This window comes from Zootoca vivipara, chromosome 2, assembly GCF_965207765.1.
Source record: "Zootoca vivipara chromosome 2, rZooViv2.hap1.1, whole genome shotgun sequence".
NCBI lineage: Eukaryota > Metazoa > Chordata > Lepidosauria > Squamata > Lacertidae > Zootoca > Zootoca vivipara.
In genome coordinates, this window is record NC_142584.1 from 13,241,623 (window position 1) to 13,293,500 (window position 51,878).

General features: G+C 47.4%; 4 protein-coding genes across 4 annotated transcripts; 2 read left to right on the forward strand and 2 right to left on the reverse strand.

Moving 5' to 3' along the window:
- Positions 1 to 1,218: 1,218 nt before the first annotated feature.
- LOC118081590 (aquaporin-5-like) lies at positions 1,219 to 8,162 on the reverse strand. The gene is made up of 4 exons (XM_060272199.1): positions 7,800 to 8,162; positions 5,557 to 5,721; positions 3,566 to 3,646; positions 1,219 to 1,419 (listed from the first exon to the last, which is right to left on the reverse strand). The coding sequence occupies exons 1-4, from the start codon at positions 8,160 to 8,162 to the stop codon at positions 1,219 to 1,221; spliced, it is 810 nt and encodes a 269-aa protein (XP_060128182.1).
- A 27,065-nt stretch (positions 8,163 to 35,227) lies between these two features.
- On the forward strand, positions 35,228 to 36,488 carry LOC118079255 (histone H2A type 2-C). The gene has a single exon (XM_088661333.1). The coding sequence runs from the start codon at positions 35,866 to 35,868 to the stop codon at positions 36,253 to 36,255; it is 390 nt and encodes a 129-aa protein (XP_088517459.1). The 5' UTR covers positions 35,228 to 35,865; the 3' UTR covers positions 36,256 to 36,488.
- A 925-nt stretch (positions 36,489 to 37,413) lies between these two features.
- On the forward strand, positions 37,414 to 38,029 carry LOC118079283 (histone H3). Its single transcript, XM_088661332.1, has one exon. The coding sequence runs from the start codon at positions 37,604 to 37,606 to the stop codon at positions 38,012 to 38,014; it is 411 nt and encodes a 136-aa protein (XP_088517458.1). The 5' UTR covers positions 37,414 to 37,603; the 3' UTR covers positions 38,015 to 38,029.
- Positions 38,030 to 38,679: 650 nt separating this feature from the next.
- Positions 38,680 to 39,209, reverse strand: LOC148686731 (histone H4). Its single transcript, XM_088661334.1, has one exon. The coding sequence runs from the start codon at positions 39,038 to 39,040 to the stop codon at positions 38,729 to 38,731; it is 312 nt and encodes a 103-aa protein (XP_088517460.1). The 5' UTR covers positions 39,041 to 39,209; the 3' UTR covers positions 38,680 to 38,728.
- Between the last annotated feature and the right edge of the window lie 12,669 nt (positions 39,210 to 51,878).

Here is a 51,878-nt window from a genome sequence, read left to right on the forward strand (position 1 = left end):
TACATCACAGGAGCCTACACAACACAAAACACTGTTGCTGTATGTAAGTTTTGTTTTATTTGTTTTTTACCTTATATTTTGGAAATATACATCCAGTGGGTTTTTTTATTTAGATTTTTTGGGGGGCCCCAAGAAGAGTGGGGCCCTAAGCTATAGCTTGTTTAGCTTATATGTAAATCCGGCATGGGCTTGTTGCGTGGTGGCAAGTTTGATGCTGCTGCTGCCTTTGCCCCATTTCTTATTACTGTTTTATTGTTATTACTGCCATTTAACATTTAGGTTAGCCTTAGCAGTGTGTTAGACACTGAACAGAAGTAACGGAGTCTCTGCCTCCAAAGGGCTTACAATCTACATTCACTGAACAACAGAGCCGGGAAGGAGAGCCCTGGGAATGTCAAAAGACTAGATGCCTCAGTTGACGTTGGACGTCGAGCTGAGACTTCCCATGCTCCAGGCACATAGAAGGCTATTAAACAAAGGCACCCGCTCAGTATATGAAAGGATGCCAATGCAACACCCTAGGGAGATGGTAGGAAAAATCAGGGATGAGGGCAGGGCTGGGAGCTGATCTGCAGGTCTGTAAGGGATGGCGTGAGTACTGTTTTTGTTTGGTCCTTTATCTGCCTGGAGGGGTGGTGCAGAGTAGCTCCTTCTTAACCTACTCCCTTCCACCTTAAAACTTTTTAGTTTAGAGAAAAGGCAAGTAAGGGGAGAAATGGTGGGGGTTCATTCCATTATTCATGGTATGAAGAAAGTGGGTGGGGGAATGTTTTTCTCCCTCTCTCGTAACACTAGAATTCATGGGCATCCAAGAAAGTTGAACATTGGGAGGTTCGGGCCAGACAAAAGTGCTTCTTCATGCAGCACAAAGTTACTTCCTTTCCTGATCTTGGGACGTTACAGTCCCTCTCTATTCTGCCTTGGTCAGACCACACCAGTGTCCAGTTCTGGGCGCCACAATTGAAGAAGCATATTGAAAAGCTGCAACGTGTGCAGAGGAAGGTGACCAAGATGATCAAGGGTCTGGAAAGCAAGCCTGATGAGGAACAGTTGAAGGAGCTGGGTTCGTTTAGCCTGGATGAGAGGAGATTTAGAGGAGATTTGAGAGTTACAAGAAAGGAGATTCTGACGAAACAGGAAGAGCTTTCTGACAGTAAGAGATGTTTGGCAGTGGGTTTTGACGAGATGACCGTTGGAGTCCCTTCCAGCTCGACAGTTTTATGATTCCATGATTCTGCGATTCTCCACCAGTTCCGTTGAGTACCTCTGATCATTCTTCTCCACCCAGTCATCTTCAGGTTGGTAGGTCCCTTTCAGAACATCAAGCCTCTCGGATAGGCTTCTTGTGTCAGGAGCGAGGATGACGTTGTAGATCAGAGAGGCCACAATACCGCCCACCAGAGGTCCCACCCAAAAGATCTGAAGAAGTGCAAACAAAACATAGATTTTTGGTGAGTCACTCCTCAATGGAATAATTCCCAATTGGAGCCGCTACATAGCTGTTTTCCCCCTTCTCGGCCAGTAGGGGTGCTATTGAGGTATACCACACCATCATAGAGTTGGAAGGGACCTTGGGGGTCCTTCTGGTTTCCATCCTCTGCTCAGAATGCTTAATGGGATTATGGGGCAAGGAGCCAAGATATGCTACCCATGTTCTGCTGCCAAATGCAGTCTTGCTATAGCCCATCCCATTGGGACATAGCAGTAGGCCAGAGCAGAGTCAAATGGCTAAGGAACTGTCTCAAGGTGTTCAAAGGAAATGGTTCTGGATCCATGCACGATGTAGCTATACTCTGAAATTCTCTTACGTTTTGTGCTCATTATTCCTGTTACTTATGGCCAACGTCAGCTCCTGACATCACAAATCAACATTATCAACTGGAGCTGCTGCTAGAGATTATAGACAATTGACTGATGCCCCTGAGCTCATAATGGCATCCCTCTTGTGCCACTGCCGTATAATCACTGCATATATTTTACCCCTAGGGAGGAGTTGAGCCTTGAAATGTCTCTGTGATCCCTATAATGCAATTCTCGGGGCACAACAGTACTATTTGTTCCAATTCTGTATAATCACAGGAGACTCTAAAAACAACAATTCTGAGCCCAGCACCCTTTTGTGAAAAAGCATAGTGGAAGACCTAGAGTCCTAGACCATAGACCCGCCCCATAATTTAAAGCACGTTACTTCTTCCAAGGAATCATGGGAAATGCAGTTTGTTAAGGGTACTGTGACTTGCAGCTCTGTTAGAGGTGAACTACAATTCCCAGAATTCTGGAAACTATTGTTTACCCATTAAGGAATTCCAGTGAACCAAGATTCTTCTGGTTCTTATTCTGGGCTGAAAGAAAGGTGAGCCACATCGAGTCCCTGATCTTGCTAGAGTTGGTTGACTTCCTTTCACATTACTCCAGCATCTAATTTATCACTTGAGCATGTAAGCAAATTAAAGGCTGAAGCAAACGGAGGAATGATTATCTCAGGATAACAGATTGTCTAAACGGGGGCCCTAAGATAAGGCCCATAGCTCATCTATCAATTTCCACACCCGTACTTCATAAACAACTGATTTTAATTAAGGCAGAGCCCGACAAGAATTGAGTCTTGTTTGTATACATCTAATTAAGGCATCGGCCATTCATCTGTGTGCCAGGGCCTGGAAGCCAGGATCTTGCCCTTTCTACACCCATTTTCTAGCACCCTGGAAATCTGATGCTAATTGAAGATGAGGGTGGTAGAAAATCAAACTCTCCAAGTGCCCCTATTTTCCAGGGACAGTTGTGTATTTACAGAAGCTGTCCTGGTTTCTGATTTGATCCCAGAATGTCCCTTTCTCTCTCAGGATGTCCCTATTTTCATCAGAGAAATGTTGAAGGGTATGGTAGGACGTTCCTATTTTCTTTGGAGAAATGTTGGACGATATGGCATATCCCCCAACGTCTCTCTGATGAAAATAGAGACGTTGTATTCAATAATCATCATCATTTATATTCTGCCCATCTGACTGGGTTGTCCCAGCCACTCCGGGCAGTTTCCAACATATAATAAAACATAATTTTAAAAAAACTGCCTTCAGATGTCTTCTAAAGGTTGTTATAGTTACTTATCTTCTTGGCTTGGGGGGGGGGGGTCTCATAACTCCCAACCCTCCAATATTTCTTCAATGAAAATAGGGACATCCTAAGAAAAATAGGGAAATAGGAACACTTGGAGGGTTATGTGACCCCCTGAGCCAAGGAGATAAGCAACTTTAGAAGACATCTGAAGGCAGCCCTGTGTTGGGAAGTTTTTTAGGGGTTTTTAGTGTTTGATTTTTTTTAAATGCTTTTATATATGTTGGAAGCCACCCAGAGTGACTGGGGCAACCTAGTCAGATGGGCAGGGTATAAATAATAAAATTACCATGATTATGCAACAGGATGTCCCTATTTTCATTGGAGAAACGTTGGAAAATGTGGGGCAAGGTAGAAATGTCTACTTGTGTCCTTCATCTCCTAGAAATATCAGGGCCCATCACAAGCCTGATTTTGAAGCCTCAGGTGGCAACTGGAAGGAAGCACTTACCCAGTGATCTTGGAAGTTTGCCATTATGACAGCGGGGCCAAAAGACCGTGCAGGATTCATTGAGCAGCCCGTGAAATAGATCTGGAAGGTAATAATGGTGGGGAAATGTCATCGTGTAATGATGGGTAGAGCAAAAAAGGTTCTAACAGCTTTCCATATTTTATTGCAATGTTTTTGTAAGTAACTCGCCCTGGGGCCTAGCGGTGAAGGTAGTGGCAGCCTGGCCTGGTGCCCATTGCGACTGGCAGGGAAGACGGCAGGGAGGTCAACTGTAGGTGTCGCCAAAGAGCCAATGACAGGCAGAGCCAACTGATGCTGGCTTTGCTCCCATCCTTCCTGCTGAGTTCTATGATGGCAACAGAAAGGAGGAAGAATATGACAACCAGTGCCACCCCTAGCCTTAGATGAAGCTTGGAAAGCAGGCAGGTGGGGGGCTGGTTAGGGGCAGACAGAGTGCCCCATTCACGCCAGTGGACCAGCTTCCATTGGGTGAAGGACAGGTACAAAAATCAAATAGCAACAACAGTAATTGTCGTTATGGGCACCCACAGAAACAACGGAGTGCGCCTCCAGGGGTGAAGTCAAACCGCTGCAATAGTAGCGCTGACGTGACCTCCCTGGAGCACAAGTCTGGCCAGTGGGTATGGAGGTCCTGGGTTACCCAGATGACAGGAAGCCCCCTCTCGGCCTCGCTGATGTGATCCAAAGGAAAGCAGAGCAATACGTCTGGCCCAGCTTGGAAGCAGGAGTTGCTGGAAAGAGACGTGCAAGATGCCATCCAACCGTCTTAGGACCTCCACTCCAGATGTGTGTTGAGTCTACCCCTTAGCCCATGGGTCGGCAAACTGAGGCCCGCGGGCCAGATCAGGCCCAATTGCCTTCTGGATCCGGCCCGCAGACGGTCCAGGAATTGCCGCGTGGATCGCCAGCACGTTCATTCTTTCCCTCTCCCTCACACGGTGGTAGCGACAGCGCCTCCTCCCTCCCTCCTCCTAGCTTCTCCCCGCCCTGCCTACAGGAGGAAGGGGGCTGGGCTTTGTTGGGGCCAGCTGCAGCAGCGCTCGAGCAGCCACCATTGTTCTCCACTGCTGCCAGCCCCTGCCACTCGCAAGACACAGGTAAGCAGCCACCGGGTGGGGCTCGTGGGGCTCTTGCATCCTTTTTTCCCTTCAAAATATAGTCCGGCCCCCCACAAGGTCTGAGGGGCACTGGACCAGCCTCCTGCTGAAAAAGTTTGCTGACCCCTTCCTTAGCCTTTTCTTCTCCTGAAGATATCCCTCAAGGCAGTGGAGGTTTAGGACTAGAGTTTTCCTTCACCTAGATGGGCAACCTTCCCAGGTTGACAAGCCCCATCTTGTCCTCACTTCCCTCTACAGCATGGCCTTCTTGACCATTTCACTAGCAAAATGCTGGATAGTTTTTATATGAAGGAACCAGGCCACTGGTTCTACACACATGGTCCCTCCATACACTTATTACTGGCTAATAGGGGGCACCAGGGACCTGCCTCCCCCGCCCCCCAATCATAGCTGCCAAGTCTCCTGTTTTCCCCGGGAAACCCCCGCTTTTCCGGCTGTCCCCAGCCAAAAAAACAGATTTTTTTGTTTTTTCCCAGTTTATTCTGGCACGGTGGCCATTTTGGAACTGGGCGGAGCATGCTCAGAAGCGACTTTTGATGCTGCTCTGCCCAGTTCCAAAATGGCTGCAGCGCGACTTCTGGTGCGGCGGCCATTTTGGAACTGGGCACAGCAGCATCAAAAGTCACTTCTGAGCATGCTCCGCCCAGTTCCAAAATGGCCGTCGCACTACTTCCGGCATGCTACTTCCGGTCCGGTCCCTTATTTTTCAGAGAGGAACTTGGCATGTATGCCCCCAATCCAGTTGCCATAGCATCCCCTGCTGGAATGCAATGGTAAAGAACTGTGGAGCCATCTCATCTGAGGATCACACCCTGTACCATTGCTCTGCCCGGCTGAGATAACAACACTCACCCCTAGGAAATGGCCGGTTGTGACTGACAGCCCGATACTTAACGCTGGCGAGCCCACAGCATCAGTTCTGCGGCTGTCCGTCGAGGCGAAGACGCAGAGGACCAGCAGGAAGGTGAGAATCAGCTCTACTCCCACTGCCTGTCCTGCTCCTGTGTTGTTGTGCAGCTGCAAAGATTAGGGAAGTTGTGAAGGAGGAGAAAGCATGGGAAGAGGCAGCCTTTGAGAGAGACAGCAGACACAATTATCATCCATCCACCCCACCCCCCCACCCCCCGGGTGGCAGCATTTAGTGAACAAAAGTTAGCTGGCCCCCATGGGGTAGATTTCCAGGGACAGCTGACAATTCCAAGGGTTGGTCGGGCTCACCATAGAACACCAACTTGCCGGCTTAGCATGGACGGGCTGCCCTGCTGAATGATGGAGCTAATTATGTGCCCATGCGCCTGATCGTCTCGCAAGCCCTCCCAGGCCCAAATGGCTGTGTCTTTTTCTGGCAGGATCAGCACCAAAGGAGAAATCGAGAGTCTAGTAATTAAGTCGTGCTGGTGTTCTCTGGAGCCCTGCCAGCAGCTAACCTCTAAAGGAAAGAGGAGTACTGTATCTGGGTAAAACAAGTGCGCTTAGAAGCTTCTACACTTGCTAACCTGTCGGCGAGTTTCCTCATCGCCAGAAGCACCCAGTGCTGGTTCTCTATGGCACGGGCCATGCTGGCTGGTGCTGTTGGGAATTGGAGAGTGCCAACATCAGGAGAACAGCAGGTTGCCCCCATCCCTGCTCTAGGGTGGGCTGGATGCAATGGAGGACAGAGACCCCCCCCCTGTCCCAGTTGCACAGAATTTTGGCAAGTGCTGCTTTCCCTCACTCTTCTTTGGCAAGATGCGTTGGCCGACATCCCCTGTTCTTTGAAGGAAAACCTGTAACTGACCTCTTTGAGCACTTTGGAGATTAAAAAGCGTGGTTTCTGGTGGTTTCGTTATGTCTCAATAATAATAATTTTATTATTTATACCCTGCCCATCTGGCTGGGTTTCCCCCGGCACTCTGGGCAGCTTCCAGCACATATAATAAAACATTAAAAACTTCCCGATACAAGGTTGCATTCAGATGTCTTCTAAAAACCAGATAGTTGTTTATTTCCTTAACGTCCACAGGACAGGTGCCTCTATCGAGAAGGCCCTTTGCCTGGTTCCCTGTAACCTCACTTCTCACAGTGAGGGAACCGCCAGAAGGCCCTCGGAGGTGGACCTCAGTGAACGATGGGGAGTGGAGACACCCCAACAGCATCTTTAAGCTGATCAATCCTCAGTTTTAAACTGTGTATGGGTTGCAACAGCCCTATAAGTATACTGCTTTCCCTTTGCAGTGTTCTTTTGAAAAATCATTGAGAATATGTTGCAGAAGATGTCCACAATAAAGCACACCAGTCTGGAGAAGCCCTTAGTCACTTCTGTGATGTTTCATTCTGTTTCTGGATTTATGGCTGCCGTTGCCAGGGAAGATCCCTTTCCACTTTGTCAAACAAGGGAATGCATTCCCTTGGGATGGTGATATTGAGCCTAGGGCTTGCTGATCAGAAGGTCGGCGGTTCGAATCCCTGTGACGGGGTGAGCTCCCGTTGCTCAGTCCCAGCTCCTGCCAACCTAGCAGTTTGAAAGCACGTCAAAATGCAAGTAGATAAATAGGAACCGCTACAGCGGGAAGGTAAACAGCGTTTCCATGTGATGCTCTGGTTTGCCAGAAGCGGCTTTGCCATGCTGGCCACATGACCTGGAAGCTATACGCTGGCTCCCTCGGCCAATAATGCGAGATGAGCGCCGCAACCCCAGAGTCGGCCACGACTGGACCTAATGGTCAGGGGTCCCTTTACCTTTAAAGATTCAAAGAGACCATGGAATCAAGACCATGCCGGTGTAACAAAGTTTTCATAGCACTCTGCTGGGGAGCCTGTAGATGATCTAGATTCGCCGGGCCACTGAAATAACCAGAAGCAACTTCGACTGCTCTGATGATAGCTGAGGAGAAGCCCAATCCCTTGGCTGAACTCCACATCCTTTTGTATACCGTAGCTGCCAAAAACCTTCTGCAGTTGAAGCTCAGCCTTTTTTGGCAGCACCCCAGCTATCTCCTCTCCAGCCTACCCCTATTGGCTTTAGGCAAGGGGATGGTTCACATGTTATGATGAACTGACCCCTTGTCATTTTTCTCATCCAGGACAATAGTAATACATGTGTCAGCAGCACTTACCGCATTTACGGCCAGGGTCCCTCGGACATCGGGTGGAGCGAGCTGGTAGATCACTCCTGCCCCAGCTATCGCTCCCACCATCTGAGCCACAACGTAGGCCACCGATCTCACGACTGAAATCTTTTGTGCAACGAGGAGGCCCACTGTCACCGCTGGGTTGATGTGAGCCCCGCTGACATGGCCCACGGACTGGACGAGGGTGGCGATGGCCAAGCCAAAGGCCATGGAAATCTGCACCATCCCTGGGAGTGCCGACGGCCAATTCAAGGCCGAGCCCACCCCGACAAGCACAAATATCATGGTGGCCAAGAACTCGGCAAAGACGGCTCTGAAAAAGGCCAGCGAGCAAGCTTCATTCTTCATGGTGGAAGCAGCTATGGGGAAGTCAAGCCACGGTGCAGAATGGGATCACCACGATCTTGCCTTCTGCTAAAGGAAGGATGGGCGGAATATATATCTAGGGAAAGGATGAAAAATAGGGTGGGACTGGGAAGTGGAGAAGCGGTTCCTCGGAAAGCGCCCATTTCCTGCCTCTGAAATCCTGACCTTCCTTGTTAGTAATACTCAGCTGTGCCATTTTGTTGCTTGGTGATTTATGACCCTGTTTGACTTTCAGTTGCATGCTGAGAAGGATCCTGCTGAATTCTTCCAAAGAAAACTCCCGAAAAGCGTCCTTCGATTTCGATTTGCATCCTCTCAGTCCCTTTGCATAACGCAGACCTGCCGAGCCCGTGGCCCACCAAGGTAAATGCTGCTCGCCAGTTTTGAATGGCTGCTTGCCAGGGACATTAGTGCTGGTTTTGCTGCCTGCCATCAGAGGATGGAAAAAACAACTCAGTGGCATTGCCAAGCACCTGCCAGGCCACAGTGCACACAGCCAGCAGGCTGTGTTTTTCTTGTTGGGTCACAAGTTCATATACTTCATCAAGAATATAAGAATATCACAAGATGATATACTTCATCAAGCATATTCAAGGTTGCTTCCAGGCCACCTGTTTCTTGTTGTTTTTCAAGCATTCTTCCTGATTGGTTTATGGGGGAAGTTAGATGGCATTGGACCAAGCAGACATTATGTGCGCATTCCAGTGCATTTCTCCATTACTTTCCTTCCAGCAAACAGTCTGATTTGGGCAAGGAGGGGAGTGGGTTTGTTGCACAAGAGCTCCAATCCATTATAATTGCACAACCCAAATTTGCCAGGTTGAAACCCACCTGAAAATAGCAACAGTCTGTGAGCGCTCCGAGAGTCTGGAAATAATTGTGCAAGGACTGCTAAATTTTGCATGATGACTATTATTATTATTATTCCCGGTCCATCTGGCCATACTCTGCATCCAGACTGATTTTGTTTACCTGTTTTACGTTTGTTTGTTTTTCAGATAGACTCCGAAGGTTCCTGTCCCCCCCCCCCCACAGTTTTAAGTCTTTGATAGGAGTCAGTGGTATAATCAGAAGGAATCCTTCTAGTCAGCAAACTTTTTCAGCAGGGGGCCAGTCCACTGTCCCTCAGACCTTGTGGGGGGGTCGCACTATATTTTGAAAAAATAACAATGAATGAATTTCCTATGCCCCACAAATAACCCAGAGAGGCATTCTAAATAAAAACACACATTCTACTCATGCAAAAGCACACTGATTCCCAGACCTCCCCTGGGCTGGATTTAGAAGGCGATTGGGCCGGATCCAGGCCTTACTTTGCCTATCCATGTTCTAGCATAACAGACCCTCCAAAATGTTGCAGAGGAAAATTGGGATGCACATTTTTCGGGGCTGCACTCTTGTGGCAGCCAGGTGACCCTCAAGAGAGCACAGCCCCCCAAAATGGGTGTCTTTTGAGGTCATGTTCTCATGGGGATCAAAAGGGGGCATCCCAGTATCCAATCAGAAGCCAGGGTGGCTTCTGTAATTCTGGGATGCCCTGTTCAAAACAGGACAGTTGAGGGGTATGCTAGCAGTTTTGTTGCTGCACTGCTGGGGGGACTTCTGCCCCCTGCCTCATCTTCAGTTGCCATGTTGGGGGCAGTGGGATTGTGTTCCTTAGCCCTCAGCCCCATAGTGCACTTGCTAGCCCCAACCTCAGTCACCATGCATTCATCCGCTGTGTGAAAGGAAGTCTAGTGCGTAGATCTGGGTGCTTGGAGGGCACCCACAGGTGAGCAGGAACGCTACAGGGATATACAGCGGTACCTCTACTTACGAATAACTCTACTTACGAATGTTTCTACTTACGAATGGAGCTCCGTCCGCCATCTTGGATGCGGTTTAGATAGGATTTTTTCTACTTACAAATTTTTAGATAGGGTTTTTTCTACTTACGAATTTTTTCTCCCAATGCATTCCTATGGGATTCGACTTACAAATTTTTTCTACTTACAAATGTGCGTTTGGAACGCATTAAATTAGTAAGTAGAGGTACCACTGTACAGTGGTACCTCGGGGTACAGACTCTTCAGGTTACAGACTCCGCTAACTCAGAAATAGTACCTCAGGGTTAAGAACTTTACCTCAGGATGGGAACAGAAATCACGCGGTGGTGGTGGCGGTGGCGGTGGCGGTGGCGATGGGAGGCCCCCATTAGCTAAAGTGGTACCTCAGGTTAAGAACAGTTTCAGGTTAAGAACGGACCTCCGGAACGAATTAAGTTCTTAACCCGAGGTACCACTGTAATAGCCAAATCCTATTTGGATTATTTTGAATTAGGCTTAGAAGTGAGCCGCACCAAGTTCAGTGAAACTCACTCCCAGGGAAGCGAGTATAGGGTCACAGCCTGAAGCCTTTGGCACAGAATTCAGCTCTGCTTTTGGCACGAGGCCCTTGCGTGCTGTTGTTTTAGCGAAAGCAACAAATCACGTCCATTAAGTCCCTCTGTGGGAACGCCCCGGCCAAATGCATTTCACATTGTGAAAGGGCCAAATGGAGCGACCTCGATGTCCTTGTGGGTGCAAAAGGTCAAAGCAGCCATGTTAGAGTGAAGAGGAAGAAAAATGTCAAGGTTTAGTATGGAGAGAGTTTGCCACAAGTAGCCAACGAAAGCATGGGTATTTTGGTTCCTAGAGATGATTCAGGTCCTCGAATGATCAAATCGAATCTAAACAGATTGATGGCAGAGATATTTCTCAGTTTAGTAAGGTGGCTGTTATTTAGGCTTAGTATTTGGAGTATGGTTACTACACAATATGAATATCCTGCCATGGAAAAATTATGTGGTATTCTTTTATACATTCCCCAAGTATATTTTCAAAAATTTAACACGGTATTTCAGAAGTGTATTTGAGGGACTTCTCCACCTCATTTTTTCTCTCTTTAAAAATGCAGCTCTCCATATTGAAATGAGGAATTAATATTCGCTATCTTAGTTCATACCAAGGTTACCAACCTTTTAGACCAGTGGGCACATTTGGAATTTTGAGAGAGGGCATAACACAAAATGGCTGCCATGGGGTACAGGGCATAATACAAAATTACAGAGACAGGCACCCCCAACAACATGCTTACCATTGCAAGCCAGCTATGTCCTGCTAGTCAAGACTGTGGGGATCACAAAAATATTGATTTTACACACGCACAGGCACACTGATGTTGTTGCTGTCTAAAGGCAACATGGAGCATTGCTCAGTATCAGGAAAAATTCACAAGGTGATTACATCACACTCGCTCTCATTTCACAGACATCACTTAGATTTTGAACATTTTGCCCCAAAAGTTTCTCTTAGGTCTATATACTTTCCTTTTTTTATTGTTGAAAGCTCAGAGTCTGGGACACCTGCCCAGCGGCATCAGATGAAAGCCTTTAGGGTTATATTCCTTCTACCATAAGGAATATATTTTTGCTCATACAAGTGATTGGTAAGTGTCCCCCCCCCCCTGCAAAGACCTGATCACAGAAATGATGTACATCACTTTATGGATGGATGGCGCTAGAATCTATGTATATAAAAAGGAAAGGAGTATTTCCCCCTGCAGTTTTAGCAGCTGGAAAGGCATTGATTATATTGCTTCGTCAGTTATATTTTGACCTATGTGTTCATGCTAAATTAAGTCTATGGGGTAACCCAGATTTGAAGACAGAGAGGAAGACCTGTTTGAGAAACGGACTGAAAGTGGTATTTATGCATCAGACCAGTTAATAGGATTGGATGGAGTATTTTTTATTTTTATTTTGTCATTAGTATCAGTATCGCTGTTAAGAAACCACCAATCCGCAAGTGCTGAATGGCAATATCTTCAAATTTACAGTCTTTGGGTGTCTATTTATGGATGGTCAGCTTTGAGTGCTTCAGTATCTCCTAGATTGCTAGAGGGAATAATTGGATATTTAAAGAACGGCAGGTCTGTACTTGGTCTTTATAAATATTTATTGGAATATCGTAAAGTGGATGTTCAGGATCTTCGCGATGAGTGGGATAAGGAGTTGGAGAAGGTTCACCAGCCACTGCCCTTTCCTGGACCAGGGTAGTCTTGCTACAATAATACATGCACTGGCGACCTCCCATTTAGACTGCTACTACAGTGTGCTCGCCTTTGAAGACGGTTGGGTGCGAAATGTTGCCGACAGATGGTTGAGCCACAGAACTAGGTGTGATAATGTGACACCACTGTTGAAAGAGTTGCACTGTTTGCCACGGGGTGGCATTTAAGGTGCTCATCGAGGTGCGTAAAACACTTGAGTACTTAAAGGAGCAGTTCTTTCTGTACCTGCCAGAGATGTAATGACAACTTCTTCTTCTTCTTCTTCTTCTTCTTCTTCTTCTTCTTCTTCTTCTTCTTCTTCTTCTTCCTCTTCCTCTTCCTCTTCCTCTTCCTCTTCCTCTTCCTCTTCCTCTTCCTCTTCTTCATTTAATTTTATATACCGCCCTATACCTGGGGGTCTCAGGGCAGTTCACGGAATAAAATCAAGATATAAAACCACAAAATGCAAAATAAAAACAAAAACAACAACCCAATAGCTCCCCCCACAAAAAACCCACATTTTAAAAGGGCATAGGATGTAAATCAGATCAACCAAAGGCCTGGTTAAAAAGGAACGTTTTTGCCTGGCGCCTAGGTGAACTTTCCTGGGGAGAGCATTCCACAGATGGGGAGCCACTGCAGAGAAGGCCCATTCTCATGTTGCCAGGAGAAGGCACACGAAGAAGGGCCTCAGAAGATTATCTCAGGGTCCGGGTGGGTTCATATGGAAATAGGTGGTCCTTGAAGTATTGCTGTCCTGAGCCTTTATAGTAAAGGTTACCAGATTTTTTTTTCAATGAATCTGTGGGCAAAATAAATAAATAGATAGAAAAATAAAATAAAATAACAACAATACTACACGTTCGGGATGTTGATGGTGCAGCGATGGCGGTGGCAGAGGGGTGGCTGCCGCCTTGACCTCAACCGCCACGTTTCCCCTTCCTCCGGGGCTTCTATATCCTTTCTCCATGAGCCCGAGTTGTTGGTTCTTTGGTGGTGGGGGTGGGGAAGCAGTGTGCGGTGGGTCAGGCATGGAAGGCGGAGAAGGAGGGCCGAGAGCGGTGGCGGCGAGGCTCGGGCAGCGCGATGCCGCCTCCCTTCCCAGCCCCAATCCCATTCCTGCTTGCATGCAAGCAGGAGGGGGCGGGGATCCCTCAGCTGGGAAGGGAGGCTTCCCCGTTGCCTAACGGAGAGATCCCTGCCCCCTCCTGCTTGCAAGCAAGCTCTGATAGGCAGCATGAAGCCTCCCTTCCCAGCTTAGTTGCTGGGGGAAGGTGGAGGCAGCCTGGAAGCTGCGTCTTAGAGCCCCTGCACCACCATCGTATGGGAACTTCTGAGCAGCTCCTGAAGCCAGCCAGAGCCAACGTCTCCAGGCTGCTGAGGCTGCCGCTGCTGCGTTTCCTGGGGACATTAGATGAAATCTGGGGACATTCCGGGAATGGAATTTGTCCGGGGACATATTCGCAAATCCGGGGACTGTCCCCGGGAAACAGGGGCATCTGGTAACCCTACTTTATAGGTCAAAACCAGCACTTTGAATTGGGCCCGGAAACTAATCGGTAGCCAGTGCAGGCGGACCAGGATTGGTGCAATATGTTCAAACAGTCTTGCTCCTGTGAGCAACCTGGCCGCTGAATTCTGCACTCGCTGAAGTTTCCAAACTGTCTTCAGAGATAGCCCTACGTATAACGCATTGCAGTAATCTAACCTTGCATAGACAACAGTAGTTAGGCTATCCCTGTCCAGATAGGGACGTAGCTGGGCCACCAACCAAAGCTGATGGAAGGCACTCTGGACCACTGAGGCCTCCTGAGCCTCATCATGGCAGGGTCTTCTTGTTGTGGCTCTCTGCTTGGAGATTCCATCCCATTAGAGATATGTTGCCCACTTCTTGGCCTCTCTTCATCGTTTACTGAAGACATCTTTGTTCCATCAGGACATTGGAGGTTCATAAGAGGGTTCGCACTTCCCACTCCTATGGGATTTCATGCTCTGCCGTTGCTGGTTTTAAGATAATTGCATTCCTATGGTTTCGTGATGGATGTTTCACTCCGTGTTTTTTATTATGATTTGTAGCCCGCCCTGCGAACCTCGGCAGAAGGGAGGTTTAAAAATATGACAAATAAATGAATCTCCAGCCAATCTGAGCTTAATTGCATTCATATATCACTTAGATTCTGTAGCACGTTGTATGCAGGTCCTGATAATAAACATACCACGGGAGAACAAATTGCATTAGGCTCCTGTCCAAATGCAGCTAGCCCAAGCAAGGTCTTGTAACGGAACTAAGTTATAATGGAAAGGAATTGCTATTTTGTCGTTCTATATCTTTAAAAAACAAAACACAAGAATAAGGTGAGATCAGGTAGGATTGTTCAGTCTTGGCAGAAATGGGGGGGGGGGAGGGAGCTGGAAACAATTAATTGCCCTGAAATTCTGCATTGTGTTGTAACAACACACCGAAATCAGATGGGTCATATAATTACAGTTGTGCAATAATTCTCTGTGCGCCTCAACCTGCCGTTCCCTGTGTCTCTTGGGGAGCTGCCAGCCAGCTTCCCCCATTTCGCCATTTGTTTAGTGGTTACGTGGCAATTACGCGGGGTTCTGCTTTGACTAATTATCAGTCACGAAAGCCATTAGAGGAGCCAATGGATTAAGTAATAATTACAGTGATTAATTATATTTTTCTCCCCCTAGGGCTTTTATTCCCCTTGTTGCCTGCAGAAAGCAAACTAGTCATTAGAGTGCCGAGGTTAAAAAGAGTGCAAGAGGGCCATGCAAAGGATATATAGGAAGAACTAGATCAGGCATCCCCAAACTGCAGCCCTCCAGATGTTTTGGCCTACAACTCCCATGATCCCTAGCTAACAGGACCAGTGGTCAGGGATGATGGGAACTGTAGTCCAAAACATCTGGAGGGCCGAAGTTTGGGGATGCCTGAACTAGATAGACCACGTCTTGGCTTCAAACCTCAATGATCACCACCACCATCAACAACAACAACTACATGGTGAGGTTATCAGAGCAACCTCTGCCCACCCAGGGCTTGGATCAAGTTGTCCGAGTGATGCTGCCCCTGAATCAGGTCATTCAAATGATCTCAGCTATGGGAGATGGATTCAACAACCGCCAAATATTCCTCAACAATGCTGTGTCCACACGAGGGCATTCGTGTCTACGTGGGGTGGCTGTTTCCATGAGCGCATTTGTGCACCTTTGTGCATGAGTGCTTTCAATTTCATGGGTGGGTTTCTCCCCCCCCCTTTTGATAACATTTTATTAATTTTCCAAAAACAACAAAAACAAAACAAAACAAATTGACTTCCCCCTAGTCCCTTCCTTGGTTCCATTATTAATCAACATACCACATGTTCATTGTTAAATTTGTAATCCATTTGTATAACCTATTATCCATTCCTAATCAAATTAGAAGTATTTCTAAAACCCTGCTAATGTATTACAATGCTTCTGAATATATGAAATAAACATCTTCCATTCTTCCTTAAACTCATTGTCATCTCTTCCTCTTAGTTTCATTGTCAGTTTTGCCATTTCAGCATATTCCATTAATTTAAGTTGCCAATCTTCTTTAGCTGGGACACCTTCTTCTTTCCAATGTTGGGCTAATAATGTCCGTGCAGCTGTAGTTGCATACAGTACATAAATAAGTTCTTTTGTGATCTTGGTAAATCCACTCCTGTGATACCTAATAGGAAAGCTTCTGGTTTTTTAACAAAGGTTATTTTAAACATCTTCATTTCATTATAAATCATTTCCCAATATTCCTTTATAATTTTACAATCCCACCGCATGTGAAAAAAATGTCCCTTCTGTTGTTTTACATTTCCAACACTTGCTTTCCTGCGTTTTATACATTTTGGCTAATTTAACTGGAGTTAGAAACCATCATGGGTGGATTTCAGTGAAGTGCTAGTTTACGAAGTCCCTTAGCAGCGCATTAAGGCTTGCACAAGAAATGGTGCAGGAAGAAAGCACGGGTTCTCATAGGAGGTTGCTCAACAGATTGCTGCAGCCCTGATATTTCCAGTTGCACAACCAACTTCCACCAGGGCAACTGTTGAGAGCTGGATTTCATATTGTGCAACCATTATTTTTTCCTTTAGGTTAGCACAATAGCCCTTGCTCTGGTAATCAGGAAACACCAATGCCAGACCCTCAAAGTGTCCCTATTTTCCTCCAACCTATGGAGGCTGATCTGAAGGACAAGGCATTGGTCAATGGTGCACTCCCATGGAGAATTCTCTGCTAAGAGCTCCAATCCAGATTAAGGTGGCTGAATCCAGCTGAAAATAGTGGGTCTGTAATAACTCGTGTCTTAACTTGTTCCATTGGTTTTGGACATGTCATCATGATGAGCTGCATCAGGATCTTTGTGCAATGAACTATTGGATTGCTTGAAACGGGCTGATTGTTGCGTTTCCCAGCTGCCTTCTCAGGTTTGTATTAAGTAAGGTTTCTTACTCTTCCTAGCCATTTCTGATTTTGTGTGTCTCTCCTGCAGGGGTGGGAACCTCTGGCCCTCCAGATGTTGCTGGATAACAATTCCCAGCAGCTGCAGCAACTGTCGCCAATGACCAGGGAAGATGGGAGTTGTAGTTGCAGCCTCCCTCCCTAACCCGGGCTTTGGGAAGGAGGTGCCAGGCCTCTGATAGGATGTTGGAGCCTTCCTGCCTTCTTCCCAAAACTGGGCAGGCTTTGGGAAGGTGGCAGGAGGGCTTTTGGACCCTGTCCAAGCATCACACCTCCCTCCTTAAACTGGGCAGAAGCTTCCCGGGCTTTGGAAAAGAGACGCCAGGGGACATTTAGTTCCCCTAGGCTACTGACCACACACCAATGATTGCAAGGGAAGATAAGCAGTGGTAGACAGGTTGCCTGTTGCATTTTCCTCATTGTGGAGCCTTCAATCAACCTGTGGAATGGCAGAGTGACCTAGAACATATGTTGGAGAGCCTAGAACACATGTTAGAGAGCAAAGAGAGGCCCTGACAGAGAGCCCTAACCATAACTGCCAAGTTATCCCTTTTTTTAAGGGATTTTCCCTTATGCTGAATAGGCTTCATCGCGAGAAAAGGGAAAACTTGGCAGCTATGGCCCTAACCCAGGTGGTGATAGTGATCTTGATCCTAAACCTGCTTTGGGGTAGCTTCCCTACATGGACAGGATGCAACAGCGAAGCCCAGCTCCTTTTGCTGTTCTTTTGCTGTTCCTTTGTCCTGTATGAAATGTATCTGGAACTTCGCTCTCTTTCTACACAGAGCATTGCAAAACCTGCTGGTTACATAACCAGATTCTGCTCTGTATTATTTTATTTTATTTTAAGTAATTTTTATTCATTTCCCATTATCTGCTCTGTATTATTCAGTCCCTTACTTGCCCCAGTTAGATGGCACATGGCATTCTCATTTCAGAAGGTCATGGAGGCCCCTTTTCCCTCCAAGTTGTACAATGTTGCCTGCATATGAAAGTAGGTGCAGAAAAAGGAATACTAAGGATACAGCATCACATACAGGCTGCTCCCACCTCCCCCAAATCCTAATAATAATAATAATAATAATAATAATAATAATAATAATAATAATACCCCGCCTATTTGGCTGGGTTTCCCCAGCCGTTATGGGCGGCTCCCAACAGAATATTAAAACACGATAAAACATCAAGCATTAATAACTTCCCTAAACAGGGCTGCCTTCAGATGTCTTCTAAAAGTCAGATAGTCATAGCTGCCAAGTTTTCACTTTTCTCGCGAGGAAGCCTATTCAGCATAAGGGAAAATCCCTGTAAAAAAGGGATAACTTGGCAGCTATGCAGATAGTTGTTTATTTCCTTGACATCTGATGGGAGTGCATTCCACAGGGCGGGCCCTCTACCTGGTTCCCTGTAACCTCACTTCTCGCAGTGAGGGAACCGCCAGAAGATCTTCGGAGCTGGACCTCAGTGTCTGGGCAGAACGATGGGGGTGGAGACGCTCCTTCAGGTATACTGGACCGAGGCCATTTAGGGCTTTAAAGGTCAGGAGCACCAACACTTTGAATTGTGCTCAGAAACGTACTGGGAGCCAATGTAGGTCTTTCAGGACCGGTGTTATATGGTCTCAGCGGCCTCTCCCAGTCACCAGTCTAGCTGCTGCATTCTGGATTAGTTGTAGTTTCCGGGTCTCCTTCAAAGGTAGCCCCGGGTAGAGCGTGTTGCAGTAGTCCAAGCAGGAGATAACTAGAGCATGTACCACTTCCAGGCACTCAAAGCCATCTTAAACAACCCTTCCTAGTCACTAACATGGCAGGGGGTGCCTAGATAAATGATGCTTGGCCATTGGTCACCACTTTTTACCCTGTGGTTCATGGGTTGTCCAGCCATTTTGGCAAATTGAGAGAGGTTACCACACCAGTTCTATCTTCCCGTTGTTCTGGCTACTAGACAAGGTAGGAATGCATTAGGGCAGGCATTCCCAACCTGCGGCCCTCCAGATGTTTTGGCCTACAACTCCCATGATCCCTAGGAATGCATTAGGGCAGGCATTCCCAATCGCCTTCTAAATGCACCCCACGGACGGTCCAGGAATCAGCATGTTTTCACATGAGTAGAATGTGTGCTTTGATTTAAAATGCATCTCTGGGTTATTTCTGGGGCATAGGAATTCGTTTATTTCCCACCCAAAATATAGTCTGCCCCCCCACAAGGTCTGAGGGACAGCGGACTGGTCCCCTGCTGAAAACGTTTGCTGACCGCTGCCCTAAAGAGTCTATGTAATAATTTGTAGCTGGCTACTGCCAGGCTGAAGCTTGCAAACTGCATGCATAATTTTCTTCAAAGAAGGAATTAAGGCACTCTCACCCACCTAGTGATTTAGGCCCTCCCTTGCCACCTGGAGACACCCAGGGAAGCCTGGAGACTTCAGGTCAACCCTGGAGGTCTGGCAGTGGTGAACAGCTTCTTGAAGACCATCAGGATGTAGCTTCAGGGCCGGCCGTACGGCAAGGCTGGGTGGTGCAGGGCGCCAGGGCGCCGGCCCGCCAGACGGCCGCGCTTGGAAACCGGGGGGGGGGGCGCTGGAGGGATCTTCGCACCACGGCGCCAGGGCGCCAGATATGCTTAAAACGTCCCTGTGTAGCTTATTATGAACTTAAGAATAAGCAGTAGCCTTTTGTGTGTGTGTAGGGCCGGCCCAGCCATTAGGCAGGGTGAGCCCGCTGCCTCAGGCAGCAGAAGCTTCCGAGGCGGCACCATAGCTGCCAAGTTTTCCCTTTTCTCGCGAGGAAGCCTATTCAGCATAAGGGGAAATCCCTTAAAAAAAGGGATAACTTGGCAGCTATGGTGCCGCCTCGGAAGCTTCTGCTGCCTGAGGATGTCCTGTCTGCCTTAACACTTCCACCAGGGAGAAAAGGCGGCACTGGCACGAATGAGATCGCATCCGTTTGGGGCGAGATCTTCCCTGAAACTGCACGATACCTTGCTGAGCTCACACTACTTCCTGTGAGATCTCACCCTAAATCGGTCTGACCTTGCCTGAAATAGGCGGTGATGGTGGCAACACTTTCCCACCAGCTCTGGTTGTGGTAGACTGAGTCGTTCAGGTTGTGGCAACAGCAGGTTTGTGGCTTGCAGCAGCAGCAGTGGCAAGCCAGGGCAGCATTTCTCATTTTGCCTTAAGCCAAGGGTCAGCAACGGATGTGGGTGGCACTGTGAGTTAAACCCCAGAGCCTAGGGCTTGCCGATCAGAAGGTCAGTGGTTCAAATCCCCGTGACGGGGTGAGCTCCTGTTGCTCGGTCCCTGCCAACCTAGTAGTTCAAAAGCACGTCAAAGTACAAGTAGATAAATAGGTACCGTTCCGGCGGGAAGGTAAACGGCGTTTCCGCATGCTGTTCTGGTTTGCCAGAAGCGGCTTAGTCATGCTGGCCACATGACCCGGAAGCTGTATGCCGGCTCCCTCGGCCAGTAAAGTGAGATGAGTGCCGCAACCCCAGAGTCATCCGCAACTGGACCTAACGGTCAGGGGTCCCTTTACCTTTACCTTTAAAGGTAAAGGTAAAGGGACCCCTGACCATTAGGTCCAGTCGTGTCCGACTCTGGGGTTGCGCGCTCATCTCGCATTATTGGCCGAGGGAGCCGGCGTATAGCTTCCAGGTCATGTGGCCAGCATGACAAAGCCGCTTCTGGCAAACCAGAGCAGCACATGGAAACGCCGTTTACCTTCCCGCTGTAGCGGTTCCTATTTATCTACTTGCATTTTGACGTGCTTTCGAACTGCTAGGTTGGCAGGAACCTTTACCTTTAAGGGTCAGCAAATGTTTTCTGCAGGGGACCGGTCCGCTGTCCCTCAGACCTTGTGGTGGGCTGGATTATAATTTTTTGCGGGGGGGGGGATGATGCAAGAGCACCAGGCAGGCTTGCCTGTGTCTTGTGAATGGCAGGGGCTGGCGGCGTCAGCGGGGGGGGGGGCGACAATGAGCGTCGCGCAAAAGGGCTGGCTCTGGAGAGGGGCTGCTTTAAATGGTGGCCGCTCAAGAGGGGTGCTCAGCCAACCATGGCTCAACAAAGCCCAGCCCCCTTCCTCCTCTAGGCAGGGCAGGGAGAAGCCAGAAGGAGGGAGGGAGGAGGCGCCACCACTGCTGCCATGTGAGGGACAGGGAAGGAGAGGAAAAGAATGCACGCGCTGGCGATCCCCATGGCGATCCCCGGACCGTCCGCGGGTCAGATCCAGAAGGCGATTGGGCCTGATCTGGCCCGCGGACCTTAGTTTGCCGACCCATGCCTTAAGCGGACTCCTGTGTATACGCACAAAGAAAGATAAATTTCTGTATCAGGCAGCATTTTATTACAGTGACAGGAGACTGGTGGAAATGTAGATTGCACAGAGCACATTGTTCAAATTTGTTTTATCACAGCGGTGAAAAGGTTACTGCTATCCACGGAGATTTCGTTTCTTTTGTTAAATGATGGCAGCAGCAGCAGCAGCAGCAACCAAAGAATGTGAGCGAGCTCCGTCTATAATAAGCTTTTCTACCTAGTATAGACAGAGCTCCTCAAAATAAAAGGGATCAAACATTGACCAGAGTGGCAGCCTGAACAACTCTGCCTAACTCCATACCAACATAAGCAGCACAGGGAAGTGTGACATCCAAAAATGACCCCTTGGTTCAAATAACCAATCACGACTGGGGAGGCATAGCCAGGGGAGCGGACCAAGTAAGGGTTGGGTCCGCTCTTTAAGCATAAAACGGGGTGGAGCCTACCGGGGAGCTCTCAGTTGGCTTCAGAGCACAACAACAACAACAACAACAACAACAACAACAACAACAACAACAACAACAACGTGATAAAACATCAAACATTAAAAACTTCCCTAAAGAGGGCTGCCTTCAGGTGTCTTCTAAAAGTCAGTTAGTTGTTTATTTCCTTGACATCTGCTGGGAGGGTGTTCCACAGGGCGGATGCCACTACCGAGAAGGCCCTCTTCCTGGTTCCCTGTAACTTGGCTTCTCGCAGCGAGGGAACTGCCAGAAGGCCCTCGGCGCTGGATCTCAGTGTCCGGGCTGAACGATGGGGGTGGAGACGCTCCTTCAGGTATACTGGGCGGAGGCTGTTTAGGGCTTTAAAGGTCAGCGCCAACACTTTGAATTGTGCTTGGAAACATACTGAGAGCCAAGGTACCAGTACCCTGTTTCTCATATTTTAAGGCATCCCCATAAAATAAGCCATAGCAGGATTTTTAAGCATTCAAGGAATATAAGCCATACCCCGAAAATAAGACATAGTGATAGGAGCAGCAGCAATGCCGGCCGCGGCAGGAGGAGGAGGAAAAAAATAAGACATCCCTTGAAAATAAGCCATAGTGTGTTTTTTTGAGGAAAAAATAAATATAAGACATGTCTTATAATATGAGAAACACGGTAGGTCTTTCAGGACCGGTGTTATGTCTTCTCGGCGGCTGCTCCCAGGCACCAGCCTAGCTGCCGCATTCTGGCTTAGTTGTAGTTTCCGGGTCACCTTCAAAAGTAGCCCCATGTAGAGTGCATGGCAGTAGTCCAAGCCATTGCAGTAGTGGCCTCAGGTGCAATTGGGGCGCATAGAATTGAGGGATGGCAACAATGCCCCCCCCCTGGATCCGGCAGTTGTGCTGGAGGCAAGGGGTTTTCCTGGGCTCGCGTGAACCCTTTTCAGCTTCACCAAGGCCCAGGAAGTGGATGGTAGCTTGCCTGCCTATTTGGCCATTGGCAGGAGGGCTGCTGTGCTGCCCTGCCCCTTTGCTTAAAGACAGTAGATTTCCAGGGGGTGCCGAGTAAAAATAAATTTCTAAAAAGAGGGCAGTAGGCCAAATAAGTTTGGGAGGGGCTAAACTGTGGTAAACAGAGGGAGGGGCTTGACCCAGAGGGCTAGGGAGCGAAGGGGGAGTTACAAGCCAGTTCGGACAACTGCTTCTGCTAGACAGGAGCAACCCTTAGATCAGGCATCTCCAAACTTCGGCCCTCCAGATGTTTTGGACTACAATTCCCATCTTCCCCAACCACTGGTCCTGTTAGCTAGGGATCATGGGAGTTGTAGGCCAAAACATCTGGAGGGCCAAAGTTTGGGAATGCCTGCCTTAGATGTCTGTATGTTCTCTGTTCTGCTTCCTTAATAAAGAAACAGAGGAATCAGCTACTTTTTTTTAAGAAAAGAAAAGAAAGGATTTTAAATGCTTTATAAAGCTGTGACACCAGATGCCGTTATAGAGTTCCATTTTCCGGCAACGTGATTTCCCACTATGAGGTTTACAATGCATTTTTCTGAAACGTTTTTTTTTAAAAAAAATGTGTTACTGGCAGTTAGTTACTGGCAGCCTAACTGTAAGTTAGCCAAGTGTGTGGCTCTCTTTCTCTGATCCCATGAGCGACCTGTTCTCCTTGTCGGCCCTTTGCCCCACCAATTGTTGCTGAACTACAACTCCCATTGGGACCAGCCAATGTGGCCAATGATCAGGAATGCTGGGAGTTGTAGGCCAGCAACATTTGGATGGCCAATGGTTCCCCACACCTGTTCTGTGGCGTTCCGGAGGACGGGTCAATGAGTTTTCAAAAGTTTCCTTGCTAGATCCTGCCTTGCCAGGGGTCCACTAGTGATTCGATGGCGGCAGCATTGTTTAACTTTAAGCCAAGAGATTTCACCACTCACGTCCTGAGCTACTTCATTATACAACACCAGCCATCTATAACTGACATTTCCTTTAATTAAGAGGCAAGGGATTTGTCAATAGTTAATAGTTTGAATTCTCTCTGTGGGCTACCGAAGGGAAGATGCAAGGTGGGGTGAGACGATAACCAAAGAAACAACTCATTAAAGCGTTTCTTGGGGGGGGGGGGGAAGAGAGAGATAACTTTGCCTTTAAAACAGTTGTCACCTGAGTGGTTTCCAAACCATTCATTTAATCGATAAGAAGCCACCATGTGCAAGTGTGTGAATTAATTAGCATATGCAAATCCAGCAGCTTCCTCTCATACCCCCCCCCTCCTCTCGCAAGACATCCACCACCCTTCAGCCTGCCCCATGTGAGTACAAATTGCACACACACCCCCATTGACTTTTGGGTCCTCTTAGATCACCACAGGAGAGATTAGTCCTGTTTGCTAACCTATCGTGCCCGGTGCTGAGCAGTGCGAGCTGCAGAATCACAATGTGAAAGCAAAACTATCGAAATCCCTTCCCTCTAATAAATGGTATTGGCATTTCAATTCCATGCCGGCATTGATCACACATGCCAGAAGAGACGCCGCGCATCTTCGCAAGCCTCGCTTTCTTTCCTACCCTGCCGTCTTTACAAATTGCAGGCCTCCCTCGAGTTTTTTAAACAAAGACTAGTATCTCCTTAAAGGTCTTCACACCAGCGTAATCTCTATCATGCCTCGATTGCAACGTTGCCAGGGAGAAAGAGAGCAGGATCGCTCTCTGTGGCTGTGAACAGGAGACAAAACCATTTCTCACTCATCATTTCTCCTCATCCCCCACCCCAGTTGTATTTTTCCCCTTCCGAAACCTGCTTTTTACATTCAGGTGGGTGGCTTTGAATATAATGCTTGCTCACAATTTACTTGAGTACTGAGGTAATTGTGGATGGCCTTCAAGAGAAAAACATGGGGCCGCTACAGCCAAGGATGCATTTGCACCATACATTAAAGCGCATCTCCCCCCCCCCCCCACCAAAAAAAACCCTGGCCTCGGAACTGTAGTTTAAGGGTGCTGTGAAATCCTTCTGCATGTGTGGTAAACTACAGTTCCCAGAATTCTTGGATGGGTGTGTGTGTGTGTGTGTGTGTGTTTTAATAACTTTATTTCATTTCAGGTTAAAACCAACAAAACATAATATAATGTAGAACGTAACATAATCAAACATAATTGAACATAATCAGATATAATCAAACATAATTTTCAAAAATGATAAAAAAGGACAAAAAGAAGAAAAAGACAAAAGAAGAAAAAATAAAAAGGGCAAAGGTAAGAAACAAAGAAAAAACAACATCAAAATCAAAATTACAGATTAAAAAAATATTAACTTCCAAACATTTAAATTCGGTTCTCTCTCACATACAATTTTACTAGGCTTTTCCTAATCATTTTGATTCTATACCATATCCTAACTTCCTTATGTTTTCCATTTACTTAATCAGCTTGTGTGTTTTAAAGGTATAGTGTACATAGCTTCTTGAATGGATTCTAAACAAAACGTGGGTCATTCTTTTTCTTTGCCTCATCTTAGGGATGGGGAATCAGTGGCCATGAGGCAGAATGTGGCAGCCACCTCAGGCGGCACGTACTGAGGGGTGAGGAATGTTGTTTGCACCACATGGCCTGGCCTGTGCCCCTGAAACTGGCCTGCTGTCCTCAGACACATCAAAGGACACTGTCCCATTGTTGCTAGCACCAAAGTCAGATTCAAGTGCCCATCTGGTCAGCTTTCACACATGGAATAGGAAGTCAGGAAACTGCCTTACGCTGAGTCACACAATTGGCCTATCCAGCTGGAATACTGTGTCCAATTCTGGGCACCACAAATTAAGTATTGGTGGGTCTTACGCCGATCCTCCCGCAGCGGACACCCTGCAAGACTCTGCAGCCCAGTGCACTGGTTCAGGAACAGAACTTCGGGAACAGTAGCTTGAGCTCCAGTTGCTTTTATTATATACAGCAGAGCAAAGCCAAAGCAAAGTATTTACAAGTTACTCTACACAGCTCTCTCATCTAACTCAGCCTAAACAGCAGCGACATGAGCAGTTCTCATTTCAATAACTTCTCCCGCCGCTCTCCCCTCCTGGCCTTCTCCTCTCATCGCAGCGTGCTAGCCTCATTACATTTATACTTTTTAATTATTGCCATTCTTTCAAAGGCATAATTACTGTGGAAATCATTGTTCAGCACTAAAGCGAAACTGGGCTAAACGGCACATTACAAGGCCCTCGGTGTTAATTGCGGGGATTCGTGACAAAGAAAGTAGCAATAACATCCCAGCTTATGGGGAGATAAGAAGGCCAGCAGTAGACCCTGTATTAAGGACGTGATATTCCGAGGATGGCCTCCTTGGAGAATCAATGTGGCATGATTCTCTCAGAGAAAAGCTGCCCCCACTCAGCCTCCCGGCTCATTCTCACGGCGGGGGATCTGCGTTGATGATAATGCCCCTTGCAGATCATCGCCAAAGCACTTTATGAATATCTAATCTGGCCTTATGAAAGCAAGAGGGATAAAGCAGTTCTGCAGCTGCCCTCTTCTCTTTGAATTTACAGGGAAGTACAGACCCAGGTGGCGCTGTGGTTAAACCACTGAGCCTAGGGCTTGCTGATCAGAAGGTCGGCGGTTCGAATCCCTGTGACGGGGTGAGCTCCCGTTGCTTGGTCCCAGCTCCTGCCAACCTAGCAGTTCGAAAGCATGTCAAAATGCAAGTAGATAAATAGGAACCGCTACAGAGGGAAGGTAAACGGCATTCCCCAGAGTCGGTCACGACTGGACCTAATGGTCAGGGGTCCCTTTACTTTACCTTTACAGAGATTGCCAGCGTAAAGGAAGAAGTGTGCCTCATGAGTTTCTGGGGTTAGTTCTCGCTGGAAGACCTGTTTGTACAGCATTCAGTCTGATTACCTTGCACAAAATTTACACAGGGGTTATGATTATTATGAGATGATGTCCAATTGTTGAGCTTTCATTTCAATTCATTTACGTAGCAGTTACATGGCAAGGAACATTCATCCTGTTTGCTGGGTGCTTATACAGCTTCCAGTTAATTCATTTGTTCCTTCCCCATTTTTAAAATGCATTTCCCTGTAAATTCCAAGCTGCAAAAAGTCTGATTGTAGAGGTGGCGTCTTATTATTATAGTAGGATCATTGTGCCAGGATGGCAGAGCGCTTTGATTACACAAACCTAAAGTTGTGGGAGAAATGTGGACAGGCCCAGAGTGTGCAGCAGCCATCTGTGTGAGATGTAAAACTTTCAGCCCAATGGCATGAGCATGTTGTGTGTCTTTGAGTATATCTGTTTATTTTGAGGGTCAAGCAATCTTGGGAAGAGCTAGGGAGAGTGGGGAAGAGCAGTGGGTTCGCTATGTCTTCTTACCTCAATGCCTTGCTCCATCTTTCTCTGCAGTGGCTCCCTGTCCGTGGAATGCTTTCCCCAGGGAAGTTCGTCTGGCGCCTTCAATATACACCTTTAAGCGCCGGGCAAAAACGTTCCTTTTTAACCAGGCCTTGGGTTGATCGGTTTGACGTCCTATACCCTTTGAAAATGTGACTCTTTTCTCTCTCTCTCTCTCTCTCTCTCTCTCTCTCTCTCTCTCTCTCTCTCTCTCTCTCTCTCTCTCTCTCTCTCTCTGTGTGTGTGTGTGTGTGTGTTAGTTATTGGGTTGCTGTTTTTATTCTGATTATATATGTTGTGATCTTTTCTGTGAACCGCCCTGAGACCTCTGGGTATAGGGCAGTATGCAAACTCAATGAATAAAATCTTTCCACTTTTTGTCAAAAATGATAGTTCGGCGACATCTGGATGGTCAAAGATTCACCCCTGATTTGGAACATGTTCCACTATTATTACAGAGCCGAACAACAACGACACAGGCACTGAATAATTGCTCTGGGACAGCCTTACCTGCGCATGCTGGGTGTAGCAATGGATCACATTGATCAGCAATCACACGGGGGCATTGGGTATCTACATTTTGAAAGGGAACAGAACACCACAGAGCACTTGCTGTGGCCGTGCATTAAACGGGCCCACTTCCAAGCATCGCAAGTTGGACAAGTACTCAGGTAAGCAGAGTGTGGGTGCCTGCCAGCTTTGCCCCTGCCTGATCCACTGCCCCCGCTGTGAACTCTTCTGCCTGCCTCATGGGCAACAAGTTCCTCGCAGGGGATGGGCTGAATGGATGACAGGCAGTGATTTGCACTGATTCGAACTCCAGAAACTACCGTTCCTCCCTGGGATGGGCTCTCTGGGGAACAAAGGCCAAGGGTAGGAGGGAATGGATTGCAAGGGGAATGGAATCCTGGATCAGAGCTCTGATGTGGATGAAAGCCAGTCCCATTGTTTTCCCAGGAGGGCACACCTGTGCAGGGTGTCAATCAAAGGTCAAATGTGCATCCTCCTGGACCTAAGGAACCTGCAACCCTGTGCTCCATCCTATCCCTTTAACTGGCATGACAACTTTCCTTTGCTTGCCTGTTTTCCAGTGAAGGGGCTGTAGGGTTAGGAAATAGCCTGGTCCAAGGATGGTCAGCAACACCGGGCTCATCTTCTGCATCATTTGCCATGGCACCAGGGGCTTCTGATTATAGATGATACCCAGTTCTACAACTCTTTTAAATCAGAATCAGTGAAGGTGCTGAAGGGCCTGTATGAGTGTCTGGAGGCGGTTGGAGGATGGATGGCAGCTGACAGATTGAGGTTGAATCCTGACAAGACAGAAGTACTATTTTGGGGGGACAGGGGGCAGGTAGGTGTGGAGGACTCCATGGTCCTGAATGGGGTAACTGTGCCCCTGAAGGACCAGGTGCGCAGCCTGGGAGTCATGTTGGACTCACAACTGTCCATGGAGGCGCAGGTCAATTCTGTGTCCAGGGCAGCTGTCTATCAGCTCCATCTGGTACGCAGGCTGAGACCCTACCTGCCTGCAGATTGTCTCGCCAGAGTGGTGTATGCTCTAGTTATCTCCCGCTTGGACTACTGCAATGCGCTATATGTGGGGCTACCTTTGAGGGGTGACCCGGAAACTACAACTAATCCAGAACGCGGCAGCTAGACTGGTGACTGGGAGTGGCCTCCGAGACCATATAACACCGGTCCTGAAAGACCTACATTGGCTCCCAGTATGTTTCTGAGCACAATTCAAAGTGTTGGTGCTGCTGACCTTTAAAACCCTAAATGGCCTCATCCCAATATACCTGAAGGAGCATCTCCACCCCCATTGTTCAGCCCGGAAACTGAGGTCCAGCTCCAAGGGCCTTCTGGCGATTCCCTCACTGTGATAAGTGAGGTTACAGGGAACCAGGCAGAGGGCCTTCTTGGTAGTGGCGCCTACCCTGTGGGGCTTTCATCAGTGAATCCACTGCACCGGGTAGCTACTCTTCTCTCTCATCTCCAAAGCTAGAGAAGGACACTTTGCCTGAAACCTCTCTTGGGAGCAATTGCAGCAGGGCCCATGCCTGCAAGAGACCAGACTCTAAGATTTCTTAATAAAAAATAGTAAGCCTCTAGTCCTGGTGGAAGGAAAGTTATAAAGCAAAATGTGCAGGCTCCTTTCTAAATTATTTCTGTAAAATAAGCCAACCATTTGATTAGGGTTGCTGAAAAGTTTTTTGTTGTGTTTTGCTGAGCGTTGCGAAACTGCATGTGCTCAGAGTATTGATTGATTCATTCATTTTTGTAGTGCATGAAAGTTAAATTGGTTGGCATTTAAAACAACCTTACTTCATGCATTCTTTTTTGGAGAAGGGGGTCCCTATTTTGGGAACTGCACCAGGCAGGCACACCAACTCTAGGGGCCTGAGGTATCTTCAGCCCCCTCAATTTTGTCAGAAGGGGACCGTGCCCCTTCCATGTTGAGGGGGCCTGGCATGCACGGCGCACGCATGACGTCACACACATTGGGCATCACAGCTTTGGAGGCCGGCTCCACCAGAAAGATCGGCCTCCTCCAGATGTCACAACTTTGTGTGACATCACACACACACAACATGTGCCAGGCACCCTCAATCTTGGGAGTAATCGGGTGTCTCTGGCACCAGGGCCTCCAACCAACTGGATCTGGCTTTGTTCCAACTTGACTGTGCTATTGCCCCCAGGCTCAAGTGGAAACAAACAGCTCTAGTGCACAGAAGAGAAATGCGATAATTTCCTTTGGGGGGGAGACTTTGTTCAGTCCATCTTGGCTATTTACAAAGTGGATATACTTGCACTGAATGAAAAGGCCAGGCTGCTATGCTGTAGATACAAATAAGCAGATGATGATGGATATACCCAACAGCAACCTGCTATGGGTTGATTCATGGATGCATACACTGGGACTGTGTTCAGTTGATAAATCAATTTATGCACTTATGATTTACTAAAGAGGTCCCCAGTTAATCAGGCAGATTTTTTATTTTATTTTAAATGTAATTATCTTAACACCAACATTGTGGGTATATACCGTACTTCAGAAATTTCTTTAATTTCTGAATCTTATTTTTCTATCTTTTTCTTTTAATCTCTTTTCTTTCTTTCTTTCTTTCTTTCTTTCTTTCTTTCTTTCTTTCTTTCTTTCTTTCTCTATTTCTCTTTCTCTATCTCTATTTATTTCCCCCCCCATTTGTGTTTCTATTGTATAGTGGCACCTCGGTTTTCAAGCGTCTCGGAAGCTGAACGTTTCGGTTTTCGAACGTCGAAAACCCGGAAGAAATTGCTTCCATTTTCGAACGTGCCTCAGCAGGGCCGGTGCTAGGGTTTTTTGTGCCCTAGGCACCTTCTGCCCCCCCCCCAATTAATAATAAATAAATAAAAATAGAAAATAGAAAAAATAGAAAAAAAGAACAAGTAGAAAAAATAAAATAAAAATGAAAATAAAATAAAAAACAGCTGAGAGGCATGGCAAGGTGGCCCCAGGCTCGTGCACCCCACGCGCCTCCGGAGCTTCGCGTGGGAAGCGCGAGCCTGGGGCCGCCTCCACTGCGCCTGTCAGCTGTTGTTGAGCAGCTTCAGGTCACTCTCCGGACGCATGCACGAGCCTCAGGATAGTGGCCTGAAGCCGCTCAACAGTGACAGGCGCAGTGGAGGCAGCCCCAGGCAGCCCGGGGGGGGCAGGCCAGCCAGCGCCCCTCCATTTTGGCGCCCTAGGCAGATGCCTAGTTCGCCTTAATGGATGCGCCGGCCCTGTGCCTCAGAAGTAGAACGGCTTACGCTGAGGTTTTTTCAATTTTCTCCATTGAAATTGCAGGCCGCCCTTTGCACCTCGGTTTTCAAACTTTTCAGAAGTTGAATGGTCTTCCAGAACAGATTATGTTCAAAACCCGAGGTTCCACTGTATCTAGATAACTGTCCTGGTTTGGTAAAGAAAAGAAGAAGAATAAAAAAGGGGGGTATCAAGGTTTGTATTTTTCTTTATAAACCTGAATAAAATTTATTTGTTTTTTAAATGTGGGTAAATATCACCCTCTTAAAAGAAGCACCCCCCTTCTCTCACACAATGCTTCCGAAAAAGAAACACACACATTTTTAGATAATAAGCTGCTTTAGGGATTGCTGTTTACATATGCCTCATAGGGAGGGTGGTGGAAGGTAATGCCCTCCTCTCCCCCCCAGTGCTGCTTCTCTGATCAATATCAACAACCCCACTGCAAATACGCACACATGGGGAGATCTTCTGCCATCAATCTTCTCCCAGCCTATCAGCAGCACATACAGTGAGGAGCATTGGACTGTGCTGTGTATTTACCAATAGGTGGTGCCATACTTCTTCCCATTGTGAAGAATCCTGTTGTTACCTAAAAGGAAACAGGACCAATAGCCCTTATGGGTGCGATGGGAGGGAATGTCCTTAAAACGTTTCAGATCCCTAGGCATTATCCCAACTACTCCCTAGGCCAGTGATGGGCAACCTTTTGAGCTTGGTGTGTCAAAATTCGCCAAAAAACCAAGCATAACTCGGGTGGTGTGTCACTTCGAGAAAAAAACCATAATTTTGCGATATTTATAGTTTAAATAACAAAAAATGTATAATTGTAATATATAACTGTATTTAATAAACCAAAAACTAATTATTTAACCAAACCCAAAACCCCTTATTTATCACAAAGTGCTCAGAGTTGTTGAGCTTTTTTGGGGGAGCTGCTAACCAAAGTTTTGGAGGTTTCTTTTGGGGGGGTGCAAAAGTTGCTTTGCTTCTTTTTTGTGGGGGATACCCCAAAGCCGCTGTGCTTTTTTTGGGGGGGGGGAGAGAACAGAAATAAATGACGAATAATACATTCGTTGGAACTAACACGCAGCACCGACATAGTCTGCCAAAGTGCCAAAAAACCCAGCACAGAACGGGTTAAAAAATGAACGCTGTTAACCCAATCATAGTCTGCCAAAGCGCAAAAAAAACAGCACAGAAAGGGTTAAAAAAGCAATCTCTGGCTACCAGCAACAGCGAGACAAGCTCTAGTGGAGACAAGCTGTAGGAGGAGTGGGAGAACAATTGGGGGGGCAGGACAACAACAACAGCGTGAATGGGCCGATGGGGCGCATGCCAGCAGTGAGGGCTCTGCGTGTCACGTCTGAGACGCGTGTCATAGGTTCGCCATCACTGCCCTAGGCAGAGCTAATTCAGAGCTCCCATCTACTAAAAAGTGCCATATTACTTTCATGCTTTCTTCTGCTTCAGTTTCCCCCGCCAACGTCTGTCAATACCTTCTAATGATTTAAGGAGGTCCCGGTAAAAACAGGTTATATACAGGTCCCAGTCCACTTTGTCCCTGGATCGTGAGCCATATGCCTGCATGGATGAGAACTGGCAGTCGCTGGGGATTTCCTCCTGCTGCAAATAGCAGCTCCGTGGGGAGGGTGCTTCGTTTCAGGATCGCAGGAGGGGAGGAAAGGGTTAAATCCCCCCTCCAGGCCCACTACAACCCTGATAATTATCACAGGCATGAGGCGCCACCTCCAGTCCCAAGGATGATATTTGCTGCTGCTTCTTTTTAAGAAAGCATGCATGATTTAAAATGCAAGAAGGATTCATTTCGTATCACTGCTGGCTTAGCCCTTTGACACTCTAGATAAGAGAGAATGCATGTCATTGGGATGATGGGATGATGTGGCACAGTGGATTGGACTGGGGAGACCTGCAGCACAGTCCTAGCCGTGCTTATGTGGAAGTAAGCCCCATTTTACTCTAGGAGGCTTACTTCTATTTAAGTGTTCTAAGAATGCTAAGGTCACAGATAGGGACACGGGTGGTGCTGTGGTCTAAACCACTGAGCCTAAGGCTTGCCGATCAGAAGGTCAGTGGTTTGAATCCCCGCGACGGGGTGAGCTCCCGTTGCACGGTCCCAGCTCCTGCCAACCTAGCAGTTTGAAAGCACGTCAAAGTGCAAGTAGATAAATAGGTACCGCTCCAGCGGGAAGGTAAACAGCATTTCCGTGCGCTGCTCTGATTTTGCCAGAAACCAGTCCTGCTGGCCACATGACCCAGAAAAACTGTCTGCGGACAAACATCGGCTCCCTCGGCCAGTAAAGCGAGATGAGTGCCGCAACCCCAGAGTCATTCGCGACTGGACTTAACTGTCAGAGGTCCTTTACCTTTTAAGGTCTCAAATATAAATTAAATGTTCATAAATGTACAAGGCAAGCACATAGGTATGTAAACCATGTGTCTGAAATAGTATGGGAGAGCAATCCTGAAGCCATTTTATCTCTTCCCATTGACCTCAAATATTCCTCTGCAGTAAGGGAGGCAAATGAGGAGAGCCTTCCCATTGTCTTTTTGCTTACAAATCCTGTCTTAAGGGCGTATTTGTGTATGTATAGTTTGAGCCTGTGATCTGGATTCAGGAACTAAAGTATTAACCAGGCATCCCCAAACTTCGGCCCTCCAGATGTTTTGGCCTACAACTCCCATGATCCCTAGCTAACAGGACCAGTGGTCGGGGAAGATGGGAATTGTAGTTCAAAACATCTGGAGGGCCGAAGTTTGGGGATGCCTGGTATTAACCATCACAAAAGAATGGCCAGGGTTGCCCAGGTAATGCAATCAGCGACCATTGTCAGGTATTCTGCCAGACAGGATTTCTGCTGCAGACAGCCTCCTTCTGTGGTGTATGTATGATGTTTTGAGGCGTGGTCTTGGGCTACAGGGTGGGCAATTTCAGAAAGTCTATATAAGGCAGGGGTCGCCAACCTAAGGCCCATGGGCCACAAGCGCCCCCTGGGGGTCATTTAACCAGCCCATGGACCCCCGGTGCCCGCTCGGTCTGCTCCTGTGCGCTGCTCTAAACCGGCGCGGAGCAGAGCGGGGACCGCCTTCTACGACGCTGGCCGGCTTCCCATTGGCTGCAGGAAGCTCCTGCACACGCCTCCTCTGCGCCAGAAAGAGTGCCGGAAAGAGCGTTTGCAGATGCATGTGTGCACACACACACACACTCAAGCCCACCACGGCATCTGTGGGACTGTGAACCGGCCCAAGCTACAAAAACTTTGCTGACCCCTTATATAAGGGCTAGCACACCATTGTTCAGGGTTCTCCTCCCTCCTGTGTGTGGGAAGTGGGGACCCTGTTGCAACTTTTCTACTGCAAAAAAGATCAGGCTTACTAGTCGTTTCGCTTCTCAATATACTCTGGTCGGCCTCTGTTATTTTCTGCTACTGATAGGGAACCCACTTAAGGACTCTATACAGGCTCTTGGATACCTCATAAGGGAAAAGGATGTGGTCTACGCCCTGAAGCGACAAGGACGCACTCTTTACGGCTTCGGAGGCTGAGCGCCATCTTGCATACAATAACTCTTAAAAGGCCCTTTTAAGGGCCGCTCAATCTTTCCTAGAAAGAGCTGTAGACACTGGTTAATAACTTAGTCATTGCTTTAAAAGTTTCCTCCATTCCCGCGTGCGCAAAGTATTTTGTGATGAGCCCTAACCCAAGAAAGTCTTCAAGTGCCGAAAAAATACATTGTACCCTACCTTTCGGGAGGTTCTGAACCAGTGGCGTAATGATTACTGTCAATGCAAGACCAGGGCTAAAGTTATTCACGAAGGGCCGGGCCAACCTCTCAGTCTTGCCTACCTTACTAGGTGGTTTGTAGGATGGGGAGGGCGGGCTGTAAGCTGCCTTTAACTACTTGAAGGAAAGGTAAATTGGGTTGGATGAAGTGCCACAGTGGAAGTAGGCATGCTCTCCCCCTGTTTGCCTCTTTCAAGTGGTACTCTGTTTGAATCAATGAATCAATGAAATGGTGAAATCAAATCCGTCAAAATAAATTGTCCAGTAGCACCTTAGAGATCAACTTAAGTTTGTTCTGGGTATAAGCTTTCCTGTGCATGCACACTGCTTCAGATACACTGAAACAAGTCACCAGACCCTTATCAAATCAGTATATGTGGCGAATGTTATAAAATGGGCTATGCATGAGGCCTCGTTAATAGCAGAATCAGAGAATTGTAGAGTTGGAAGGGACCCTGACGATCATCTATTGTAGTCCAATCCCCTATAACGCAGGAATGTGCAGCTATCCTATATGGGAATCAAACTTCCGTGCAAATAAAGCATTATGAGAAAAAGCACCAAGGTGCCTGTTTAGAGGTCACCGAATACAGCACCTTGTACATATACATGGAACATTTCTTCCTGCTTTCCTATATTCACTTACCCCCCCCCCGCTTTTTTTATTACTACTTCGGACAGATTCCTTTGCCCTTCCTAAAAGCAGGATAGGAGCAGTGATTGCAAGGGTCTTTGCCGCGTGATCCATAAAAGCAATCGGTTATGTTAGGTAACCTTTATTTAACGAATTTACTTTCAGACATTCCTATGAATTAGTTACCTAGTCATGATTTGAGCAGGGACTAGGTGGATTTCATGCTTGCCCCATTCAATGCACGCCTGTGGCTGAAACGAAGCAGGAGAATGTGTTAGAATTGTAGAGCTGGAAGGGACCCCAAGGGCCATCTAGTCCAACCCCCTGCAATGCAGGAAACGCAACTAAATAATCCAAGACACATGGGCGCGAACGCTTGAATATGACCTGATTGTTGATAGTCTATGAAAGGTTTACCAAATAAAGAAAAAGTTTGTTCACAGTTGTTTTTCTCTCGGTCGGTCGTATTAAAAGTTGTTTTTTCCCGCGAGCAGCAAATGCCTCGGCACCATCCTCTTTCATATGTAAAAGACAGGACTGTAAAATACACGTTTCCTATTGGAAGCCTGCTTTGGCTGCTGTTTCTATTGATCAAAAACGAGAACCTTACTTTTCATTGGTTGATTTAGTCCGATGTTCTCTCCAGCCAATCACGGGCCGGGACTTACAAGTCAATGGAACGCATAAAAGGCTGAAAGTTCCTTTTCCGAATTGTAGCTCGTTTCGAGTAGCACGTCGATTCTGATCTAAGAGAAGAAGAACTCTATCATCCATGTCTGGACGCGGGAAGCAGGGAGGCAAAGCTCGGGCCAAGGCAAAGTCCCGCTCTTCGCGGGCTGGCCTGCAGTTCCCGGTCGGCCGCGTGCACCGTCTGCTTCGGAAAGGCAACTACGCTGAGAGAGTCGGCGCCGGGGCTCCGGTTTACATGGCTGCCGTGCTCGAATATCTGACCGCTGAGATCTTGGAGTTGGCGGGCAACGCGGCCAGAGACAACAAGAAGACGCGCATCATCCCTCGTCACCTGCAGCTCGCCATTCGCAATGACGAGGAGCTGAACAAACTCCTGGGCAAAGTGACCATCGCGCAGGGCGGAGTCTTGCCCAACATCCAGGCTGTGTTGCTGCCCAAGAAGACCGAAAGCCACAAGGCGAAAAATAAGTAAAGGCTCCAAGCTTTTCGAGCAGCCTGAAAACCAAACGGCTCTTTTAAGAGCCACCCACGGTGTCAAAAGAGGAGCTGTGATTCTGGTTTGCTAAAATCAAGTAGAAATAAGTACAACATTTAGTGCGTTTTTATACAGAAAGGGAGGCTAGTGAAATATGATTTGATTAGACTAAAGCAAGAGGTAAGTCTTTAAAATAGGATAGCAATTCAAAATGGTCGAAAAAGAGCTTCCGGGTTACTTCGGACGCCATTTTTTTTTTGTTTCATGAGTTTTATTGCTAGAGCTTCAAGCTAGATCGGAGCTTTCCAAATTCGCGGCACGTTAGTGTCGGCTGCAGTATGTAGGTAGTAAAAGTGTTTGCTACCGGTAGTAAAACTGAATTACTGTGTCGCCAACATGAAAAATCTTCCCTGGTTCATGAAGCACTCGAAATTCACCCTGCCATGTAGCCCATCGCTTTTAGCCCCGTATTGCTGGCTGCTGAAGCAAAGACTAGTTTTCACAGCCCTGCAGTTTGATCGGATGACGTTAAGTACTGCAACATCGGGTGTCCTATATGCAACACTTTCCAAAATCAAGGTACACGTCAGCTGGGGATCCACGATCTATTATTAATTTAAGGAAAATGCGGGGGAGGGGGGGGGAGTTCGCAGTAGCCCGGTTTTATTCCCCACCGGATGCTTTCCCACCCGATCGGGGGGGGGGAAGCAAAGTATTACGACCCCTTTCATCACAACAGTTGCTGTAGCAAAGGGCTTCATCCCCTCGCTGTTTTCCTGTAATCAACTTAGTAAAATCGGTTGCCGGTTTCTTTCCTGCCTCCAAAACAAAAAACCGATCAGAAGATGGATCACTTCCGGGGTAGTTTGTAATCAGGCTAGTTAACCAATGTTTCCAAATGGTGATGAAACTTACGTCCCCGCCCCTCGCCCTGCCTTTTGTCAATGGCAGCAGATTGCAACAAAACACTTGAAAATGTCCCTTCAAACGTCTCCCAAACCATAACGCGACCGAATGTGATGGAAATGCCTGGTGCTCCATTGACTTGAATTCAGACCCTCGCAAAGCATGACTCTTATATATCATATCGGAAGCTAGTGGTGTGTGCGTGACTCTACCTTTTCTGATCTCTTATACCGGGGGTGGACGTAACAGGGGAGAATGAAGCAAATACCCAATCGCGAACAGGCCCGGGAATTTCAAATGTTTCCAACGGCTGCATGGCTGTTTTCAGCCAATCAGAACAAAGCGAGCAAGCTATATAAATGGTTCGCAGGAGGCTTGCTCTTTTTATGATTGCTGGTGAGGTGAAGGAAAGAGGAGTTCGCGCTCGTTGTAAGGGGAAATGGCTCGCACCAAGCAGACCGCTCGCAAGTCCACTGGCGGGAAGGCTCCGCGCAAGCAGCTCGCCACCAAGGCAGCTCGGAAGAGCGCTCCGGCCACAGGCGGCGTGAAGAAGCCTCACCGCTACCGCCCGGGCACCGTCGCTCTGCGCGAGATCCGCCGCTACCAGAAGTCCACGGAGCTGCTGATTCGCAAGCTGCCTTTCCAGCGCCTAGTGCGGGAGATCGCCCAAGACTTCAAGACCGACCTGCGGTTCCAGAGCTCAGCGGTGATGGCTCTGCAGGAGGCCAGCGAAGCTTACCTGGTGGGGCTCTTCGAGGACACCAACCTGTGCGCCATCCACGCCAAGAGGGTCACCATCATGCCCAAAGACATCCAGCTGGCGCGCCGCATCCGTGGCGAGAGGGCTTAAAAGGGAGCCGCAGCCTGCCGCTCTCCCTCGCCGCCACCCACCCAAAGGCTCTTTTTAGAGCCGCCACTCCTTCAACAGAAAAGCTGAAGTCACATTTCTGCCACGATTGTGTGCCGCTTCGTCCTTTTGCAGTATATGTCACCTTAGTGTCGCTATAGCCATGTAAAATGAATCTTACTGAGGTGCGACATATCCGAAGAATTGATAAAACTGTAAAGCAGCTTAGTATCTTATAAACAAAACATGAGGTAAGCAGGCCAATGTAGTTGATCGTATAGCAACAGCTAAAGAGAAATTTGTTCCTCGAATCTGCTTTTGTTTTTCATTGAAATAGTGATTCCGCGGTGCAAACGTCCCCAGTCATTTGCATAGCTGCGCCTCTGGAGGGAAGCCAGCTTTCTAGGTTTATTCAGAGTATTCATTCCCCCCCCCCCCGCAACATTTGTACAGTAGTTTTCGCCGACCTTCTGATCAGCAAGCCCCACTCTGTGGTTTAACCCAGTGTCACCTGGGTCCCATTCTTCAAAGGAATACTGTAGTTTAAAAACACAAACAGCTTCCGCCCTCAGTTTGTGGCAGAATTGGGCTTAATTTTTATATACACGATAAAATTGCAGATGCGCACGTTTGCTTCGAAAGCGATAAAGCTCTTAAGTGAGAAAGTGGGTGGCCCTTAAAAGGGCCTTTTGAGATATATTGTATGCAAGATGGCGCTCAGCCTCCGAAGCCGTAAAGAGTACGTCCTTGTCGCTTCAGGGCGTAGACCACATCCATGGCCGTGACAGTCTTCCTCTTGGCGTGCTCCGTGTAAGTGACCGCATCGCGGATGACGTTCTCGAGGAAGACCTTGAGGACGCCGCGCGTTTCTTCGTAGATGAGCCCCGAGATACGCTTGACTCCGCCTCGGCGAGCCAAGCGGCGGATGGCGGGCTTGGTGATGCCCTGGATGTTGTCTCGAAGCACTTTCCGGTGGCGCTTGGCGCCTCCCTTGCCGAGCCCCTTGCCTCCTTTGCCACGACCAGACATGATTTGCTCTTTCCGACGACTGCCCGAAGTGAAGCTATTCGGAGTTGCCGTTCTGTTTATGTATTGTGGAATCGGACCGGAGGGAAAACTTCAGCCTGAAACACTTAGGCTCCACCCCCTTAGCCTCCGATTGGGTGAATGAATGACAGGATAAATCGGCCAATCAAATTCAAACTCGAGATTTGGCGCGTTCCGAGAGCCCTGGGGGTTTCTGCCTAAAGGTAGAGAGTTTCTTTTGAGTTTTTAAAACGTTTGAGACATTTCCACTTACTTAGATTTATCATTTCCCTACCTTGCCGTTATTGAGGCGAAAAACCTAATGTCGCTTATGATAACAAGCAATGTTAATTCTCCCTGGATACAGCTCAGTTTTCCGACGTTACTTATGGTTTGATTTCGAAGATGTCCGTACTAAATGACGTTATGAAAATGCTCTTTGGAGAGGATTATTATCATTAAAAGAGTTGGGTTTAAAAGTCCACCATTAAAAGCAGCTCGTTTCTCTGGACATACACACCAGAAGCTAGATTTTAATAACTGCTTACTTTGTATGTACACTTAGTGGTTTGCTTTAGTGGTTCAAAGCTTATTCCAAAGATCAGCAGTCAATTCCTTTCTAATCTTTCTCTCTCAAAACTCATTGAGGCCAGGAAAGAAAAAAGGGTGGGGGGGGGGGGTAACCCCAACAGGATAGAATTCAAGATACCAGGCTTCTATCGCACCCTACTTTCCAAGGTCTGAAATAAATGCTTTTGCAATTATAACAGCAATAATCACATGCTGCAACGCTAATAGTTTTTATTAAGTTCCAGTATTAGAGTGCAGCAATCCCCTAAGCCCAGAGGTTTTCAATCTTTTTGGGTCCATGGCTCCCTTGACCAACGACAGTCTTTCTGCAGCACCCCTATGGGGCTCAGGACCCCTGTTGTGTTACCCCTTGCCAGCAGAGCCGGCAGCCCCTCGCCCCTTTTCAAACACCCTTCCTTGTGAAGTGTTCCCTCAGCCTCCTGTCCTCTCCCCACTCCTTAGGAGTCTTCTGGGTAGCCGCAGATGCCACCCCTGGTCTCTGAGCGCCCCCGCCCCAAAGAGAGGTGCCTCCTCACTCTGCCCCACAGGGGCCTGGCCAGCCCCTGGGGCACTATTCGCCTGGGGAGAAAGATAGTTGCTATCCTGGCTACAAAGAGGTGTGCAAGCCTTTGGGAGGCAGAGATGTGAGAGGGCATCAGAGGAGGGAGGGAAGGAAAGAGGGACAGAGCCCAGGGTTGTCCACAGCACCCCTGACCATCATTCAAGGCCACGGCACACTGGTTGAAAACCGCTACCCTAAGTACAGGACCCAAAAGAAAACCAACAGAAAAGGAGAGTATCTGTTGTTGTTGTTTAGTCGTTTAGTCGTGTCCGACTCTTCGTGACCCCATGGACCATAGCACGCCAGGCACTCCTGTCTTCCACTGCCTCCCGCAGTTTGGTCAAACTCATGTTCGTAGCTTCGAGAACACTGTCCAACCATCTCGTCCTCTGTCGTCCCCTTCTCCTAGTGCCCTCAATCTTTCCCAACATCAGGGTCTTTTCCAAGGATTCTTCTCTTCTCATGAGGTGGCCAAAGTATTGGAGCCTCAGCTTCACGATCTGTCCTTCCAGTGAGCACTCAGGGCTGATTTCCTTCAGAATGGATAGGTTTGATCTTCTTGCAGTCCATGGGACTCTCAAGAGTCTCCTCCAGCGCCATAATTCAAAAGCAGGAGAGTATCTACATTTGACCAACTGGAAGCCGAGCTGCTCTTTCTATTCAATGGGAATGGGGGTGGGGCGAGCCACTTCATTTGTATTTATATCTACCAACCGAAAGCCCCAGTGATGGAGTTAACCAGACAGCTGGAATTAAGCTGCTTTCGTGTGCATGTTGAGTTAGTATTGTAGAAGCACCCCTAAGGCTAGTATGAAAATTCCTGTGGCAGCTTAAAAACTGAAAGCCCGCTGCATCAAGTGCATGAAATACAATCTGCTCAGTATTGCACACATGTATATTGGGGACTGGGAGGAGGGAGACGTAGCGAAGTGAGTTTAGGGGGAAGAAATAATCATCTACGACCAGGCAGCGACGATCACCTAAAAGCAAAATAATTTCACTGGCCAATTAACAAGCACATTGGTCACTGCCTGTTCCCACTCACTACAATTACCTGTGACCAACCCCTCTAACCGTGTGGACATGTGACTGCCAGGTTAGGATTGCTCCTCGTGTATCTGATGAAGTCTGCGGTCACCCACCAGATGAAACCCATTTGAAAAAGCAGACAAGAAACTTCCTCCATTGCTGGATAGTTAAATGCTGAAGCACTCCGAATATCTCCATCTAGACGTCTCCATGCCACAGGTTCCCTACGTTTTATTTGAGTGAACCTCTGAACTTATTGGAAAGATCTGGCTGAACCCCATGCTGGAACTTACATATCCGTTAGTACAGTGGAACCTTGGTTTATGAACACCTCAGTTTACGAATTTTAGGTTTACGAATGCCACGGACCCATCTGGAACGGATTAATTCACTTTCCATTACTTTCAATGGGAAAGTTCGCTTCAGTTTATGAACGCTTCAGTTTATGAACAGACTTCCGGAACCAATTGTGTTCATAAACCGAGGTACCACTGTAGTTTGGTTGCCATAATATGCCTGACACCTGCAAAGGTTTTTTTTTTAAGGAAGACCCCAAATTTGTCGAGCTTTTTTAAGGAAACCGCCAAAGTTGTTCAGCTTTTTTGGGGGGGGGGGACAAACCCGAATTGTTGAACTTTTGGGGGAAAACTTAACCCAGAAATAGTGATTTTAAGCTTTTAGAACTGTTTCCGCTGCATTTTCCATCACGTTGCCATACGTCCGGGACATGTCAAAAACCAGGACATGTCAGCCTGAAAGTGACCCTGCTGTTGCATAGTCTGCTCTGAACTCAGGCTGGTGGCAGAATGAGAGATATTAAACTGGATTAATAAATATTACTAAATAAACCGGATTAAAGTTATTAGACTGGTTAGAGTGTGGTGCTGATAACGCCGAGGTTGCAGGTTTGATCCCTGTATGAGACAGCGTCATATTCCTGCATTGCAGGGGGTTGGACTAGATGATCCTTAGGTCCCTTCCAACTGGACAATTCTCTGTGGGTCCTGATGGTAAAGATTTCAGTGCATCTCAGCTGAAGGAGTGGCTTTGGGGGACAGGAGCTGAGAAAACTGTTGCTCTAAGTCAGCCATGAAAATGTTAGCATACACGGATCAAAAAGCATTGGCCTTGCGGTCCTTGCCCTCTCAGATTCCCCCTGCCCCACAGTCCCCTAGTTGTTCAGATTAGCTTCCTTCACCCAGCCACACTTTTTGCCTAGGTTTTTAGCAGAGCCGCCTTTGCCATTGGGTTTACTGGCGCGTTGCGCCAGGGTGCCAGCCTCTCAGGTGCACACCGATGAGTGCAGGAGCTGCGTGGCTTTGCCAGCGGCCTCCCCTTTCCTCCTGCATGCCCGCCAGCTGGTGGACATGCAGCTTCCTTTCCAAGCTCCACAGAGGCTTGGGAAAAGGGTCGACAACTCTGGAAAACGGGGGGGGGGGGCGCCGGGGGGATCTTTGCACCACAGTGCCGGATATGCTTAGGACGGCCCTGGGTTATAGTTCTCTTAAGACTTAATTCTTTGTCACTCGCTTGCCTTTGCCCTCTCCCCAGTCAAAGACGGTGAAGCAGATCCACAGACCTTACCTTCCAAGTCCCGGACTGCAGAATCCAGGACCGGCAGCCGTGTGACATGGGAAGTTGCGTCGACGTAATTTCCGGTGTCGCTTTGCCCTTCTATGGGCACCAAAAATGGCCACCGCCAGCTTCAAAAGTAGCTTCTATGCATGACCGGAAGTGCGTTGACGCAACTTCCGGTGTCGCCCCGCCCATCTATGGGCACTAAAAATGGCCGCCGCCGACATCGGAAGTCGTGTCTACGCACTTCCAGTCATGCGTAGATGTGACTTTTGAAGCCAGTGGCGGCCATTTTTTGTGCCCATAGAAGGGCAAATCAGGGGGGGGGGAAGGCCGCCGGCAGGAGAAAATAACGGAGAAAAACGGGAGACAAAGTGATACGGGGGACCACCGGGAAAAGGTAAGTAAAAACGGGGGTTTCCCGGGGAAAACGGGGTACTTGGCAGCTATGCCACAGACCTAACTGGGGTCAATGGGGAAATTGCATGCTCCAGCCGCCGACACAGTTGCACTGCCTTTTGCAGCATGCAGTAGCACTGCATTATGTCTTTGGGGCATGGCAATTTAGAGCTCATTTGCCCCAAAATTAGGGCAAGGATTAATCCCTTAAAGTTTACACAACCTTCATGACAGAGCAGTAATTGAAACAATGAAATACTTTGTTTGCCTTTTATTTTAGGTGTGAGGAAATTGCTCTGAGGCGTTTGTTTGTCACTGGTTGGGTTTTTCTAATCTGGTCTACTTCCTCTTCCTTCACTAGCAGTTTACACAGACATTGAAGAGGCACAGCATTTCCTGAAAGCAGCTGTATACCAGGTAAAGGTTTTGCTCCCCAAATGTCTCTTTATGAGGCATAGGAACAGGGACTGTGAAAAATATTGCCATGATTAAGAAAGGATAGACCACCCCGCAGGCTGGGTGGGTCAGGCAATTTTGAATTTGCAGAACCCATCTCTGAATAGGATTATCCAATAACCTGTAATCTAAAGGTAAAGGGACCCCTGACCATTAAGTCCAGTCGTGACCGACTCTGGGCTCATCTCATGTTATTGGCCGAGGGAGCCGGCGTACAGCTTCCAGGTCATGTGGCCAGCATGACAAAGCCACTTCTGGCGAACCAGAGCAGCGCACGGAAACACTGTTTACCTTCCCGCCAGAGCGGTACTTATTTATCTACAGTACTTGCTCTTTGATGTGCTTTCGAACTGCTAGGTGGGCAGGAGCAGGGATCGAGCAACTGAAGCTCACCCCATCGCGGGGATTAAAACCACCGACCTTCTGATCGGCAAGCCCTAGGCTCTGTGGTTTAACCCACAGCGCCACCCGCGTCCCTAATCTAAAGGTAATTGTTCTTAAAACAGCAGCTCCAGAATATAGAGTGCACTGGATAGTTTCCCAACTAAATGAGCACAGGTTTGCAGCCATGTATCACATACCCTCCAACAAAAATAGACGTGTTATTCAATTATTATTACCCCACCCATCTGACCGGGTTGCCCCAGCCACTCTGAGCAGCTTCCCTCCAAGACTTCTCGGATAAAAATAGGGACGTCCTATTCCATAATAATAATAATAATAATAATAATAATAATAATAATAATTTTATTATTTGTACCCCACCCCACACAACTGACTGGGTTGCTCCATTCACTCAGGGCAGTTTCCAGCATATCATAATAAAACATTAAAGATTTTATTAAAAAAATCCCTATACAGTGGTACCTCGGGTTACAGACGCTTCAGGTTACAGACTCCGCTAACCCAGAAATAGTATCTCGGGTTAAGAACTTTGCTTCAGGATGAGAACAGAAATCGCTCGGCGGCAGCAGGAGGCCCCATTAGCTAAAGTGGTACCTCAGGTTAAGAACAGTTTCAGGTTAAGAACGGACCTCCAGAACGAATTAAGTTCTTAACCCGAGGTACCACTGTACAGGGCTGCCTTCAGATGTCTTCTAAAGGTTGACTAGTTAGTTATCTCCTTGGTTTATGGGTTGCATAACTCCATACCCTCCAATATTTCTCCGATGAAAATAGGGACGTCCTAAGGGAAAGTGGAAGATCATTGGGACCAAATCAGAAACCGGGACGACCTCTGTAAATATGGTACTGTCCCTGGAAAAGAGGGACACTTGGAGAGTCTCCTCTCTCCATTGCTTTCAATGCATTTCGACATGCCTAGCTTTGCATAGGAATGGGCATGCAGACATTGAACAGTTTTGGGATGTGTCGTTGGTAAAGGTAAAGGGACCCCGGACCATTAGGTCCAGTCGTGACCGACTCTGGGGTTGCACGCTCATCTCGCATTATTGGCCGAGGGAGCCGGCGTATAGTTTCCAGGTCATGTGGCCAGCATGGCTAAGCCGCTTCTGGCAAACCAGAGCAGCACATGGAAACACCGTTTACCTTCCCGCTGTAGCAGTTCCTATTTATCTACTTGCATTTTGACATGCTTTCGAACTGCTAGGTTGGCAGGAGCTGGGACCAAGCAACGGGAGCTCACCCCGTCACAGGGATTCGAACCGCCGACCTTCTGATCAGCAAGCCCTGGGCTCAGTGGTTTAACCCACAGCGCCACCTGGGTCCCACAGGTTGGTTGGTACAAACCATTTAAAGCACATGAACCACTCCAATCCTTGAAACCGTAGTTAAGACCTCACAGAGTTACAATTCCCAGAACCATTGACAAACAACATTTCACACTTTCCCAAAGGATCTTGGAGATCGGCAATCCCCAGCACCCCTAACAAACCATGGCTCCCAATGTCCTTCAGGGGCCATCATGTGCGTTAAATGAAGGGTCTGTAAACAGCCATTGTTACTTCCACTGGTATTTGGACTACGTTAAAAAGTTGGGTGAGTGCTGTGTCTGAGCTAGAAACGGTTGTGTTTCTTTTCTTTACAAATAAACGCCAGTCGATAACAAAGTACATAATTTCCTGCTCCCTCCCTCCCTCCCTCTTGAACCCATGTGCCCATGATTGCATGAGTTGGGGATTTTTAATTCTATTTCCTCTTCGTAAAGGAGGTCAGGTAAGCAGAGCAAAAGTGACTCCTGCTCCACCTGTCATTCAGTAAACAATTCAAGGTTGTTGTTTTTTCTAGAACCTTCCCAGCTCTTGGTTCCTACTTGAGACAATGCTAGATGTTGAAAGTAGCTCTCTGGTCCTCTTTGCAGATTGGCTATGTCACAGTCAGGGCCGGATTTAGGTTTGATGAGGCCCTAAACTACTGAAGGTAATGTGGCCCTTTATACGTCCAGCTGTCCTTTGTCAACAACAAATTGTCGCTGTTTTTTGTGATGAAAATATGCCACATGGTAATTTATGGACCTAATAGTTATCTAAAGCCATTTGCACATAACAAATTATGTATCTTATCAAAGTTACAGGTAGGTAGCCGTGTTGGTCTTGTGTAGTTGGAACAAAATAAAAAAATCCCTTCCAGTAGCACCTTAGAGACCAACTAAGTTTGTCATTGGTATGAGCTTTCGTGTGCATGCACACTTCTTCAGATAAGTGTGCATGCACACGAAAGCTCATACCAATGACAAACTTAATTGGTCTCTAAGGTGCTACTGGAAGGGATTTTATCAAAGTAATTATTGAACTGAAATACAATTAAGAAGAAGTATATTAATAGTGAAATACAATTAAGAAAAAGTACAGTCATACCTCGGTTTAAGTACGCTTCGGTTTGAGTACTTTCAGTTTAAGTACTCCGCGGACCCATCTGGAACGGATTAATCCACTTTCCATTACTTTCAATGGGAAAGTTCGCTTCAGGTTGAGTACGCTTCAGGTTAAGTACGGACTTCCAGAACCTATTACACTCATACTTCGGGTTAAGTATGCTTCAGGTTGAGTACTCCGCGGTCCCGCCTGGAATGGATTAATCCACTTTCCATTACTTTCAATGGGAAAGTTCGCTTCAGCTTAAGTACAGACTTCCGGAACCAATTGTGTACTTAAACCGAGGTACCACTGTATATTAATAGTGAAATACAATTAAGAAGTAGTATATTAATAGTGAAATAATTATTAATTCAAATGCTTTGGTTTTGGAACAGACTTCCAGAACGGATTAAGTTTGAAAACCAAGGTACCACTCTATATAGAAATGGGCAAACCAGTGATATTTTAGGGAGCAGGCTACCATGACCTACATCACAGGAGTCTACACAACACAAAACACTGTTGCTGTATGTTGCTTTTATTTTTTTATTTTTTATCTTATATTTTGGAAAAGTACATCCATTTTCCCCCTTTAATATTTTTTGGGGTCCCCAAGAGAGTGGGGCCCTAAACTATAGCTTGTTTAGCTGATACGTAAATCTGGCACTGGTCACGTTTCCCAAACTGTGGTCTGTGAGCTTCATTCGGGTGATTTGCAGTGTATCTGTGAAGAAACACTTACCATAGAACTCACATTGCAATCCAATAAAATCCAGTGTAAGAAACGGAGGAGGCAATAAAAATGCAATTAAAAGCACACAGCACCTAACACAGCACATTACAATTGCTACAGCAGGCAGGAAAAAGAATTAGTGGTCTGCTACGACCCTCAGCGATTTTCAAGTGGTCCACAGATGGGGAAATTTGGGAACCATAGGAGCAAGCTCCTAGGGGCCAAGGTCCCTTTGCCCCCCCCCAAAAGAATATTTGAGGTGGCTGGAATTCCCCCCCCCAAGTTGATGGACACTGCCATTCAAATGGTGTGGGTGCACTGTGTCATGTGATCAATTATGCCAGGCAGGGCTTACCTGCCCCCTCCCCAATATTTTATTCAAGTTGGCACCCCTCTTGGGAACCATTGGGTTGTTGTGCTTCTCAAACACCTAGGTCAGGCATCCCCAAACTGCGGCCCTCCAGATGTTTTGGCCTACAACTCCCATGATCCCTAGCTAATGGGACCAGTGGTCAGGGATGATGGGAATTGTAGTCCAAAACATCTGGAGGGCCGAAGTTTGGGGATGCCTGACCTAGGTAGACAAAACTCCCTTAGCAATTTTGTAGAAGAAGAAATTGCATCAAGGTTTTAATTTTTTATCATATCATATCATATAATCATATCATATCATATAATGTAAAATGGGTTAGATACCTTACCTTTATAATATAATATCATACAAAGGCAGCCATGCAGGTCCGTAAGAAGCTCCATACCCCATAGATAGGCAATATCTTTTATGAGGGTCAACCAAAATATGACAAATTATTGCAAATGCCTTTGAGTTAAATATGCAGACTGAACACATTCACATTTTTAAATGCTTCTTTAAAATATCCTTTAGCGATCTAACTCAAACTCAAGACGAGAGAAAGAAAATTCACATAAAATGTATAATATTTGATGTCTCACACAATCAGTTCTGTAGGTCCTTTCCTAAAACCCATACATTTCCCCCACCATTTCGACCCATTTTCTCTATCTGATGGGATGTGTACAGTTGCCGTGTTCATTATCTGAAAATAATATGGGATATAGGATGCTGATATTCTGTGTCAGGACTCAGCAGCATTAGATTTCTTCCAGTTTGGGGTACTTTCAATCATCATATATACATTCAGAAGTATTGCTCTTGGAGAAAACACAGATTTATCTTCTGTAACATTTTGTCAGCAATTCTCATTCCAAATGGTTTTGCAACTTTCCAGCTCCACAAAATACGGTGGAGAAAATCGGCCTCTTTCATCTTTTTCCTGCATCTCAAACATACATTACATTTGTGTCTGTACATTTTATTCAACCTTTGCCGGCTTGCAGTACCACAGTGAGATTATCTTACAGAAGCTTTCTTTAAATGCCACATTCAATGTATCCATTAATCCCGCTTTATAAATATATTTCCATTTTTTTTCAATCTGAGAAACTGATTTTAATATCTTTCCCCGTTGCATCTTGAATTTATTACGCTTAGATTCCACTTCCATCAGTATTTCATAAATGCATGCCAACACACCTCTGCTACATCTAAAATGGCCTGTTATGCCTTTGCATCTCATCATTTAGCGTCTAATATAGTTCCATAACGTAAATGTCAAATGTTTATGGGCATGTACTGAAAGTTTGGGGAACTCATTCTGGACTTCTGCAAACCTTTCCCCATCCCCCAAAATATTGCATCTTTTATGCACATCCTGAACAGTTCCTAGGTGTCAGGAGTATGGGCAGGAATCGGGCTGTGGGGCCTGTAGTGCTTTGCAGGACTGGGGCCTGCCTCAGCTTGTGCTGGAGAAGCAAGGAGTGGTCACTCAGGTGAGGCCACTCTGCACCTGGTGGCAGGAGCTGGGAGGGATAAAAGCTCAGCATTTCCCTTCAGCTCTTGGCCACAGCAACGCTATCCCTGCCTGGTTGCCTCTGGCCTCTCGCTCCTTGGACCCTTGCCTTGCCGACGCCTTGATCCTCGACCCCTGGACCTTTGCCTTGCCGACGCCTTGCTCCTTGACTCCCAGACCTTCGCCTCTGCCTTGCTCCTTGACCCTGTGACTGCCTGCTGCTGGACCCTCAGCCCTGCACCTGTTCCTGCTTCTACATCACCATCTTGCCTCTGGTCCTGACGTCCTCAGTCAGGGCTTCAACTGCCCGCCGACCGGACCGTGACACTAGGGAGAAGCAGAGCAAGATTGCAGGTGATTGCCTACCCACTGATGCTTGCCAAAGTGGAAGGTGGGGCGAATTTTTTCCTTTGTCAGGTGCAGACAGTGGCATACCTAGGTCTAGGTTGGCCCCTGCCAAGGGTGCAGGCCCAGGGTGTTCTCTGCACTCTGGCTTGGAGTGGGTAGGATCCCACCCACCTGTGTGCTCCCCAGGGTGCTCCTCTGGGCTCTCTGCATGGGGAGGTGGGGAGGAGACAGGCAGGCAGGCAGACAATCGGACAAACAGAGGAAGAGGGGGAGGAGGAGGAGAAGTAGCTTGCATTAAAAGCGGATACAGTGGTACCTTGGTTCTCAAACGTAATCTGTTCCAGAAATCCGTTCAACTTCTGAAACGTTAGAAAACCAAGCTACAGCTTCCAATTGGCGCAGGCGCCCCAGAAACAATAGCCAACAGCCACATCGGACGTTCGGCTTCCAAAAGACGTTCAAAAACCGGAACACTTGCTTCCATGTTTTCAGCGTTCGGGAGCCAAAATGTTTCCATACCAAGGTGTTTGGTAATCAAGGTTCCACTGTATAGTGGTACCTCGGGTTACAAACGCTTCGGGTTACAAACACGTCGGGTTACAAACTCTGCTAACCCGGAAGTAGTACCTCAGGTTGAGAACTTTGCCCCAGGATGAGAACGGAATAAATATTTGAGGAAGCTTCTTTTGCAAAGGGGGAAAGCTCCATTTTTTGTTAGGATCAGCTCAAAGTTGTGCAGCTTTTTTTGCAAATGGGGAAAACCCCATTGGGGGGGCAGCTTAGAGTTGTGCATCTTTTTTGCAAAGGGGGAAAGCTCCATTTTTAGGATCAGCTCAAAGTTGCTGAGTTTCCTTGCAAAGGGGAAAATCCTGTTTTTATGGGGTTCAACTTACTGTTCTGCAGCTTCTCAAGGAAAGCGACCCATTTCTACAGTTTCCAGACAGATAATCTAATCAGCCAGTCACATGTCTCCCTCTGCAGACAACAATTGAGGCCTAGGCAAGGGGCCGGGAGGGGCCGGGAAGGGAACTAGCTCTCTTATCTCCCTCCCCGATCTCAGCTGGTGAGTGGGTTCCTTTCAACTGGCTCATTCCCTCTTGTTAGCCTTTAGCTCTTTCTTAAAAAACAAAACAAAAAGCAACACGATTTGCCTTTAGCCCCTGGGCAATTCAGCTCCAGGGACCATGCATTCGCTGTATAAGACGCGCAGACATTTCCTCTTACTTTTTAGGAGGAAAAAAGTGTGTCTTATGGAACGAAAAATACTGTATTTAAAATGCATCTCTGGGTTATTTGTGGGGCATAGTAATTTGTTCATTATTATTTTTCAAAATATAGTCCGGCCCACCACATGGTCTGAGGGACAGTGGAAAAGGTTGCTGACCCCTGTGTCAGATAGTTGTTTGACATCTGATGGGAGGGTGTTCCACAGGGCGGGTGCCACTACCGAGAAGGCCCTCTGCTTGGTTCAGCATGAAAGGGAACCTTTTCACCACTGAGAAGTGTTCTCACTCTTTGTGCTGATTGGAGCCAATCAGAGCGAAAGGGGGTGAGCTGGATCCTGAGGATTGGCTCCTAGGGTCACTCTGGAGAAGACACGTTTGGAGTAAATGTGCCGAGTTGCTCCTTTAGCATTAAAAAGCAACAACCCCAAGTTATGTTCTGTTGTTGTTCTCTGGGTCTGAGGCTGCACAACTGAAATGTTGGATAGTTACCTCCATAGGTAGTCCAACTTGGTGATGGTGATGATTGATTGATTGATTGATTGATTATTGACGGTGATATGGGGAAGGGCCGTAACTCAGTGGCAGAGCATCTGTGTTGGATGCAGAAGGTGCAAAGTCCCCGGCATGGCTAAGAGAGAGATAAATAAATGTCATAAATCGTGGAGGGCCACCATGCTTGTCATTGCATGCAACACTGAGCCAGATGAGCCAAAAGTATGACTCATACTAACCCTTCCACGGAACAGCTCCTCTTCTGTTAGCTGCCTTTTTCTGTTAAAACTTTGCAGCCCTGGAATGTCATCTCTCAGTTTCACATCCTGGCGCATTAAACCTGGTGTGTTTGCGTTTCTCACACTGCGGGTTTGTAAATTGACTTTGCCACATTGCACAGAGAGGTGACATTCCTTCTACATCCTGTCTCTGTGCAAGCGCTGAGGCTGCACTGCACACCATAGTCTCTTGTTGCACATCACCTCAATCTCTGAGTGGTGCAAGATTCCAGGGGTTCCAGGCATTTACCCGAGGTTTGTAAGATCCCGGCTTTGAAGGACCAGGTGTGCATTCATTTTGGGAGGCGGAGGTCAGTTCTGTGTCCAGGACAGCTGTCTACCAGCTCCATCTGGTACGCAGGCTGAGACCCTACCTGCTCGCGGGCTGTCTCGCCAGAGTGGTGCATGCTCTGGTTATCTCCCACGTGGACTACTGCAATGTGCTGTACATGGGGCTACCTTTGAAGGTGACCAGTCATTTTTAAA

Excerpts from the sequence above, each read along its gene's own strand:
- LOC118081590 (XM_060272199.1), bottom strand. The coding sequence starts at position 8,162 with ATGAAGAATGAAGCTTGCTCGCTGGCCTTTTTCAGAGCCGTCTTTGCC. Across the intron at positions 3,647-5,556 it reads CAACCGGCCATTTCCTAGGG|ATCTATTTCACGGGCTGCTC; the intron begins GTGAGTGTTGTT and ends ATTACCTTCCAG. Across the intron at positions 1,420-3,565 it reads CAAACTTCCAAGATCACTGG|ATCTTTTGGGTGGGACCTCT; the intron begins GTAAGTGCTTCC and ends GCACTTCTTCAG.
- LOC118079255 (XM_088661333.1), top strand. The coding sequence starts at position 35,866 with ATGTCTGGACGCGGGAAGCAGGGAGGCAAAGCTCGGGCCAAGGCAAAG.
- LOC118079283 (XM_088661332.1), top strand. The coding sequence starts at position 37,604 with ATGGCTCGCACCAAGCAGACCGCTCGCAAGTCCACTGGCGGGAAGGCT.
- LOC148686731 (XM_088661334.1), bottom strand. The coding sequence starts at position 39,040 with ATGTCTGGTCGTGGCAAAGGAGGCAAGGGGCTCGGCAAGGGAGGCGCC.